Source organism: Triticum urartu, chromosome 4A, assembly GCF_056163025.1.
Source record: "Triticum urartu cultivar PI428250 chromosome 4A, HENAU_Tu73, whole genome shotgun sequence".
NCBI classification, from domain to species: domain Eukaryota; kingdom Viridiplantae; phylum Streptophyta; class Magnoliopsida; order Poales; family Poaceae; genus Triticum; species Triticum urartu.
Window position 1 is genome coordinate 589,224,633 of NC_141876.1, and position 60,948 is coordinate 589,285,580.

The 60,948-nt window shown below is 46.2% G+C and overlaps 4 protein-coding genes and 1 pseudogene across 4 annotated transcripts; all 5 read left to right on the plus strand.

The window, feature by feature from the left end:
- Positions 1–17,904: 17,904 nt before the first annotated feature.
- On the plus strand, positions 17,905–19,209 carry LOC147976897 (uncharacterized). Its single transcript, XM_087521009.1, has one exon. It carries the CDS (start codon positions 17,905–17,907, stop codon positions 19,207–19,209), a length of 1,305 nt encoding a protein of 434 aa, XP_087377135.1.
- Positions 19,210–19,270: 61 nt separating this feature from the next.
- LOC147976898 (uncharacterized) lies at positions 19,271–20,437 on the plus strand. Its single transcript, XM_087521010.1, has 2 exons — positions 19,271–19,278; positions 19,606–20,437. Exons 1-2 carry the CDS (start codon positions 19,271–19,273, stop codon positions 20,435–20,437), a joined length of 840 nt encoding a protein of 279 aa, XP_087377136.1.
- A 16,255-nt stretch (positions 20,438–36,692) lies between these two features.
- LOC147976899 (uncharacterized) lies at positions 36,693–37,997 on the plus strand. The gene has a single exon (XM_087521011.1). The coding sequence runs from the start codon at positions 36,693–36,695 to the stop codon at positions 37,995–37,997; it is 1,305 nt and encodes a 434-aa protein (XP_087377137.1).
- Positions 37,998–38,058: 61 nt separating this feature from the next.
- LOC147976900 (uncharacterized) lies at positions 38,059–39,225 on the plus strand. The gene is made up of 2 exons (XM_087521012.1): positions 38,059–38,066; positions 38,394–39,225. Exons 1-2 carry the CDS (start codon positions 38,059–38,061, stop codon positions 39,223–39,225), a joined length of 840 nt encoding a protein of 279 aa, XP_087377138.1.
- Positions 39,226–54,638: 15,413 nt separating this feature from the next.
- Positions 54,639–55,199, plus strand: LOC147976901 (uncharacterized; annotated as a pseudogene).
- Positions 55,200–60,948: the final 5,749 nt, after the last annotated feature.

Below are 60,948 nucleotides of genomic sequence, written 5' to 3' on the forward strand. Positions count from 1 at the left end.
TCCGGCTCGTCAAGTGCCTTTTTTGTGCCGAGTACCCCACCTAGGTCTTAGCAAATGGTTTGTGGTGTCCCCAATGGATGACTCTCGGTAAAGTAGGCTTTTCCTGAAGGGTTCGGGCCTTGTACTCTCAGTCGAGAACTACACTCGACAAACTCTTTTCCGAGTCAGAATCGGCTTTCGACAAGTTTTCCGGGCACTCGCGAAACTCAAAAATTGCAATAGTGTAGATTCCTGTTATGCCAACAATTAGTTTCATTTATGTTCTATCTTCCATCCATTTTTTCATCATTGTTCCGTAAGGAGCGCCCAGCTAGAGAAAAGGGAAAATTCCAACATCGCAAGCAAAAAAAGTTGAGTGTCTAGGGTCCTCCATCACCTTACCCCTCCCTCAAAACAATAATAATGTTTTTTTGGAAACAAAGTTTAAACATGATAATTATTTGAATGCACACAGTGTCAGGTCTAGGTTTCTCGCATTCTCTATGTCGTTCTCCAGAAGGTGTATAGTGTCATCAACATACTAAAATTGAGAGGCCACCATCCATTAAATGTTGGGTAACCGCTAAGATCTGACCATCTTCCTTAGCCCACTCCATGGATATGGCCAACATATCCACCACAATATTAAACATGAGTAGGGATATAGGATCATATTGACACAACATATCCAACATATCCCAACAGCGTGTTCCCCATGCTTGATAGTCTGTCCCTCGTCGAAGAAATCGACAGCCTTGGTTCTTTGCTCAACCTCTGCAAGCGCATGCGCGTGCTCAGCATGACTTACCTCGAGTCCCAGCAACTCACGCAGCCTCCAACAGGAAAGCTCCTCGCACTTGAGAGTTTGTCCCTTTCCGGTAACATCGCCAACCCTGGCACGTTGCTGAACCGATGCCTATGCCTGCGCGTGCTTACTGTCACCTTCAGCAGGATGGCGCTTGCTTCGCTCGAAGCGGCGCTCTCCACGCTCGTAGTGGCGGCACCGGTTGGCCTCACCTTGTCCCTCCTTGGCATCAATATTCCTTGGAGAGCCGCATTGACGCAGCTTGCTTCACTTCTCTTCTCCGCACCACGGCGAGGCTATCGCCATAGGACCTCGTTGTGACCGACGATGTTGACGGATACGACTTCAATATAATGTACAGTGCAGACATTGTCATCAATGCAGCCCTTCCCTGCTTCCCCCATGCCACGTCGATTGAGATGGATTTGCAAATCGTATGCTTCACATCACTGTCGACGACAGGAGAGTTCCTGGCGCTCGAGAGGTTGACCCTACTAGGGCGCTGGAGCACCATCGACGTTGGCACCTTCGTCACCCGCTGCCCGCGCCTACGTGTGCTAGAGATCGACTTAGCTAGGGTCAACATCACGGTTCACTCGGCATCGCTGTAGAAACTTAAGGTGTATATGGATAACCATATGGAATGTCATGACATTGGCATTGTAACTCCCATGCTTAAGCAACTGCAGATGGTCGTCGGTGCCGGCATGGACACTTGTGTGTCCATCTCGGCGCCAGTGCAAGAGAAGGTCTAGTGGCAGCGTTCGTATACAAAGTTTCATCTTGCATTTGGTTCATGGCGTCTACGGAACATGAACGTGGAGACAATAAATAAGAGTGGCATAGACAACGGGGAACATGTGCTTCACTTGCACCTGTATGCTGGAGTACATACCATGTCTTATGTCCTGCTGAAACTACTGTCAGATTTATTCTTCAGATTTTAGTTAGTTCTATGCATGATATCCTACCCAATTTTATGGCAGATTCATTTCGATGGCCAGTTGAACTTTGCACAAGAGATGGAGAAACTTCATGTCACCAAATTATCTGTGTTGCAGCTTAAATTTGAATGGGCGTGCCACGTTTATGGAGCACTTGTGTTACGACTCCTTCAAATGCATCGGGTTTGCGCCGCTATGAAAAAGCTTATGGTCGTCCTTGGCACGACACAGAAGGTAATTCATAACCATGCTTATAGATTTTCATACATACAATTTCTCCAGACCGTTGTTAGATAAGGTCTCAACCAAGAAGCTAGCACGGAATAATTAATTAATGCATTGCCATGGTCATCATTTGCTTTAGGCAAGAAAAGGATGCCATGGAAATTCTCGTTGTCATATGCCCAGGAATTGGAGAAGCCAAAGTGTGTTCTATACATGTCTTGAAGAAGTGGAAATCATTGGCTTCACTGGAGAGGAGCATGAGCATGATTTCTTAACAATGATATTCAAATGCTCGCCGAGGCTTAAAAAAATAACTATTACACTGGCACACACAATTCGAGGTTGATCCACGAAATTGTGCAACATTTTCTCGGCGTATCCTTCCGTTAATTGCAATGAGTTATTTGCGCGTGTATCTGGTTGGCATGCTCCTTGATACAACAAAATTGTTTTCAGTGAGGGAGATGCAACAATATATGTTATCTTTACGTTTTTTTTCTACTTCTCCTTGGATATGTGTTACCCAGATCCTGTCTTATTGTATGATGATTGATATATATTGATGGATCATGATACTTATGTTGTTACCTTCCTTCGTTAAGGCGAGTGTAAGTCAACTTAACCCTCTTATTCTCATATCTTCAGGTTATGTTGTATTTGTTGTGATGTCCACCTTGTTACCGACATGTGATACTTGCGTGTATGATATTAGTCACATGTTGGGGTGTCTCTAATATGCGCTCCTATCCTTAGCGAGGCTAGTGAAGTCTTCGTTCGGGCTAGGACTACATGTTGGACGTTACACATAGTTTCTTATGTGTGCATTTTGGGAAAGCATATGTTGTTTTCATGTGTTGTTTTTGGTTAGCCCTATAACAAATCACATACACAGGTAATATCCCACATATATATTTTTCCGAGTGCCGAACTCGGTAAAGGAGCCATGTGGTGCAACCTAGTGTCCCGGTGTACTCTTTTTGAGATGCGTACCAAGGATCTTAGCAAAGAAGAGAACCTGGGATTATTTTGGACATACCTTTGGCGAGCACGGCACTCGAAGAAGTTGAAGAACACGACAAAAAGTTTTCCGAGATAAGTGGAACGTAGTCGACAAATACTTTGACCCTTTGCCGTGTGCCAGAATATGAATCTCAGCGAAGCTAGCACAACACGTGTTGGCCACCCATACGAGACATTTTGCCGAGTACAAGGACGACTATCCCGGAGAATTTCACATTGCACGTGTCGGTCCCTCGTGCATGTTTTTTTTCAAGAATCTTTGTGTCAGGTCTCGGCGAAGACAATGTCTAGGAAAACAATGGACATCATGTACCTCTCTCCTAGACGTCCAAGTTCACTAAGTCCCTATGCCAGGCTCTCGGTAAAGGGTATTCGCACGTGGCAGCCGTCGTCTCCGTCCGGCTCGTCAAGTGCCTTTTTTGTGTTGAGTACCCCACCTAGGTCTTAGCAAACGGTTTGTGGTGTCCCCAATGGACGGCTCTCGGTAAAGTAGGCTTTTCCTGGAGGGTTCGGTAAAGTAGGCTTTTCCAGGAGGGTTCGGACCTTGTTCTCTTAGTCGAGAACTACACTCGACAAACTCGTTTCCGAGTCAGAATCGGCTTTCGACAAGTTTTCCGGGCACTTGGGAGCTCAAAAATTGCAATAGTGTAGATTCCTGATATGCCGACAATTAGTTTGATTTATGTTCTCTCTTCTATCCATTTTTCCATCATTGTTCCGTAAGGAGGGCCCAGATAGAGAAAAGGGAAGATTCCAACATCGCAAGCAAAAAAAGTTGAGTGTCTAGGGTCCTCCATCACCTTACCCCTCCCTCAAAACAATAATAATGTGTTTTTTGGGAACAAAGTTTAAACATGATAATTATTTGAATGCACACAGTGCCAGGTCTAGGTTTCTTGCATTCTCTACGTCGCTCTCCAGAAGGTGTATACTGTCATCAACATACTAAAATTGAGAGTCCACCATCCATTAAATGTTGGGTAACCCCTAAGATCTGACCATCTTCCTTAGCTCACTCCATGGATATGGCCAACATATCCACCACAATATTAAACATGAGTAGGGATATAGGATCATATTGACGCAAACCCTTACGCATCTGAAATATTTCCAGATGTTTGCAGTCACTCTCATGCTAATGCTACCCCCTTTGATAGAATCATTAATCCACCTGCAGCAAATCCATGAAAGACCTTTGGTACACATAGTTTGTTTGACAGAATCCCAATTGAGTTTGTAATATGGCTTCTCAAAGGCAATAATAAATATCACCAATTATTTTTTATGCATTTCATGAATACTTTCATACAGAATGACCACCCCTTTTATAATTTTCCTGCCGGCATAAATATCAGTTGAGTAGGTTGGATGATCCTCCCAGTGACCATCACAACCCTATTCGTAGCTACCTTCATAGATATTTTTAATCTGACACTGAAAACTTTTTGGGGGCAGATAAAATATTTTTTAAAACAAAAACAAAAACGTTGCATTAGTTAAAAATCTTATGCATCCGAAAATAGTTCCAGATGTTAGCAGTCACTCTCATGCTAATGCTACCCCCTTTGATAGAATCATTAATCCACCTACAGCAAATCCATGAAAGACCTTGGATACACATAGTTTGTTTGACAAAATCCCAATTGAGTTTGTAATATGGCTTCTCAAAGGTAATCATAAATATCACCAATTATTTTGTATGCATTTCATGAATACTTTCATTAAGAATGACCACTCCTTTTATAATAAGGGAACCACTAGGGATCAGTCCCTAGCTTCCCATCAGACCAGCGCGTGGCCGTTGGATGAAACCTTCTTGAGCGTTAGATGCATCCCTCCAACAGCGCATTCCATTGGTAGTTCCTAAAGAGAATTTCCTTGAATCATGTTGCTTCCCTCCCTAATCATGTGTGATCACATCCTTGACAGTTTCCAAACCAAACGCCCCCCCCCCCTTTATTCACATTGTTGTTTCCATATATGAGGTCCCTTATCATGTGTGTTTCCGTATAGACATGATGCTTCCTCGTTCCATCACACAATAAACATTCTTCTAGGCTCTTGCAATTAGCTCTGATCTTTTAGGATGTACTGTATTTCTTTACATATGGCAACTTTAATTTTTATATCACAGAAGCATTCTGAGTTTCTGACTGATGCATGGAAGCATATTGTTTACTTCATGTTATCATGTGATCACGAATGCTTCCAACCGATGCTTCCGATAATAACTCAAGGTTCAGATTTGACTCCCTATAATCACGTAAGTTTCCATGTTTAAAATTGACTCCTAATAATGCATGCTTCTTTGCTTCCTATATTGTTTTCTCTATATACAAGAATCATGCTTCGATAAGTGTCGTATATGCTTCCTTGTTTTTGCATGCAGTTACATCCCATTTTCTTGCTTCATTCATAATTTAGCGAAGCTTCGTAGTTAATTATTTTGTGTGTCGGCATTCACCAACAACTAAAAATAAACAGAACATGTTTCTTTCATCCGAACTTCAACAGTAGAGCAATACATGTGCACATACGCGTGTTATTTGCTTCTTATATGTATCAATATTGCTTCAAAGAGCATCATTGCGGAGGTAGTCGTCGATCAGAGGGAAGGGAGGGTGAACCACTGGAGGTGCTGAGGGAGCTTATGGTGTGGTGGAGGAAGAACACAGTGCTGGCTTTCCATCGCGTTCCTTGCCGGCCGTTGATCAACGAAATCGCTGAGAAGACGACCAAGCAGGACGATGCCGCCGACTACAACGAGGAGACGGAGTCCAGCCGAACGCATGGCAACCGACCAGCTTGGTGCTCGTGGTTTTTTTAATTCTTTCGAGGAGAAACATACGGAGACATGCTGGATGACATGCTCAGCTTTTGGGCTATATATCATGGGCTGGGCTGGGTGCGAAATAAACGGGTGAGGTGCGGAGTCAGTTTTTATTCCTTCTCTCTAAAACGAAGTGGCAGGGCTTCACCTTCACGTATCCCTCCCGGTTTGCCTAAAAGAAACGTATCCCTGCCAAGTAACTGGAATCATCCTTAATTCCCGAGCCAGCACGTGAGCTCGTCTAGAAAATTTTTGACAGACGTCACACTTGCTAACCAGGTCCTCTGCATCAGCATGAGCCGTCAGCCAATAAAATCCATGACGAAAAGCATTAGCTACGAGAGACTTAGAGCCGGCATGAGGCCACAATCTCCCTCATGAATCTCCCGTAGAATCGCACGGCCCTCCTCAGGATAAATACAACGCCGAAACACCCCTGTGACACTGCATCGGTGCAACTCGCCGTTGACAATGGTCATTGACTTAGACCCCCGGGTTATCTGCCTGGCCAAAGTTTTATCTTCAGGTAACTCACCCCGGGTCATATAAGCCAAATATGGAACCGTCCAATCAGGAAGAGCATGAAGAGCCGCCACCAACTGTGCCTCCGGGTCAGGAATAGCAAGATCCTCCTCCGTAGGCAACTTAACTGAAGGGTTATTCAAAATATCAAGGAAAACATTAGGGGGTACTGGCTTACGCTGGGACCCCAGCCGGCTTAAAGCATCAGCCGCCTCATTTTCCTGCGATCAACATGCTCCACTTGATAACCCTTGAAATGACCAACAATAGCATCAACTGCTCGGCGGTAAGCCCTCATGAGCGGGTCTTTGGAATCCCAAGTTCCCGAGACTTGCTGAGCCACCAGATCTGAATCACCGAAACACCTGACCCGGCTTAAGTTCATCTCTTTGGCCATCCGAAGACCATGGAGCAAAGCCTCATATTCAACTGCATTGTTAGTACAAGGAAACATCAACCTTAAGACATAGCAAAACTTATCACCTCGTGGGGAAGTCAAAATAAATCCAGCCCCCGAGCCTTCCAACTGCCTGGATCCATCAAAATGAATAGTCCAATATGTATTATTAGGCTTCTCCTCTGGCATCTGCAACTCAGTCCAGTCATTGATGAAATCCACAAGTGCTTGAGACTTGATGGCTATCCGAGGCATATATTTCAAACCATGGGGTCCAAGCTCAATGGCCCACTTGGCCACTCAGCCCGTAGCTTCTCTGTTTTGAATAATATCCCCTAGAGGAGCTGAACTGACCACAATGATGGGATGACCAAGGAAATACTGCTTCAACTTACGACTAGTCATGAACACCCCATAGACTAGCTTCTGCCAATGTGGGTACCTTTACTTGGATACAATTAGTACCTCACTGACATAATAAACCGGCCTTTGAACGCTGTCCATTCAAGTACCTAAGGTAGCTAAAGTGCACTATGTTGGCGAGCTTATTGTCCTTTACAACAAGTTGGACGCTGGCAAGACTGAGTTCATGAAGGGACCCGAGCGAGGTGAACATGCTGCTGCTGAAGTAGAGCTTAAAATTAAGTCTGGCCACAATGTTTTCAAGGCCACACCCACAATCGAGGACTTACCTGCCCTAGACAAGAAGTGCACTGAAATAGAGGCACTATTCCCTCTCCAGTTCAAGCTTGTGCAAAGTAGTAGTAACCTCCTCAAGCTGCACCTTCAGCGCTACTTCCCGTGCCTCCGTTTCAGTGCACTTCTTGTCTAGGGCTGATAAGTCCTCGATTGTGGCCTTGGAGAAATGTTGTGGCCGGACTTAATTTTAAGCTCTACTTCAGCGGCAGCATGTTCACCTCACTTGGGTCCCTTCGTGAACTCAGTCTTGCCAGCCTCCAACTTGTTGTAAAGGACAATAAGCTCAACCAACATAGCATGCACTTTAGGTACCTCAGATACTTGCGTGGACACGGGACAACAACATCTAAGAAATGTTCTCGAGCATGATGTGTCTCTTGGGATCACCGCGTGTAGAGTCATTCAGTCCTTCTAGGGCTCGTTTCACCACCATATCGGTGGCATTCATAAACACATCTTTGACAAAACTATGGTCCATCTGTGTGCCTTTCCTTGTTAAAACCGTCACCACAGGGTCTTGTGAGTGGCGACTTTCTTGTTCCCAACAAAAAAAAGAAATAAGAGTTGTGTGAATTGATGATAATTATGGTTCATAGGCACGGCCGGTTAAAAAAAGAAAAAAAATAAACTACCGGGTAAAGTTGACAGGAAATCAAGAGCACTAGGGGTAGGGGCACAGTTTCAGTCACGTCTGGGCTGGAAGGCGGACACGTCGGGCCACACTCGTCAATGGCATAATCCTCTATGGATAAACTGAAGAGGTCATCCAGGAAATGGTACTTCTCACTTGTAAGAACGCGGCAAATATCTTCATCGTTAACAGAGTTTCCGATCTCAACATCTAATGATGGACCGTCCGTTGTTATCGGTTAGAAAAATTGGATTCTTGGGTAAAATCAATTTTGCATTTCAAGGGCAGCCTTTCTTCCTTGTCCATGTGAGTCGGTGTATTAGACTGTTTGCGTCTCGGGATGGTCGGGATGGTCGTGTGGTACGCCTAACTTCGTGATCACTGGATTGGCTCTCTCACTAGTATCAGGTTCAAATAGGTGTACTTTGGCCAATTGTGATAGAGGTATTCTACATGATTCAGACCAAGATGGTGTCGTGGCTTCCACCATCTATATGCGAGGAAAATATGCATGTCGGTATACGCATGAAATTATAGGAATTGAAAATAATGTCACACGGAAATGCAAGATAGAAATTATAACCAAGGTGGAAGTAATGATCCCAGGGTAGACGGTTTGCAACAAAGGACAATGGGAGATAGTATCTACAATAAAAAAACATTTCAATTTGACGCATAGAATTAAAAACACAAGGAATATGAAAAATACAAAAGAAGGTACCCATGATTGAAAATATTCCTCGTGCCTAAAACTAGTAGCATCACTGCCGAATGACAGACCAGGCCCATATATTGGCTTCCCGTAACGCCAACAGTGATCAAGTCATTAAATTCATACATACACGATAAAGAAACATCATTGTCGAACAACGGACTAAGCCCATATATAGACTTCCCAGAACGCCAATGATGATCAAGTTAGTAACTCATACATGTACGGTAAACAAAAAATTCACTGTTGGACGATGGACCAAGCCAATATATAGGCTTCCCGGAGCGCCAATAGTGAGCAAGTCATCAGTTCATGTAAAAGAAAAAACCCAGTCGAACGACAGACCAAGCCCAAATATGGGCTTCCCAGAACGCCAAGATCAAGGTTTCTGTGAATTATGAGTAGATACAGATCAAACACATCCTGAGACCAGGGCTATATACACCGTGTCACAAAATATATGGCCTTGCACAAAGTTATAGCCGTTCTAAGTAATGACAGAGATGCAACAGTAAACGGAACCCTTTGGAAAAGCAGATTACCTAAACAAAGTTGGATCCAGGCCGTGACTTAATGCCCCCGGCTCCATGCACCTACAGGATGAGGAGATGGGATATGGATTAAAATCAACATACAAGATGCTAAAGGGTAAATCGTACCTTCATAATGACAGGATAAAAAGGGGCATACGCGAACCGGATGAATCAACACTTGCTCACACGGAAGTGCGTCTCATGAGGGATTAGAAAATAGTCTGGCACAACGGGAATAGTGGGCTAATCAGTCAGACAAATTTAGATGCAACAACGCAAGGAAACTGAAAGGTAAGTCTCAATGCATACGGGGCTTCGGTTGCAGGGCAGAGGAAAGCGAGTCGAACCTCATCTCTGTTGTCGCCTCGCAGTGGTCTAAGAGAATAATGAGACAGACAGTTTAAAAAAGGTTAGAGGAAACACCGGATAGAGTTTGTTTGCCGGATGGAGTTTGTTAGCCTGATGAAGTTTGTTGGCCGGATAACATCAAACGCGACCTGATTTTTAGCTTCCACGGTTGCAGGATATGTTAGCATCGTGTGAAAATAAAAAAGTGCATAGCCATACATAGCTTTTTTTTTTAGATGTCATAGCCATACATAGTAGCACACAACTGACTAGAAGTCATGAGCCCATATACTCACGGGAGGTGCTTTATAAACAAAAAAAAAAGTTATGTATAGCCAACTTTCGAGCTCTGCGCCGAGTCAGACCTCGAGGGGCATATGTTGACATCGATTTTGACCAAGATAAAATAAAATGCATAAACGACACAAAATATAAATGCAAAATGGCAAAAATCAGTTTTATAATGAAAAAGAGTCAATTTTAAAAATATAATCAACCGCTCAAATTGGGAACCGACAAAAATAAGCATATGATACAAATGTGGATAATGCACACATTAAACCAACAATTATAAAGTATGACGAAACAAATAAAAAGTCGTCAAGTTTTCTCCTATGAAAAAAATGGTGGACACATGGTTTATATGTACGCGCACTATCACCGACAATAAAAAAACTATGAAAAATGGAGGACACATGGTTTATATGTACGCGCACCTCGCCGATGGATACTACTCTAAAATTTCACTGTCAAAAACGGCGCCAATATTATCAAATCATCATGGAGTATGTTCCACCATGGAAATATCGCTGTATCTTAACGGATGCACACAAAATATAATGCCGACTGCTACAAATCTTCCGGCGGTCACACGCAGTTGGATTCACCTCACACATCCGTTGGATCCGGTCAACACGTTGGATGGGGCCTTCTTCTCTCATCGCAACCGCAGCAAAAAAGCAACCACCATGTCGCCGACTCGCCGTGGGGAAGCAGCACCACCTGGCTCGTAGCAGCAGCCGCGCCCCCTCATCAGCAGCGCAGCGACGCTCCACCGACTGAGCGCCGGCGAAGCTCGCCGCCACCAGCGTGGCCGTGCTCCATCGCAGCACCCCTGACGGCCGCCGCATGCTTCATTGCAGCCCCTCGCCGCACGGTGGTGCTCCATCGCAGCACTGGCTGCCGTCACATCTCCCATCACAGTATTCGTTGGCTGCCGTCACATCTCCCATCACAGTATTCGTTGGCTGCCGGCAAAGCTTTAGTGCAGCGCTGCCACCGGGCATGGCGGAGCTCCATCGTAGTACCCCGACCGCCACTGCACACTTCACTGCAGCGCCCCACCGGGCAGTGGTGCTTCATCGCAGCACCGGCTGCCGTCACATCTCCCATTGCAGCACCCGATGCCGCCGGCGAAGCTTCAGTGCAGCTCTGCCGCAGGCGCGGTGATGCTCCATCGTACACCCGGACGGCCGCCCCATGCTTCACTGCAGCGCCCTACCGCGCGGGTGTTGCTCCATCGCAGCACGGGCTGCCGTCACATCTCCCATCATAGCACCTGATGGCCGCCGGTGAAGCTTTAGTGCAGCGCCGCCCCCGGCGCGGAGGTCCTCCATCCCAGCACCGGCTACCTCCTCCCCCGCGTCAGAGCATGCACCTTCTCCTGCTGCTTCACTTCCGCTCTTGCAGCGGCCGGTGGCTGGCCGTAAGCAAACCCGACGCTCGCTTGTAGCCAGTGGCTCAAGTGTAATAAGGCCGAAGATGAGCAATATTCCAAGGCCGGTGGGTCTCCTCCTCCAATGTGCGTGAGTCCTTGCGGTCTCGGATATCAATGAGGTAGTACGACCCGTTGTTTAGGTTTTTGCTGACCACAAAGGGCCCTTCCCAAGGTGGGGATAATTTGTGCATGTCTGTTTGATCCTGAATGAGTCGGAGCACCAAATCGCCTTCTTGAAAGGTTCGAGTCTTGACCCGGCGGCTATAATAGCGACGCAGATCTTGCTGGTACATCGTTGAACGAGCCGCCGCAAGGTCACGCTCTTCATCCAACAAATCAAGAGCATCTTGACGTTCTATTTCATTATCAGCTTCAACATAAGCCTCCACACGGGGCGAATCATGACGGATGTCACTGGGAAGAACCGCCTCCGCTCCGTAAACCATGAAAAAAGGCGTATTACCCGTGGATCTGTTGGGGGTGGTATTGATACTCCAAAGCACGGAGGGTAACACCTCAACCCAACAACCCGGCGTCCTCTACAAAGGGACCATAAGCCGGGGCTTTATGCCTCTCAAGATTTCTTGATTGGCCCTTTCAACTTGACCATTAGACTGCGGGTGAGCCACAGATGAAACATCAAGACGAATATGCTCTTGTTGACAAAATTCTTTCATAGTACCATTATCAGTTATGATGCTGTGAGGGTAGCCAAAACGGAAAATCACATTTTTGATGAATTAAACCACCGTTGTCGCATCACACTTGCTGACCGGCTCTACCTTAACACACTTTGTAAACTTGTCAACCGCCACCAAGAGGTGAGTCTTTTTATCCTTGGATATTTTAAAAGGTCCAACCATATCCAGCCCCTTGACTGCAAATGGCCAAGTAACTGGAATCATCCTTAATTCTTGAGCCGGCACATGAGCTCGTCTGGAAAAAATTTGACAGCCGTCACACTTGCTAACCAGATCCTCTGCATCAGCATGAGCCGTCAGCCAATAAAATCCATGACGAAAAGCATTAGCTACGAGAGACTTAGAGCCGGCATGAGGCCACAATCTCCCTCATGAATCTCCCGTAGAATCGCACGGCCCTCCTCAGGATAAATACAACGCCGAAACACCCCTGTGACACTGCATCGGTGCAACTCGCCGTTGACAATGGTCATTGACTTAGACCCCCGGGTTATCTGCCTGGCCAAAGTTTTATCTCAGGTAACTCACCCCGGGTCATATAAGCCAAATATGGAACCGTCCAATCAGGAAGAGCATGAAGAGCCGCCACCAACTGTGCCTCCGAGTCAGGAATAGCAAGATCCTCCTCCGTAGGCAACTTAACTGAAGGGTTATTCAAAATATCAAGGAAAACATTAGGGGGTACTGGCTTACGCTGGGACCCCAGCCGGCTTAAAGCATCAGCCGCCTCATTTTCCTGCGATCAACATGCTCCACTTGATAACCCTTGAAATGACCAACAATAGCATCAACTGCTCAGCGGTAAGCCGTCATGAGCGGGTCTTTGGAATCCCAAGTTCCCGAGACTTGCTGAGCCACCAGATCTGAATCACCGAAACACCTGACCCGGCTTAAGTTCATCTCTTTGGCCATCCGAAGACCATGGAGCAAAGCCTCATATTCAACTGCATTGTTAGTACAAGGAAACATCAACCTTAAGACATAGCAAAACTTATCACCTCGTGGGGAAGTCAAAATAAATCCAGCCCCCGAGCCTTCCAACTGCCTGGATCCATCAAAATGAATAGTCCAATATGTATTATCAGGCTTCTCCTCTGGCATCTGCAACTCAGTCCAGTCATTGATGAAATCCACAAGTGCTTGAGACTTGATGGCTATCCGAGGCATATATTTCAAACCATGGGGTCCAAGCTCAATGGCCCACTTGGCCACTCAGCCCGTAGCTTCTCTGTTTTGAATAATATCCCCTAGAGGAGCTGAACTGACCACAATGATGGGATGACCAAGGAAATACTGCTTCAACTTACGACTAGTCATGAACACCCCATAGACTAGCTTCTGCCAATGTGGGTACCTTTACTTGGATACAATTAGTACCTCACTGACATAATAAACCGGCCTTTGAACCGGATACTCCTTGCCTGACTCCTTCCTTTCCACAACAACCGCTACACTGACGGCTCTGCTGTTAGTGGCCACATATAAAAGCAAGGGCTCCTTATCAATGGGAGCTGCAAAAACCGGCGGCTCGGCCAACTGCTTTTTCAGCGCCTCAAACGCTTGATTGGCAGCATCGCTCTAGACAAAGTGATATGTTTTATTCATCAACTGGTACAGAGGGATAGCCTTTTCTCCCAAACGGCTTATAAACCGGCTCAAAGCCGCAATACGACCCGCCAAACGTTGGACGTCATTGATACATGCAGGCTTAGCCAAAGAAGTAATAGCCTTGATTTTCTCCGGGTTAGCTTCAATGCCTCTTTCAGAAACCAAAAAACCCAATAGCTTGCCTCCTCGCACACCAAAGACACACTTGGCCGGGTTAAGCATCATCTTGTAGACCCGGAGATTATCAAAGGTCTCCTTCAAATCATCTAACAAGGTCTCTTTCTTTCTGGATTTCACAACTATATCATCCACATAAGCATGAACATTGCGTCCAATCTGGTTGTGGAGGCAATTCTGGACGCAACGCTGATAAGTCGCCTGAGCACTTTTGAGCCCAAAGGGCATAGATACATAACAAAAGGCTCCAAAGGGAGTGATGAAAGATGTCTTCTCCTGGTCCTTAACTGCCATCTTGATCTGATGATAACCAGAATAAGCATCCAAGAAACTCAAACGCTCACAACTCGCCGTAGCATCAATGATCTGATCAATACGAGGGAGAGCAAAAGGATCAGCCCGACAGGCCTTATTAAGGACCGTGTAATCCATACACATGCGCCAAGTGCCGTTTTTCTTAAGCACCAGCACCGGGTTAGCCAACCATTCAGGATGAAAAACTTCAATAATAAACCCAGCCGCCAGGAGCCGGGCCACTTCCTCACCAATGGCCTTGCGCCTCTCTTCATTAAAGCGATGAAGGAATTGCTTGACCAGTTTAAACTTTGGATCAACATTGAGAGTGTGCTCAGCGAGTTCCCTCGGTACACCTGGCATGTCAGAAAATTTCCATGCAAAGATGTCCCGGTTGTCACGGATGAACTCGATGAGCGCGCTTTCTTATTTCGGATCCATATTGGCACTGATACTAAACTGTTTGGATGAGTCACCAGGAACAAAATCGACCTGCTTGGTGTCATCTGCCGACTTAAATTTCAACAAAGTGTCATGCTTTGTAGTTGGCTTCTTCAAGGGGGTCATATCCGCCGGGTCAACATTATCTTTTTAGAACTTCAACTCCTCTGTTGCACAAACAGACTCAGCATAGGCAGCATCGCCTTCTTCACACTCCAAGGCTATCTTCCTGTCACCGTGCACCGTGATGGTACCCTTACGACCCGGCATTTTGAACTGCAAATAAACATAACAAGGGCGTGCCATAAATTTGGCATAAGTCGGCCGTCCAAACAGGGCGTGATAAGGGCTATTGATCTTGACCACCTCAAAAGTCAATTTTTCAGCCCTATAGTCATGATCATGGCCAAAAGCCACCTCCAAAGTTATCTTACCCACCGGATACGCCGACTTACCCGGCACCACTCCATGAAGGACGGTAGAAGACCACTTAAGATCTTTGTCAGTCAAATCCATACGGTGGAAAGTATCATAATAAAGAATATTGATACTGCTGCCCCCGTCCATAAGCACCTTTGTCAATTTGTACCCTCCAACCTGAGGAGCAACAACCAAAGCCAGCTGACCCGGATTGTCCACCCAGGGCGGGCGATCCTCACGGCTCCATACGATGGGCTGCTCTGACCATCGTAAGTATCGGGGGACCGCCGGCTCAACCGCGTTCACCGCCCGCTTATGAATCTTCTGGTCTCGTTTGCACAAACTCGTGGTAAACACATGATACTGACCACTATTCAGCTGCTTCAGATTACCCTGATAACAGATTGTTGTTGTTGATTACCTTGATTAGGTTGTTGATTGAAACCACCTTGGTTACCTTGGCCCTGAAATCCAGAGTTCGAGCCGCCACCTCCAAAGCCGGGCCCGTGAGAGCCGGATCCTGACCCGCCGTGTGGGCCCTGGTTATCCTGATAAAAACCGGAATTTCTATACTCCCTGATGATGAAGCAATCTTTCCGGAGATGAGTGGCCGGCTTATCTTGAGTATCGTGCTTTGGGCAAGGCTGATTCATTATCGCTTCAAGGTTGAATTTTGGCCCGCCAAACCGGGACACCGATGACTTCCCCTTACGACGCCGATTATTACTCTGTGTGTTGGTATTAGCCACAAAGTCTGAACCGTCGTCAGTTTTCTTGCGCTTATCGTTATTACCTTGACCCATCGTATTATGCTGTTGTCCCTTTGCATTGCCGTTCTTCTTCCCCTTGCTAGCCTTCTCCTCATCAGACTCAGAGATGATACAATGTGTGTAACAATCAATTTTCTAGTTTTTGCCGTCACTTTGTTTTGCCTTGTAGCTTGAAATTTATAGTAGACACGTCGGGTTTCTATAATTTGGGTGTGTGAAATCGGAGGGGCGCTCAGTCTTTCTCTAAACTACTCCCTCCTTTCGGATCAGAGAAATGGATAAAGATGAATGTATCTAGAAGTAGAATACGGCTAGATACATCCATTCCTCCGACAAGTATTTTCGAACGGAGGCAATATAATTCATATTCTGATAGACTTGTGTACTTTAAGACGTTTTTAAAGAAAGTTTGTGTATCACAGGAAGGTCAGAAAAAAAGTTGTCCACCCGAAAAAAATTGTGTATGACGTGGTGGAAATACGAATTCCAACTCACTCTTTTGTTAGAAAAGAGAAACCGAAATTTAATGGACACATATTGTTGAATACTTTTTGGGGGCAGATAAAATATTTTTTAGAACAAAAACAAAAACGTTGCGTTAGTTAAAAATCTTATGCATCTGAAAATAGTTCCAGATGTTAGCAGTCACTCTCATGCTAATGCTACCCCCTTTGATAGAATCATTAATCCACCTACAGCAAATCCATGAAAGACCTTGGATACACATAGTTTGTTTGACAAAATCCCAATTGAGTTTGTAATATGGATTCTCAAAGGTAATCATAAATATCACCAATTATTTTGTATGCATTTCATGAATACTTTCATTGAGAATGACCACTCCTTTTATAATAAGGGAACCACTAGGGATCAGTCCCTAGCTTCCCATCAGACCAGCGCGTGGCCGTTGGATGAAACCTTCTTGAGCGTTAGATGCATCCCTCCAACAGCGCATTCCATTGGTAGTTCCTAAAGCGAATTTCCTTGATTCATGTTGCTTCCCTCCCTAATCATGTGTGATCACATCCTTGACAGTTTCCAAACCAAACGCCCCCCCCCCCTTATTCACATTGTTGTTTCCATATATGAGGTCCCTTATCATGTGTGTTTCCGTATAGACATGATGCTTCCTCGTTCCATCGCACAATAAACATTCTTCTAGGCTCTTGCAATTAGCTCTGATCTTTTAGGATGTACTGTATTTCTTTACATATGGCAACTATAATTTTTATATCACGGAAGCATTCTGAGTTTCTGACTGATGCATGGAAGCATATTGTTTACTTCATGTTATCATGTGATCACGAATGCTTCCAACCAATGCTTCCGATAATAACTCAAGGTTCAGATTTGACTCCCTATAATCACGTAAGTTTCCATGTTTAAAATTGACTCCTAATAATGCATGCTTCTTTGCTTCCTATATTGTTTTCTCTATATACAAGAATCATGCTTAGATAAGTGTCGTATATGCTTCCTTGTTTTTGCATGCAGTTACATCCCATTTTTCTTGCTTCGTTCATAATTTAGCGAAGCTTCGTAGTTAATTATTTTGTGCTTCGGCATTCACCAAAAACTAAAAATAAACAGAACATGTTTCTTTCATCCGAACTTCAACAGTAGAGCAATACATGTGCACATACGTGTGTTATTTGCTTCTTATATGTATCAATATTGCTTCGAAGAGCATCATTGCGGAGGTAGTCGTCGATCAGAGGGAAGGGAGGGTGAACCACTGGAGGTGCTGAGGGAGCTTATGGTGTGGTGGAGGAAGAACACAGTGCTGGCTTTCCATCGCGTTCCTTGCCGGCCGTTGATCAACGAAATCGCTGAGAAGACGACCAAGAAGGACGATGCCGCCGACTACAACGAGGAGACGGAGTCCAGCCGAACGCATGGCAACCGACCAGCTTGGTGCTCGTGGTTTTTTTAATTGTTTTGAGGAGAAACATACGGAGACATGCTGGATGACATGCTCAGCTTTTGGGCTATATATCATGGGCTGGGCTGGGTGCGAAATAAACGGGTGAGGTGCGGAGTCAGTTTTTATTCCTTCTCTCTAAAACGAAGTGGCAGGGCTTCACCTTCACGTATCCCTCCCGGTTTGCCTAAAAGAAACGTATCCCTGCCGATGGAATTGCGATCGGGGTGCCGCCTCCGGCGCTCGCCGCCGCATGGACCTCGTCCCCAGAACATGGATCTCATCAGCTCCCTCCCGGACGAGATGCTTCTCCTGATCCTCACACGCCTACGCTGTGTCCGCACCGCTGTGCAGACCGGCCTCCTCTCTTGCCGGTGGCGCGGCCTCTGGACCGGTCTCGCAGATCTCACCTTCCGCAATCTCGAGCCCGCGAGGATTGAAGCTATACTCGCCACCCAGTTCGCTGCTTCGACGACGGCGATGTCCACCCTAGACATCTGCCTTGAAACGAGATACACTGCCGACCTTGCCAGCTCGTTGCTGCGCGCCGCCGCACGGGTCGCGCCGAGGGTGCTCGTCTTCACCACTTCGGTCAACAGATGTGAGTGGGGAGCCATCAAGCTACCCTGTTTCCATTGCGCCACCTCGATCAAGCTGGAATCCCGTGTCTTCAGTATCGCCGCACCGCCGTTTGCTGGCGAGTTCACCTTGCTGGAGAGATTATCCCTCACCGGTTACATCATACATCTTGGACTATTGCTTAGCCGCTGCCCCCACCTGCGCGTGCTCAGCCTCAACTCTCCCGGCAAATATGACATGTCCATCACTCTGCCGCCAAACAGTGTGTTCCCCACGCTCGATAGTTTGTCCCTCACTGGAGAAATTGACGGCCTTGGCAACTTGCTCAACCTCTGCCAGTGTCTGTGTGTGCTTAGCGTGACCTACCCCAACTCGCAGGAGCTCACACTACCGCCGGCAGGCGAGTTTCGGGCACTCGAGAAGTTGTCCCTCTCCGGCAACATGGCCGACCCTGGCACAGTGCTTAACCGATGCCCATGCCTGCGCGTGCTTAGTGCCAACTTCCGCGGGATGGCGCTCACTTCGCTCGAAGCGGCGCTCGCCACACTTGTAGACACGGACCCAGTTGGCCTCACATTGTCCCTCCTCGGCATCAGCATTCCATGGAGAGACTGCATTGATGATGATGCTTGCTTCAACTCTCTTCTCTGCACCGCAGCGAGGCTGTCGCCGCAAGAGCTCGTCGTCGTCGACAACTTTGAGGGATGCAATTTCAATATGAGGTATGGTGCAGGCAGACACATTAATGCGGGCGTGCCCTGCTTTCGCCATGCCACGTGGATCGAGATGAATTTGCAAAAGGTATGCTCCACATCGCTGTCGATGGACGAGTTCCCGGTGCTTGAGAGGCTAATCCTACTAGGGTGCTGCAGTACCATCGATGTTGGCACCTTGGTCACCAGCTGCCCACGCCTACGGGTTCTACGGCTAAAGTAGCTAGAGGCAACATCACATAATCATTCTATGTATGAGTAGGTAATGCTTCGCTTGCGCCTGTATGCTGGAGTTCGTATCTTGTCTTATGTCCTGCTCAGACTACTCTCGGATTTAAAACTTCAGATTTTGGTTCGTTCTATGCATAATATCCTACCCAATTTTATCATATAATCATTTGGCTCGAGAGGTGAACTTTCCACAATAGATGAAGAAACTTCCTGTCACCAAATTATCTATGTTGCTGCTTAATTTTGGATCGGTAGATAGAATATATATTTTTTTCCTTCTTGTGCTGCCGTTCGCGTTTGTGTAGTACTTTGACCCTGAATGTACAGGGTCGAACAAATCTGATCTATTGGTTTACAGCAGGGTAGGTTAGGAATTGTGCACAAGTAGGATTGATCTTGTACTCGTTCCCAAACACACGTCCCTCGTCGACATGAGCAGCTTCCAAGCCGACATGGTGTTTTCGATCAAGGGCATCAGCTACTGGGCACACCTCCTGCGGGGCGTCACTTACTGCTTCTGCAACGCCCTCTTCAACGACGATGGTGACCACGACCCTGTGCTGAAATTTGGCTTCTTTTCCCTGCCTGGAGCGGATCAGCACCGCAGCAACAGCCGGGTGGCACAGCCGAAAGCCTACCACAACATGGGAGTCGTCCGGGACTCCACCATCAAGTTTATTTCCATTGATGGCGCCCTCCAACATGTCGACCTCAAGGACCGCACCATAACAATTTGGAGGTTGCTGGAGCAAGACATGGGCTGGAAGAAAGAGTATGAGCTCCGTGTCGAGACACTCTGGGGACTTGATGGATTCGGCGACCTCCCAAAGGACATAACCCCTTTGTACCCCCTTCTTAGCATAGAGGATCCTGACATTGTCTACTTCGCACTCGGTGAGTATCGCGAGAACCAAAGAAACCGGAAGTTTATCCCAACACAAGCACACTATTTGCTCGCCGTCAACCTGCAGGATAACAACATACATGCCTCCATATGTCTTGTGGACTATTTTGGCAGCTCTCATATCCCCATTCTTGTTTCTTGTGACTTTGGCCGGTATATCCATGCCGTGGGGCATGATCTCTATATCATGATGATGGAGACGATGAAACATATGTCTTTGGCTTCTTTAGACCCATTTTACTATGATGAAGGAGAGGCCGCAAAGAGGATGATCAATGACAGCGTCAGGAGCCCAGGCAGGCAGGGCAGTGGCTAGGGGCGTGGCCGGGAAGTCCCATGGACTGTAACACACTGTAGCAACAATGCTGCATGGGCCATGGTCTAGTCCTGGCTCCACCATTGAGGATGAGGGAGAGGCCATGGAGTTGGCAAGAGATCTTGCGGAAATGCATGGATGAGCTCGAGTACATATGAACCCAATTAGAAAAACACATTTCTAAATGCCAAAAAAACTGAAAAAAGGTTGCACGGGTACATCTCCATGATCTATGTGGGTGCATAAGTTTCACGGAAAGATAACTTTTTTGTAGACTGTGCAAAAAAGACAAGAAAAAAACATGGAACACTATTTAGAAGCACTAAAATTTGTCTTGTTTGCGGAGACAAAACAAAAAGACATTTTTCACAAAACTTTGTGTTGCGCACGCATATTTGCGAACACGTGTGTGTGACATTTTGTTTTGAATTTTTTTAACATTTTAAAACACTTTTAAAATATATTTTTTAAAAGTGGGTTCATATGTACTAGGGTTCAAGTTCAGGACGTGCCGACTCAGAGATCTTGCAACTAGAAGATGGGCCGGTCCTTCCAGCAAGTTACTACTTGCAGCCATCTGCCTTAGAACTGTATACACAATGATCCATAAGATCCAACTGTCGTAGAACTCTTTTTGTTGTACCGATCGATGGAGCATATATGTGGAACTGGATTTGTTTCATCCGTTCTCTTTAATGTTTTGAGAAATTTATATCCATTTGTAAGTCTAGAATTTAAATATGAGGTGGATTTTCCTAGCATAGATAAAATATAATCCTATATACTTAAAAATAGTTGATCCCCACTAATTTTACTTTTCTTAACATGCAAACTATATATGCCACACCATGCCACCATGCATGGAAAATACCCATCCAACATGCACCATGCATGTTACTCGTATCCTATATACCTAAATAGACGAGCCTCGCTACTTATTTATCTTAACATGGAGGCATATCATCTCATCATACAACTATGCTGAAAACGGTCCACCGTAACATGCAGTGATGCATGGAGAAAGGTCCACCATCTCGCAAAAAAAATAGAGAAAGGTCAACCGCAACATGCAATTATGCATGAAAAATGCTTATTTCAAAAGAGTGAACAAAATGAAACTAAATTGTTAAATTGTGAAACTGATTATTTGGAAATGTGTTGCAATTTATTTTAAAAGAGTGACATCTGTTATTTCAAAAATATGCAATTGAATAAATGTGATTTTTGTGAAACAAGACAGTGGAAAGTGAAATGTAGGTTTTTAAAGTGAGAAACAATATGAAACTGAATGTCAACTTGTGAAATTGATTATTTGAAAAAAAAACAGATTATTTCAATAGAGTGAAATATGTTATTTGAAAATTGTGAAGTTGAAATTGATGTGACTTTTTTTGTAATAAACGAGTGGAAAGAGTTAGACAAATAAGCCGCGGCTGCGGCCAGGGTGCGTCGTCGTGTGTGTGTGTGCTAGTACGCGTATGTGCGCATGAGTAGTTTGCTTAGTCAGCTGCGCGGGGGGTGTGGCCGAGCCGGGCACTGGAACCGGTCGCGTCCCGTTGCGTGCATGCGCGGCGGGCGCGGACTGTGGAGCGCGGGTTCTAGGTATATCAGTAGCGCGGGAGATCTTTGAGTGACTGGTTGTTACTGAACCCCCGCGTCGCCCGTGACTGGCGACTTGGGGGATCCCATCTCAGCTGCCGGGGGCTCAACCAATTTGCCTCCCGTCTCGCCGCCACCGGAGGCCACCGCCGGCGAAGCAGGTGCTGGGGCCAAGGACGGTGGCGGTGGGGCGTTCCGTGGGTGAGGCTCGGCCTCCATCCATGGCGATCTCGTGATGGCTACCTTGGATTGCAGTGGCGGCGCCTGGTGCGGTTCCCGTCCTGTGCTGTCCCGGAGGAAGCCGTTCTTCGCCGTCCACCGGTGCATGATGGCCGTCATAGCAAGCGCAGGTGCAGGCTCCAGCGATGGTGCACATGGTTCGAGCGCCCTGATTCAGATTAGGTGTCGATCTGGTGACATCAACGGCAGCCCCACTGATCTGTTGATCTAGGGGTTAGTCCATGATGGCCTTCCTTTGTCCGAGCTCATGTTCGTAAGACAACCCCTGCTGGCCGCCTCCGGTTCCCTCGTCCAGATTGCGGCAGGGTAAACCCGGGGTCCCTTCAATGACAGGCTATGTGTGGTGATCACTTCAGCCTGCGGCAGTGGCCTCGCTGCGGATTATCATCATCAATTGATTTTGTGAGACTTTTATCTCTAAAAATCCGGTGGTTGATTTCGGCGGGGATATGCAAACTATAAACGATGTCTTGATGCCGAGGGATGGTTGTGTGGCGGTGGCGGTGGCGGTCACATCGCATGTAGCTGTTGGTATCGCGGAAAAGTGGTGGCGACAACACGTCAGTGACTTCGAGGGTGGTGCTACTTGAGCATCCAGTCTCTGAGTGTCGGGGCGAAAGCCTAGGTCTGCCCCGAGTTGGGTATACCTGGCAATAGCGATATTTTTATGTTGTTACCTTGTTGAAGGCATTGTTCGGAATGCTCAGACCGATTTTTCAGGGTGAAAACCTAGATTCTAGCCTTGGTGGTTGGATCCGGTGATGGCGACGCTCAAGTGTCGCTCCCTTCCTGAAGGCATTACTGTTGAAGAACCTCGTCGTCCGTGTGGTGTCATGAGATGAATGGTGCAGATACAGTCATTTTTCTAGTTTGCCCATCGTGGATATGATCGCTTTGGGGCTTTTTTCTTTTTTCATCGCCTATGCATAGCTTTGGTCCTATATGACTTTGCTATTGCTGGCGTGTTTTTGTGTGCGTGAGTTTGTGTTGGCTATGTGCATCTTAGCTATGCAGAGGTCGGGTGTGTGCTCATTGTGTTTGTATCCTCTTGATGCTACATTTTGAGTTAATAAAATCCACCCTTTGTCCGAAAAAAATCAGTAGCGCGGGGACCGGCGCTACTAATAAGGCGCTACAGCTAACCCGTAGCAGTAGCGCGTGCACGCCCGCGCTACTGCTATACAAGTGTAGCAGCAGCGTGCTGCGTGGAAGCTCGCTGCTGCTAATAGCTATAGCGCGCTCTGTCTGAACGCGCTACTGCTACTGTCATGCTGCTGCTAACTTTTCTCCACTCGCTACTGCTAATTTTAGTAATTTTAATAGCTATAGCCAGTGAGAATATTATATCCCATTTTCCGCATCATATTGAAAACTCGGTTATCATTAAAAAAATGGGCAATGATTCATCGCCTTTATTTTCCAAGGTGTGTTATGAACCACATTTTATATTTATTTTCATACTGGGGCGACTCCTCTTTATCCTGTTCAATTTTATGTTGAACCAAACGAGGTAAGAACGTAGGTATTTTGGTACCTATTTTAACAGATGATTTATTGATCACGCGGAATATTGGGTCACCCTCTTTTCTTTGGTCACTTGGTATATACTGATAAATATTTTGTCTTGGTGAGGATTCTGCAGTATATATTTTCATCTGCCATATTTGACTCTGGTACTACTACAGACTTTGTCTTATGTACTTCCTCAACAGGCTCAAATTAGTATTTTTCTCAAGATTGCTCTTTGTACTTGACACACTGATGGATCGTATAGATGGCACAACTTGATTTTCATGCAGGCCCAACAATGCATTGTAAGATGTGGCTGCATCAATCACCTGGAATCTCAGGTATGTGGACAACACTTCAAGTTTTAATACCAAGGAAATGGTACCCATGACCTCTTGACTTGACTGATTAAAGCCATGAATAACAACATTTGACCGGCTCAAATCCTTGGGAATATCTCAAGCTGGCAATGGTTAACCGTTACCCTCGTCCCCATGGGCAGTTACTCTATTAGGGGACGGGGATGTGCCAGCTTTAATACCCGAGGAAGCTGGTGGGTGAAATACCTTACCCAGCGCACAAGACAGGGATGGGGATGGGATAACATTACTCGTGCATGTTACCCGCCTTACCCATGAAGTCCTTACATCCTGGCTCTAAAATTAGTAGACCTCATGCAATTCCCGCCCTTACCCACCAGAATTTTCACCCATCCACCTCTTTGGCCAAAAAGCCAAAAGAAAACCCTAACCTAGCCAAAACTTATTATTTATTGTGCTGAAATGCTATTTTTTCTACTGAAATGCTATCTAAGGTTGTTGTTGATTGTGTGTATGGGTTTCCCCACGGGTATAAAAAACCGACGGTGATGGGGATGGGAATATTTTTATCCCCACAAACGGGTATGGGGATGGGGACGGGCATGGTAAGGCTGTCGCGGGGACAGGGATGAGAGCCCAATACCTGCCTGGGTAATCCCCATTGCCAGCCTGAGGAATATCCAATCCTTTCAAAGTACGCAGAGACAACAAATTTATGGTGGATCCACCATCTATCATTATGCAATTTGTTGGCAAGTCATCAATCTCACCAAACATAAGAAGAGGTCCGGTATGCTTCTTTGAGCCTAACAACATGTACTCATCCGTGAATGTAATATTTAACACATGATTTAGTTAAGCTTCAGTATATGAGACTTTCACTCTATAATCTTCAGGAAATGAGAATACTGTAACAGTGTCTTGCATAAATCTGAGGAAAGAGACAAAGCATCATACACAAAAAGCATACATGACATTTTCTTCATGAACTAAAGAGTTCCCCGGGTCTATTGTCTCATTCTCAGCTACATCATACATTATAACTAGTGCCAACACCGACAAACCTACATGAACAAAAGAGTTTTCAAGGTTACCTAGCATATATTAGGAGGTTTATCTCAAATTTATCATGAAGATGCAAACCTTTCTCACGTCTCATGAAATACCTAATACACCATACCAAGGTCCTCCTCCGCTCATCCGCTATCAGTGGATAATGATCTACCGGACACTGCCCCATCTGCTAGAGGAAAGAGACACATACAGTCTACACCGACTCACGTGGAAAAGGAAGAAAGGCTGCCCTTGAAGCAGAAAATTAATTTTTCCCAAGAATCCAATTTTCCTGAACCGATAACATCCGATCATCCATCATTAGATGTTGAGATCGTAAACTCTATTAATGATGAAGATTTTTGCCGCGTTATTACCGGAGAGAAGGACCATGTCCTTGATGACCCCTTGAGTTTAAGCACCGAGGATTATGCCATTGACGAGTGTGGCCCAACTCATCCGCCTTCCAACCCGGACGTGGCTAAAACTATGCCCCTACCCCTAGTTCTCTTGATTTCTTGTCAACTTTACCCGGTAGTTTATTTATTTATACATTTATTTAACTGGCCGTGTCTATGAACCATCATTATCATCAATTCTCACGACTCTTCTTTCTTTTTTTAGGTTGCGAACAAAAAATTCACCACTCACAAGACCCTATGGTTACGGTTTTATCAAGTAAAGGCACAAATATTGATTGTAATTTTTGTCAAAGATGCGTTTATGGATGCCACAGATATCATGGTGAAACGAGCCCTAGAACGACTGAACGACACTATGCTCGGTGATCCCAAGAGATGCATCATGCTCGAGAACATTTCTCGGACGCTGTCCATGCAAGTACCTAAGGTAGCTAAAGTGCACTATGTTGGCGAGCTTATTGTCCTTTACAACAAGTTGGACGCTGGCAAGACTGAGTTCATGAAGGGACCCGAGCGAGGTGAACATGCTGCTGCTGAAGTAGAGCTTAAAATTAAGTCTGGCCACAATGTTTTCAAGGCCACACCCACAATCGAGGACTTACCTGCCCTAGACAAGAAGTGCACTGAAATAGAGGCACTATTCCCTCTCCAGTTCAAGCTTGTGCAAAGTAGTAGTAACCTCCTCAAGCTGCACCTTCAGCGCTACTTCCCGTGCCTCCGTTTCAGTGCACTTCTTGTCTAGGGCTGATAAGTCCTCGATTGTGGCCTTGGAGAAATGTTGTGGCCGGACTTAATTTTAAGCTCTACTTCAGCGGCAGCATGTTCACCTCACTTGGGTCCCTTCGTGAACTCAGTCTTGCCAGCCTCCAACTTGTTGTAAAGGACAATAAGCTCAACCAGCATAGCATGCACTTTAGGTACCTCAGATACTTGCGTGGACACGGGAGAACAACATCTAAGAAATGTTCTCGAGCATGATGTGTCTCTTGGGATCACCGCGTGTAGAGTCATTCAGTCCTTCTAGGGCTCGTTTCACCACCATATCGGTGGCATTCATAAACACATCTTTGACAAAACTATGGTCCATCTGTGTGCCTTTCCTTGTTAAAACCGTCACCACAGGGTCTTGTGAGTGGCGACTTTCTTGTTCCCAACAAAAAAAAGAAATAAGAGTTGTGTGAATTGATGATAATTATGGTTCATAGGCACGGCCGGTTAAAAAAAGAAAAAAAATAAACTACCGGGTAAAGTTGACAGGAAATCAAGAGCACTAGGGGTAGGGGCACAGTTTCAGTCACGTCTGGGCTGGAAGGCGGACACGTCGGGCCACACTCGTCAATGGCATAATCCTCTATGGATAAACTGAAGAGGTCATCCAGGAAATGGTACTTCTCACTTGTAAGAACGCGGCAAATATCTTCATCGTTAACAGAGTTTCCGATCTCAACATCTAATGATGGACCGTCCGTTGTTATCGGTTAGAAAAATTGGATTCTTGGGTAAAATCAATTTTGCATTTCAAGGGCAGCCTTTCTTCCTTGTCCATGTGAGTCGGTGTATTAGACTGTTTGCGTCTCGGGATGGTCGGGATGGTCGTGTGGTACGCCTAACTTCGTGATCACTGGATTGGCTCTCTCACTAGTATCAGGTTCAAATAGGTGTACTTTGGCCAACTGTGATAGAGGTATTCTACATGATTCAGACCAAGATGGTGTCGTGGCTTCCACCATCTATATGCGAGGAAAATATGCATGTCGGTATACGCATGAAATTATAGGAATTGAAAATAATGTCACACGGAAATGCAAGATAGAAATTATAACCAAGGTGGAAGTAATGATCCCAGGGTAGACGGTTTGCAACAAAGGACAATGGGAGATAGTATCTACAATAAAAAAACATTTCAATTTGACGCATAGAATTAAAAACACAAGGAATATGAAAAATACAAAAGAAGGTACCCATGATTGAAAATATTCCTCGTGCCTAAAACTAGTAGCATCACTGCCGAATGACAGACCAGGCCCATATATTGGCTTCCCGTAACGCCAACAGTGATCAAGTCATTAAATTCATACATACACGATAAAGAAACATCATTGTCGAACAACGGACTAAGCCCATATATAGACTTCCCAGAACGCCAATGATGATCAAGTTAGTAACTCATACATGTACGGTAAACAAAAAATTCACTGTTGGACGATGGACCAAGCCAATATATAGGCTTCCCGGAGCGCCAATAGTGAGCAAGTCATCAGTTCATGTAAAAGAAAAAACCCAGTCGAACGACAGACCAAGCCCAAATATGGGCTTCCCAGAACGCCAAGATCAAGGTTTCTGTGAATTATGAGTAGATACAGATCAAACACATCCTGAGACCAGGGCTATATACACCGTGTCACAAAATATATGGCCTTGCACAAAGTTATAGCCGTTCTAAGTAATGACAGAGATGCAACAGTAAACGGAACCCTTTGGAAAAGCAGATTACCTAAACAAAGTTGGATCCAGGCCGTGACTTAATGCCCCCGGCTCCATGCACCTACAGGATGAGGAGATGGGATATGGATTAAAATCAACATACAAGATGCTAAAGGGTAAATCGTACCTTCATAATGACAGGATAAAAAGGGGCATACGCGAACCGGATGAATCAACACTTGCTCACACGGAAGTGCGTCTCATGAGGGATTAGAAAATAGTCTGGCACAACGGGAATAGTGGGCTAATCAGTCAGACAAATTTAGATGCAACAACGCAAGGAAACTGAAAGGTAAGTCTCAATGCATACGGGGCTTCGGTTGCAGGGCAGAGGAAAGCGAGTCGAACCTCATCTCTGTTGTCGCCTCGCAGTGGTCTAAGAGAATAATGAGACAGACAGTTTAAAAAAGGTTAGAGGAAACACCGGATAGAGTTTGTTTGCCGGATGGAGTTTGTTAGCCTGATGAAGTTTGTTGGCCGGATAACATCAAACGCGACCTGATTTTTAGCTTCCACGGTTGCAGGATATGTTAGCATCGTGTGAAAATAAAAAAGTGCATAGCCATACATAGCTTTTTTTTTTAGATGTCATAGCCATACATAGTAGCACACAACTGACTAGAAGTCATGAGCCCATATACTCACGGGAGGTGCTTTATAAACAAAAAAAAAGTTATGTATAGCCAACTTTCGAGCTCTGCGCCGAGTCAGACCTCGAGGGGCATATGTTGACATCGATTTTGACCAAGATAAAATAAAATGCATAAACCACACAAAATATAAATGCAAAATGGCAAAAATCAGTTTTATAATGAAAAAGAGTCAATTTTAAAAATATAATCAACCGCTCAAATTGGGAACCGACAAAAATAAGCATATGATACAAATGTGGATAATGCACACATTAAACCGACAATTATAAAGTATGACGAAACAAATAAAAAGTCGTCAAGTTTTCTCCTATGAAAAAAATGGTGGACACATGGTTTATATGTACGCGCACTATCACCGACAATAAAAAAAACTATGAAAAATGGAGGACACATGGTTTATATGTACGCGCACCTCGCCGATGGATACTACTCTAAAATTTCACTGTCAAAAACGGCGCCAATATTATCAAATCATCATGGAGTATGTTCCACCATGGAAATATCACTGTATCTTAACGGATGCACACAAAATATAATGCCGACTGCTACAAATCTTCCGGCGGTCACACGCAGTTGGATTCACCTCACACATCCGTTGGATCCGGTCAACACGTTGGATGGGGCCTTCTTCTCTCATCGCAACCGCAGCAAAAAAGCAACCACCATGTCGCCGACTCGCCGTGGGGAAGCAGCACCACCTGGCTCGTAGCAGCAGCCGCGCCCCCTCATCAGCAGCGCAGCGACGCTCCACCGACTGAGCGCCGGCGAAGCTCGCCGCCACCAGCGTGGCCGTGCTCCATCGCAGCACCCCTGACGGCCGCCGCATGCTTCATTGCAGCCCCTCGCCGCACGGTGGTGCTCCATCGCAGCACTGGCTGCCGTCACATCTCCCATCACAGTATTCGTTGGCTGCCGTCACATCTCCCATCACAGTATTCGTTGGCTGCCGGCAAAGCTTTAGTGCAGCGCTGCCACCGGGCATGGCGGAGCTCCATCGTAGTACCCCGACCGCCACTGCACACTTCACTGCAGCGCCCCACCGGGCAGTGGTGCTTCATCGCAGCACCGGCTGCCGTCACATCTCCCATTGCAGCACCCGATGCCGCCGGCGAAGCTTCAGTGCAGCTCCGCCGCAGGCGCGGTGATGCTCCATCGTACACCCGGACGGCCGCCCCATGCTTCACTGCAGCGCCCTACCGCGCGGGTGTTGCTCCATCGCAGCACGGGCTGCCGTCACATCCCCCATCATAGCACCTGATGGCCGCCGGTGAAGCTTTAGTGCAGCGCCGCCCCCGGCGCGGAGGTCCTCCATCCCAGCACCGGCTACCTCCTCCCCCGCGTCAGAGCATGCACCTTCTCCTGCTGCTTCACTTCCGCTCTTGCAGCGGCCGGTGGCTGGCCGTAAGCAAACCCGGCGCTCGCTTGTAGCCAGTGGCTCAAGTGTAATAAGGCCGAAGATGAGCAATATTCCAAGGCCGGTGGGTCTCCTCCTCCAATGTGCGTGAGTCCTTGCGGTCTCGGATATCAATGAGGTAGTACGACCCGTTGTTTAGGTTTTTGCTGACCACAAAGGGCCCTTCCCAAGGTGGGGATAATTTGTGCATGTCTGTTTGATCCTGAATGAGTCGGAGCACCAAATCGCCTTCTTGAAAGGTTCGAGTCTTGACCCGGCGGCTATAATAGCGACGCAGATCTTGCTGGTACATCGTTGAACGAGCCGCCGCAAGGTCACGCTCTTCATCCAACAAATCAAGAGCATCTTGACGTTCTATTTCATTATCAGCTTCAACATAAGCCTCCACACGGGGCGAATCATGACGGATGTCACTGGGAAGAACCGCCTCCGCTCCGTAAACCATGAAAAAAGGCGTATTACCCGTGGATCTGTTGGGGGTGGTATTGATACTCCAAAGCACGGAGGGTAACACCTCAACCCAACAACCCGGCGTCCTCTACAAAGGGACCATAAGCCGGGGCTTTATGCCTCTCAAGATTTCTTGATTGGCCCTTTCAACTTGACCATTAGACTGCGGGTGAGCCACAGATGAAACATCAAGACGAATATGCTCTTGTTGACAAAATTCTTTCATAGCACCTTAAGACATATTAGTACCATTATCAGTTATGATGCTGTGAGGGTAGCCAAAACGGAAAATCACATTTTTGATGAATTAAACCACCGTTGTCGCATCACACTTGCTGACCGGCTCTACCTTAACACACTTTGTAAACTTGTCAACCGCCACCAAGAGGTGAGTCTTTTTATCCTTGGATATTTTAAAAGGTCCAACCATATCCAGCCCCTTGACTGCAAATGGCCAAGTAACTGGAATCATCCTTAATTCTTGAGCCGGCACGTGAGCTCGTCTGGAAAAAATTTGACAGCCGTCACACTTGCTAACCAGATCCTCTGCATCAGCATGAGCCGTCAGCCAATAAAATCCATGACGAAAAGCATTAGCTACGAGAGACTTAGAGCCGGCATGAGGCCACAATCTCCCTCATGAATCTCCCGTAGAATCGCACGGCCCTCCTCAGGATAAATACAACGCCGAAACACCCCTGTGACACTGCATCGGTGCAACTCGCCGTTGACAATGGTCATTGACTTAGACCCCCGGGTTATCTGCCTGGCCAAAGTTTTATCTCAGGTAACTCACCCCGGGTCATATAAGCCAAATATGGAACCGTCCAATCAGGAAGAGCATGAAGAGCCGCCACCAACTGTGCCTCCGAGTCAGGAATAGCAAGATCCTCCTCCGTAGGCAACTTAACTGAAGGGTTATTCAAAATATCAAGGAAAACATTAGGGGGTACTGGCTTACGCTGGGACCCCAGCCGGCTTAAAGCATCAGCCGCCTCATTTTCCTGCGATCAACATGCTCCACTTGATAACCCTTGAAATGACCAACAATAGCATCAACTGCTCAGCGGTAAGCCGTCATGAGCGGGTCTTTGGAATCCCAAGTTCCCGAGACTTGCTGAGCCACCAGATCTGAATCACCGAAACACCTGACCCGGCTTAAGTTCATCTCTTTGGCCATCCGAAGACCATGGAGCAAAGCCTCATATTCAACTGCATTGTTAGTACAAGGAAACATCAACCTTAAGACATAGCAAAACTTATCACCTCGTGGGGAAGTCAAAATAAATCCAGCCCCCGAGCCTTCCAACTGCCTGGATCCATCAAAATGAATAGTCCAATATGTATTATCAGGCTTCTCCTCTGGCATCTGCAAATCAGTCCAGTCATTGATGAAATCCACAAGTGCTTGAGACTTGATGGCTATCCGAGGCATATATTTCAAACCATGGGGTCCAAGCTCAATGGCCCACTTGGCCACTCAGCCCGTAGCTTCTCTGTTTTGAATAATATCCCCTAGAGGAGCTGAACTGACCACAATGATGGGATGACCAAGGAAATACTGCTTCAACTTACGACTAGTCATGAACACCCCATAGACTAGCTTCTGCCAATGTGGGTACCTTTACTTGGATACAATTAGTACCTCACTGACATAATAAACCGGCCTTTGAACCGGATACTCCTTGCCTGACTCCTTCCTTTCCACAACAACCGCTACACTGACGGCTCTGCTGTTAGTGGCCACATATAAAAGCAAGGGCTCCTTATCAATGGGAGCTGCAAAAACCGGCAGCTCGGCCAACTGCTTTTTCAGCGCCTCAAACGCTTGATTGGCAGCATCGCTCCAGACAAAGTGATATGTTTCTTCATCAACTGGTACAGAGGGATAGCCTTTTCTCCCAAACGGCTTATAAACCGGCTCAAAGCCGCAATACGACCCGCCAAACGTTGGACGTCATTGATACATGCAGGCTTAGCCAAAGAAGTAATAGCCTTGATTTTCTCCGGGTTAGCTTCAATGCCTCTTTCAGAAACCAAAAAACCCAATAGCTTGCCTCCTCGCACACCAAAGACACACTTGGCCGGGTTAAGCATCATCTTGTAGACCCGGAGATTATCAAAGGTCTCCTTCAAATCATCTAACAAGGTCTCTTTCTTTCTGGATTTCACAACTATATCATCCACATAAGCATGAACATTGCGTCCAATCTGGTTGTGGAGGCAATTCTGGACGCAACGCTGATAAGTCGCCTGAGCACTTTTGAGCCCAAAGGGCATAGATACATAACAAAAGGCTCCAAAGGGAGTGATGAAAGATGTCTTCTCCTGGTCCTTAACTGCCATCTTGATCTGATGATAACCAGAATAAGCATCCAAGAAACTCAAACGCTCACAACTCGCCGTAGCATCAATGATCTGATCAATACGAGGGAGAGCAAAAGGATCAGCCCGACAGGCCTTATTAAGGACCGTGTAATCCATACACATGCGCCAAGTGCCGTTTTTCTTAAGCACCAGCACCGGGTTAGCCAACCATTCAGGATGAAAAACTTCAATAATAAACCCAGCCGCCAGGAGCCGGGCCACTTCCTCACCAATGGCCTTGCGCCTCTCTTCATTAAAGCGATGAAGGAATTGCTTGACCAGTTTAAACTTTGGATCAACATTGAGAGTGTGCTCAGCGAGTTCCCTCGGTACACCTGGCATGTCAGAAAATTTCCATGCAAAGATGTCCCGGTTGTCACGGATGAACTCGATGAGCGCGCTTTCTTATTTCGGATCCATATTGGCACTGATACTAAACTGTTTGGATGAGTCACCAGGAACAAAATCGACCTGCTTGGTGTCATCTGCCGACTTAAATTTCAACAAAGTGTCATGCTCTGTAGTTGGCTTCTTCAAGGGGGTCATATCCGCCGGGTCAACATTATCTTTTTAGAACTTCAACTCCTCTGTTGCACAAACAGACTCAGCATAGGCAGCATCGCCTTCTTCACACTCCAAGGCTATCTTCCTGTCACCGTGCACCGTGATGGTACCCTTACGACCCGGCATTTTGAACTGCAAATAAACATAACAAGGGCGTGCCATAAATTTGGCATAAGTCGGCCGTCCAAACAGGGCGTGATAAGGGCTATTGATCTTGACCACCTCAAAAGTCAATTTTTCAGCCCTATAGTCATGATCATGGCCAAAAGCCACCTCCAAAGTTATCTTACCCACCGGATACGCCGACTTACCCGGCACCACTCCATGAAGGACGGTAGAAGACCACTTAAGATCTTTGTCAGTCAAATCCATACGGTGGAAAGTATCATAATAAAGAATATTGATACTGCTGCCCCCGTCCATAAGCACCTTTGTCAATTTGTACCCTCCAACCTGAGGAGCAACAACCAAAGCCAGCTGACCCGGATTGTCCACCCAGGGCGGGCGATCCTCACGGCTCCATACGATGGGCTGCTCTGACCATCGTAAGTATCGGGGGACCGCCGGCTCAACCGCGTTCACCGCCCGCTTATGAATCTTCTGGTCTCGTTTGCACAAACTCGTGGTAAACACATGATACTGACCACTATTCAGCTGCTTCAGATTACCCTGATAACAGATTGTTGTTGTTGATTACCTTGATTAGGTTGTTGATTGAAACCACCTTGGTTACCTTGGCCCTGAAATCCAGAGTTCGAGCCGCCACCTCCAAAGCCGGGCCCGTGAGAGCCGGATCCTGACCCGCCGTGTGGGCCCTGGTTATCCTGATAAAAACTGGAATTTCTATACTCCCTGATGATGAAGCAATCTTTCCGGAGATGAGTGGCCGGCTTATCTTGAGTATCGTGCTTTGGGAAGGCTGATTCATTATCGCTTTAAGGTTGAATTTTGGCCCGCCAAACCGGGACACTGATGACTTCCCCTTACGACGCCGATTATTACTCTGTGTGTTGGTATTAGCCACAAAGTCTGAACCGTCGTCAGTTTTCTTGCGCTTATCGTTATTACCTTGACCCATCGTATTATGCTGTTGTCCCTTTGCATTGCCGTTCTTCTTCCCCTTGCTAGCCTTCTCCTCATCAGACTCAGAGATGATACAATGTGTGTAACAATCAATTTTCTAGTTTTTGCCGTCACTTTGTTTTGCCTTGTAGCTTGAAATTTATAGTAGACACGTCGGGTTTCTATAATTTGGGTGTGTGAAATCGGAGGGGCGCTCAGTCTTTCTCTAAACTACTCCCTCCTTTCGGATCAGAGAAATGGATAAAGATGAATGTATCTAGAAGTAGAATACGGCTAGATACATCCATTCCTCCGACAAGTATTTTCGGACGGAGGCAATATAATTCATATTCTGATAGACTTGTGTACTTTAAGACGTTTTTAAAGAAAGTTTGTGTATCACAGGAAGGTCAGAAAAAAAGTTGTCCACCCGAAAAAAATTGTGTATGACGTGGTGGAAATACGAATTCCAACTCACTCTTTTGTTAGAAAAGAGAAACCGAAATTTAATGGACACATATTGTTGAATACTTTTTGGGGGCAGATAAAATATTTTTTAGAACAAAAACAAAAACGTTGCGTTAGTTAAAAATCTTATGCATCTGAAAATAGTTCCAGATGTTAGCAGTCACTCTCATGCTAATGCTACCCCCTTTGATAGAATCATTAATCCACCTACAGCAAATCCATGAAAGACCTTGGATACACATAGTTTGTTTGACAAAATCCCAATTGAGTTTGTAATATGGATTCTCAAAGGTAATCATAAATATCACCAATTATTTTGTATGCATTTCATGAATACTTTCATTGAGAATGACCACTCCTTTTATAATAAGGGAACCACTAGGGATCAGTCCCTAGCTTCCCATCAGACCAGCGCGTGGCCGTTGGATGAAACCTTCTTGAGCGTTAGATGCATCCCTCCAACAGCGCATTCCATTGGTAGTTCCTAAAGCGAATTTCCTTGATTCATGTTGCTTCCCTCCCTAATCATGTGTGATCACATCCTTGACAGTTTCCAAACCAAACGCCCCCCCCCCCCCCCTTATTCACATTGTTGTTTCCATATATGAGGTCCCTTATCATGTGTGTTTCCGTATAGACATGATGCTTCCTCGTTCCATCGCACAATAAACATTCTTCTAGGCTCTTGCAATTAGCTCTGATCTTTTAGGATGTACTGTATTTCTTTACATATGGCAACTATAATTTTTATATCACGGAAGCATTCTGAGTTTCTGACTGATGCATGGAAGCATATTGTTTACTTCATGTTATCATGTGATCACGAATGCTTCCAACCAATGCTTCCGATAATAACTCAAGGTTCAGATTTGACTCCCTATAATCACGTAAGTTTCCATGTTTAAAATTGACTCCTAATAATGCATGCTTCTTTGCTTCCTATATTGTTTTCTCTATATACAAGAATCATGCTTAGATAAGTGTCGTATATGCTTCCTTGTTTTTGCATGCAGTTACATCCCATTTTTCTTGCTTCGTTCATAATTTAGCGAAGCTTCGTAGTTAATTATTTTGTGCTTCGGCATTCACCAAAAACTAAAAATAAACAGAACATGTTTCTTTCATCCGAACTTCAACAGTAGAGCAATACATGTGCACATACGCGTGTTATTTGCTTCTTATATGTATCAATATTGCTTCGAAGAGCATCATTGCGGAGGTAGTCGTCGATCAGAGGGAAGGGAGGGTGAACCACTGGAGGTGCTGAGGGAGCTTATGGTGTGGTGGAGGAAGAACACAGTGCTGGCTTTCCATCGCGTTCCTTGCCGGCCGTTGATCAACGAAATCGCTGAGAAGACGACCAAGAAGGACGATGCCGCCGACTACAACGAGGAGACGGAGTCCAGCCGAACGCATGGCAACCGACCAGCTTGGTGCTCGTGGTTTTTTTAATTGTTTTGAGGAGAAACATACGGAGACATGCTGGATGACATGCTCAGCTTTTGGGCTATATATCATGGGCTGGGCTGGGTGCGAAATAAACGGGTGAGGTGCGGAGTCAGTTTTTATTCCTTCTCTCTAAAACGAAGTGGCAGGGCTTCACCTTCACGTATCCCTCCCGGTTTGCCTAAAAGAAACGTATCCCTGCCGATGGAATTGCGATCGGGGTGCCGCCTCCGGCGCTCGCCGCCGCATGGACCTCGTCCCCAGAACATGGATCTCATCAGCTCCCTCCCGGACGAGATGCTTCTCCTGATCCTCACACGCCTACGCTGTGTCCGCACCGCCGTGCAGACCGGCCTCCTCTCTTGCCGGTGGCGCGGCCTCTGGACCGGTCTCGCAGATCTCACCTTCCGCAATCTCGAGCCCGCGAGGATTGAAGCTATACTCGCCACCCAGTTCGCTGCTTTGACGACGGCGATGTCCACCCTAGACATCTGCCTTGAAACGAGATACACTGCCGACCTTGCCAGCTCGTTGCTGCGCGGCGCCGCACGGGTCGCGCCGAGGGTGCTCGTCTTCACCACTTCGGTCAACAGATGTGAGTGGGGAGCCATCAAGCTACCCTGTTTCCATTGCGCCACCTCGGTCAAGCTGGAATCCCGTGTCTTCAGTATCGCCGCACCGCCGTTTGCTGGCGAGTTCACCTTGCTGGAGAGATTATCCCTCACCGGTTACATCATACATCTTGGACTATTGCTTAGCCGCTGCCCCCACCTGCGCGTGCTCAGCCTCAACTCTCCCGGCAAATATGACATGTCCATCACTCTGCCGCCAAACAGTGTGTTCCCCACGCTCGATAGTTTGTCCCTCACTGGAGAAATTGACGGCCTTGGCAACTTGCTCAACCTCTGCCAGTGTCTGTGTGTGCTTAGCGTGACCTACCCCAACTCGCAGGAGCTCACACTACCGCCGGCAGGCGAGTTTCGGGCACTCGAGAAGTTGTCCCTCTCCGGCAACATCGCCGACCCTGGCACATTGCTTAACCGATGCCCATGCCTGCGCGTGCTTAGTGCCAACTTCCGCGGGATGGCGCTCACTTCGCTCGAAGCGGCGCTCGCCACACTTGTAGACACGGACCCAGTTGGCCTCACATTGTCCCTCCTCGGCATCAGCATTCCATGGAGAGACTGCATTGATGATGATGCTTGCTTCAACTCTCTTCTCTGCACCGCAGCGAGGCTGTCGCCGCAAGAGCTCGTCGTCGTCGACAACTTTGAGGGATGCAATTTCAATATGAGGTATGGTGCAGGCAGACACATTAATGCGGGCGTGCCCTGCTTTCGCCATGCCACGTCGATCGAGATGAATTTGCAAAAGGTATGCTCCACATCGCTGTCGATGGACGAGTTCCCGGTGCTTGAGAGGCTAATCCTACTAGGGTGCTGCAGTACCATCGATGTTGGCACCTTGGTCACCAGCTGCCCACGCCTACGGGTTCTACGGCTAAAGTAGCTAGAGGCAACATCACATAATCATTCTATGTATGAGTAGGTAATGCTTCGCTTGCGCCTGTATGCTGGAGTTCGTATCTTGTCTTATGTCCTGCTCATACTACTCTCGGATTTAAAACTTCAGATTTTGGTTCGTTCTATGCATAATATCCTACCCAATTTTATCATATAATCATTTGGCTCGAGAGGTGAACTTTCCACAATAGATGAAGAAACTTCCTGTCACCAAATTATCTATGTTGCTGCTTAATTTTGGATCGGTAGATAGAATATATATTTTTTTCCTTCTTGTGCTGCCGTTCGCGTTTGTGTAGTACTTTGACCCTGAATGTACAGGGTCGAACAAATCTGATCTATTGGTTTACAGCAGGGTAGGTTAGGAATTGTGCACAAGTAGGATTGATCTTGTACTCGTTCCCAAACACACGTCCCTCGTCGACATGAGCAGCTTCCAAGCCGACATGGTGTTTTCGATCAAGGGCATCAGCTACTGGGCACACCTCCTGCGGGGCGTCACTTACTGCTTCTGCAACGCCCTCTTCAACGACGATGGTGACCACGACCCTGTGCTGAAATTTGGCTTCTTTTCCCTGCCTGGAGCGGATCAGCACCGCAGCAACAGCCGGGTGGCACAGCCGAAAGCCTACCACAACATGGGAGTCGTCCGGGACTCCACCATCAAGTTTATTTCCATTGATGGCGCCCTCCAACATGTCGACCTCAAGGACCGCACCATAACAATTTGGAGGTTGCTGGAGCAAGACATGGGCTGGAAGAAAGAGTATGAGCTCCGTGTCGAGACACTCTGGGGACTTGATGGATTCGGCGACCTCCCAAAGGACATAACCCCTTTGTACCCCCTTCTTAGCATAGAGGATCCTGACATTGTCTACTTCGCACTCGGTGAGTATCGCGAGAACCAAAGAAACCGGAAGTTTATCCCAACACAAGCACACTATTTGCTCGCCGTCAACCTGCAGGATAACAACATACATGCCTCCATATGTCTTGTGGACTATTTTGGCAGCTCTCATATCCCCATTCTTGTTTCTTGTGACTTTGGCCGGTATATCCATGCCGTGGGGCATGATCTCTATATCATGATGATGGAGACGATGAAACATATGTCTTTGGCTTCTTTAGACCCATTTTACTATGATGAAGGAGAGGCCGCAAAGAGGATGATCAATGACAGCGGCAGGAGCCCAGGCAGGCAGGGCAGTGGCTAGGGGCGTGGCCGGGAAGTCCCATGGACTGTAACACACTGTAGCAACAATGCTGCATGGGCCATGGTCTAGTCCTGGCTCCACCATTGAGGATGAGGGAGAGGCCATGGAGTTGGCAAGAGATCTTGCGGAAATGCATGGATGAGCTCGAGTACATATGAACCCAATTAGAAAAACACATTTCTAAATGCCAAAAAAACTGAAAAAAGGTTGCACGGGTACATCTCCATGATCTATGTGGGTGCATAAGTTTCACGGAAAGATAACTTTTTTGTAGACTGTATAAAAAAGACAAGAAAAAAACATGGAACACTATTTAGAAGCACTAAAATTTGTCTTGTTTGCGGAGACAAAACAAAAAGACATTTTTCACAAAACTTTGTGTTGCGCACGCATATTTGCGAACACGTGTGTGTGACATTTTGTTTTGAATTTTTTTAACATTTTAAAACACTTTTAAAATATATTTTTTAAAAGTGGGTTCATATGTACTAGGGTTCAAGTTCAGGACGTGCCGACTCAGAGATCTTGCAACTAGAAGATGGGCCGGTCCTTCCAGCAAGTTACTACTTGCAGCCATCTGCCTTAGAACTGTATACACAATGATCCATAAGATCCAACTGTCGTAGAACTCTTTTTGTTGTACCGATCGATGGAGCATATATGTGGAACTGGATTTGTTTCATCCGTTCTCTTTAATGTTTTGAGAAATTTATATCCATTTGTAAGTCTAGAATTTAAATATGAGGTGGATTTTCCTAGCATAGATAAAATATAATCCTATATACTTAAAAATAGTTGATCCCCACTAATTTTACTTTTCTTAACATGCAAACTATATATGCCACACCATGCCACCATGCATGGAAAATACCCATCCAACATGCACCATGCATGTTACTCGTATCCTATATACCTAAATAGACGAGCCTCGCTACTTATTTATCTTAACATGGAGGCATATCATCTCATCATACAACTATGCTGAAAACGGTCCACCGTAACATGCAGTGATGCATGGAGAAAGGTCCACCATCTCGCAAAAAAAATAGAGAAAGGTCCACCGCAACATGCAATTATGCATGAAAAATGCTTATTTCAAAAGAGTGAAAAAAATGAAACTAAATTGTTAAATTGTGAAACTGATTATTTGGAAATGTGTTGCAATTTATTTTAAAAGAGTGACATCTGTTATTTCAAAAATATGCAATTGAATAAATGTGATTTTTGTGAAACAAGACAGTGGAAAGTGAAATGTAGGTTTCTAAAGTGAGAAACAATATGAAACTGAATGTCAACTTGTGAAATTGATTATTTGAAAAAAAAACAGATTATTTCAATAGAGTGAAATATGTTATTTGAAAATTGTGAAGTTGAAATTGATGTGACTTTTTTTGTAATAAACGAGTGGAAAGTGTTAGACAAATAAGCCGCGGCTGCGGCCAGGGTGCGTCGTCACGTGTGTGTGTGCTAGTACGCGTATGTGCGCATGAGTAGTTTGCTTAGTCAGCTGCGCGGGGGGTGTGGCCGAGCCGGGCACTGGAACCGGTCGCGTCCCGTTGCGTGCATGCGCGGCGGGCGTGGACTGTGGAGCGCGGGTTCTAGGTATATCAGTAGCGCGGGAGATCTTTGAGTGACTGGTTGTTACTGAACCCCCGCGTCGCCCGTGACTGGCGACTCGGGGGATCCCATCTCAGCTGCCGGGGGCTCAACCAATTTGCCTCCCGTCTCGCCGCCACCGGAGGCCACCGCCGGCGAAGCTGGTGCTGGGGCCAAGGACGGTGGCGGTGGGGCGTTCCGTGGGTGAGGCTCGGCCTCCATCCATGGCGATCTCGTGATGGCTACCTTGGATTGCAGTGGCGGCGCCTGGTGCGGTTCCCGTCCTGTGCTGTCCCGGAGGAAGCCGTTCTTCGCCGCCCACCGGTGCATGATGGCCGTCATAGCAAGCGCAGGTGCAGGCTCCAGCGATGGTGCACATGGTTCGAGCGCCCTGATTCAGATTAGGTGTCGATCTGGTGACATCAACGGCAGCCCCACTGATCTGTTGATCTAGGGTTTAGTCCATGATGGCCTGCCTTTGTCCGAGCTCATCTTCGTAAGACAACCCCTGCTGGCCGCCTCCGGTTCCCTCGTCCAGATTGCGGCAGGGTAAACCCGGGGTCCCTTCAATGACAGGCTATGTGTGGTGATCACTTCAGCCTGCGGCAGTGGCCTCGCTGCGGATTATCATCATCAATTGATTTTGTGAGAGTTTTATCTCTAAAAATCCGGTGGTTGATTTCGGCGGGGATATGCAAACTATAAACGATGTCTTGATGCCGAGGGATGGTTGTGTGGCGGTGGCGGTGGCGGTCACATCGCATGTAGCTGTTGGTATCGCGGAAAAGTGGTGGCGACAACACGTCAGTGACTTCGAGGGTGGTGCTACTTGAGCATCCAGTCTCTGAGTGTCGGGGCGAAAGCCTAGGTCTGCCCCGAGTTGGGTATACCTGGCAATAGCGATATTTTTATGTTGTTACCTTGTTGAAGGCATTGTTCGGAATGCTCAGACCGATTTTTCAGGGTGAAAACCTAGATTCTAGCCTTGGTGGTTGGATCCGGTGATGGCGACGCTCAAGTGTCGCTCCCTTCCTGAAGGCATTACTGTTGAAGAACCTCGTCGTCCGTGTGGTGTCATGAGATTAATGGTGCAGATACAGTCATTTTTCTAGTTTGCCCATCGTGGATATGATCGCTTTGGGGCTTTTTTCTTTTTTCATCGCCTATGCATAGCTTTGGTCCTATATGACTTTGCTATTGCTGGCGTGTTTTTGTGTGCGTGAGTTTGTGTTGGCTATGTGCATCTTAGCTATGCAGAGGTCGGGTGTGTGCTCATTGTGTTTGTATCCTCTTGATGCTACATTTTGAGTTAATAAAATCCACCCTTTGTCCGAAAAAAATCAGTAGCGCGGGGACCGGCGCTACTAATAAGGCGCTACAGCTAACCCGTAGCAGTAGCGCGTGCACGCCCGCGCTACTGCTATACAAGTGTAGCAGCAGCGTGCTGCGTGGAAGCTCGCTGCTGCTAATAGCTATAGCGCGCTCTGTCTGAACGCGCTACTGCTACTGTCATGCTGCTGCTAACTTTTCTCCACTCGCTACTGCTAATTTTAGTAATTTTAATAGCTATAGCCAGTGAGAATATTATATCCCATTTTCCGCATCATATTGAAAACTCGGTTATCATTAAAAAAATGGGCAATGATTCATCGCCTTTATTTTCCAAGGTGTGTTATGAACCACATTTTATATTTATTTTCATACTGGGGCGACTCCTCTTTATCCTGTTCAATTTTATGTTGAACCAAACGAGGTAAGAACGTAGGTATTTTGGTACCTATTTTAACAGATGATTTATTGATCACGCGGAATATTGGGTCACCCTCTTTTCTTTGGTCACTTGGTATATACTGATAAATATTTTGTCTTGGTGAGGATTCTGCAGTATATATTTTCATCTGCCATATTTGACTCTGGTACTACTACAGACTTTGTCTTATGTACTTCCTCAACAGGCTCAAATTAGTATTTTTCTCAAGATTGCTCTTTGTACTTGACACACTGATGGATCGTATAGATGGCACAACTTGATTTTCATGCAGGCCCAACAATGCATTGTAAGATGTGGCTGCATCAATCACCTGGAATCTCAGGTATGTGGACAACACTTCAAGTTTTAATACCAAGAAAATGGTACCCATGACCTCTTGACTTGACTGATTAAAGCCATGAATAACAACATTTGACCGGCTCAAATCCTTGGGAATATCTCAAGCTGGCAATGGTTAACCGTTACCCTCGTCCCCATGGGCAGTTACTCTATTAGGGGACGGGGATGTGCCAGCTTTAATACCCGAGGAAGCTGGTGGGTGAAATACCTTACCCAGCGCACAAGACAGGGATGGGGATGGGATAACATTACTCGTGCATGTTACCCGCCTTACCCATGAAGTCCTTACATCCTGGCTCTAAAATTAGTAGACCTCATGCAATTCCCGCCCTTACACACCAAAATTTTCACCCATCCACCTCTTTGGCCAAAAAGCCAAAAGAAAACCCTAACCTAGCCAAAACTTATTATTTATTGTGCTGAAATGCTATTTTTTCTACTGAAATGCTATCTAAGGTTGTTGTTGATTGTGTGTATGGGTTTCCCCACGGGTATAAAAAACCGACGGTGATGGGGATGGGAATATTTTTATCCCCACAAACGGGTATGGGGATGGGGACGGGCATGGTAAGGCTGTCGCGGGGACAGGGATGAGAGCCCAATACCTGCCTGGGTAATCCCCATTGCCAGCCTGAGGAATATCCAATCCTTTCAAAGTACGCAGAGACAACAAATTTATGGTGGATCCACCATCTATCATTATGCAATTTGTTGGCAAGTCATCAATCTCACCAAACATAAGAAGAGGTCCGGTATGCTTCTTTGAGCCTAACAACATGTACTCATCCGTGAATGTAATATTTAACACATGATTTAGTTAAGCTTCAGTATATGAGACTTTCACTCTATAATCTTCAGGAAATGAGAATACTGTAACAGTGTCTTGCATAAATCTGAGGAAAGAGACAAAGCATCATACACAAAAAGCATACATGACATTTTCTTCATGAACTAAAGAGTTCCCCGGGTCTATTGTCTCATTCTCAGCTACATCATACATTATAACTAGTGCCAACACCGACAAACCTACATGAACAAAAGAGTTTTCAAGGTTACCTAGCATATATTAGGAGGTTTATCTCAAATTTATCATGAAGATGCAAACCTTTCTCACGTCTCATGAAATACCTAATACACCATACCAAGGTCCTCCTCCGCTCATCCGCTATCAGTGGATAATGATCTACCGGACACTGCCCCATCTGCTAGAGGAAAGAGACACATACAGTCTACACCGACTCACGTGGAAAAGGAAGAAAGGCTGCCCTTGAAGCAGAAAATTAATTTTTCCCAAGAATCCAATTTTCCTGAACCGATAACATCCGATCATCCATCATTAGATGTTGAGATCGTAAACTCTATTAATGATGAAGATTTTTGCCGCGTTATTACCGGAGAGAAGGACCATGTCCTTGATGATCCCTTGAGTTTAAGCACCGAGGATTATGCCATTGACGAGTGTGGCCCAACTCATCCGCCTTCCAACCCGGACGTGGCTAAAACTATGCCCCTACCCCTAGTTCTCTTGATTTCTTGTCAACTTTACCCGGTAGTTTATTTATTTATACATTTATTTAACTGGCCGTGTCTATGAACCATCATTATCATCAATTCTCACGACTCTTCTTTCTTTTTTTAGGTTGCGAACAAAAAATTCGCCACTCACAAGACCCTATGGTTACGGTTTTATCAAGTAAAGGCACAAATATTGATTGTAATTTTTGTCAAAGATGCGTTTATGGATGCCACAGATATCATGGTGAAACGAGCCCTAGAACGACTGAACGACACTATGCTCGGTGATCCCAAGAGATGCATCATGCTCGAGAACATTTCTCGGACGCTGTCCATGCAAGTACCTAAGGTAGCTAAAGTGCACTATGTTGGCGAGCTTATTGTCCTTTACAACAAGTTGGACGCTGGCAAGACTGAGTTCATGAAGGGACCCGAGCGAGGTGAACATGCTGCTGCTGAAGTAGAGCTTAAAATTAAGTCTGGCCACAATGTTTTCAAGGCCACACCCACAATCGAGGACTTACCTGCCCTAGACAAGAAGTGCACTGAAATAGAGGCACTATTCCCTCTCCAGTTCAAGCTTGTGCAAAGTAGTAGTAACCTCCTCAAGCTGCACCTTCAGCGCTACTTCCCGTGCCTCCGTTTCAGTGCACTTCTTGTCTAGGGCTGATAAGTCCTCGATTGTGGCCTTGGAGAAATGTTGTGGCCGGACTTAATTTTAAGCTCTACTTCAGCGGCAGCATGTTCACCTCACTTGGGTCCCTTCGTGAACTCAGTCTTGCCAGCCTCCAACTTGTTGTAAAGGACAATAAGCTCAACCAACATAGCATGCACTTTAGGTACCTCAGATACTTGCGTGGACACGGGACAACAACATCTAAGAAATGTTCTCGAGCATGATGTGTCTCTTGGGATCACCGCGTGTAGAGTCATTCAGTCCTTCTAGGGCTCGTTTCACCGCCATATCGGTGGCATTCATAAACACATCTTTGACAAAACTATGGTCCATCTGTGTGCCTTTCCTTGTTAAAACCGTCACCACAGGGTCTTGTGAGTGGCGACTTTCTTGTTCCCAACAAAAAAAAGAAATAAGAGTTGTGTGAATTGATGATAATTATGGTTCATAGGCACGGCCGGTTAAAAAAAGAAAAAAAATAAACTACCGGGTAAAGTTGACAGGAAATCAAGAGCACTAGGGGTAGGGGCACAGTTTCAGTCACGTCTGGGCTGGAAGGCGGACACGTCGGGCCACACTCGTCAATGGCATAATCCTCTATGGATAAACTGAAGAGGTCATCCAGGAAATGGTACTTCTCACTTGTAAGAACGCGGCAAATATCTTCATCGTTAACAGAGTTTCCGATCTCAACATCTAATGATGGACCGTCCGTTGTTATCGGTTAGAAAAATTGGATTCTTGGGTAAAATCAATTTTGCATTTCAAGGGCAGCCTTTCTTCCTTGTCCATGTGAGTCGGTGTATTAGACTGTTTGCGTCTCGGGATGGTCGGGATGGTCGTGTGGTACGCCTAACTTCGTGATCACTGGATTGGCTCTCTCACTAGTATCAGGTTCAAATAGGTGTACTTTGGCCAACTGTGATAGAGGTATTCTACATGATTCAGACCAAGATGGTGTCGTGGCTTCCACCATCTATATGCGAGGAAAATATGCATGTCGGTATACGCATGAAATTATAGGAATTGAAAATAATGTCACACGGAAATGCAAGATAGAAATTATAACCAAGGTGGAAGTAATGATCCCAGGGTAGACGGTTTGCAACAAAGGACAATGGGAGATAGTATCTACAATAAAAAAACATTTCAATTTGACGCATAGAATTAAAAACACAAGGAATATGAAAAATACAAAAGAAGGTACCCATGATTGAAAATATTCCTCGTGCCTAAAACTAGTAGCATCACTGCCGAATGACAGACCAGGCCCATATATTGGCTTCCCGTAACGCCAACAGTGATCAAGTCATTAAATTCATACATACACGATAAAGAAACATCATTGTCGAACAACGGACTAAGCCCATATATAGACTTCCCAGAACGCCAATGATGATCAAGTTAGTAACTCATACATGTACGGTAAACAAAAAATTCACTGTTGGACGATGGACCAAGCCAATATATAGGCTTCCCGGAGCGCCAATAGTGAGCAAGTCATCAGTTCATGTAAAAGAAAAAACCCAGTCGAACGACAGACCAAGCCCAAATATGGGCTTCCCAGAACGCCAAGATCAAGGTTTCTGTGAATTATGAGTAGATACAGATCAAACACATCCTGAGACCAGGGCTATATACACCGTGTCACAAAATATATGGCCTTGCACAAAGTTATAGCCGTTCTAAGTAATGACAGAGATGCAACAGTAAACGGAACCCTTTGGAAAAGCAGATTACCTAAACAAAGTTGGATCCAGGCCGTGACTTAATGCCCCCGGCTCCATGCACCTACAGGATGAGGAGATGGGATATGGATTAAAATCAACATACAAGATGCTAAAGGGTAAATCGTACCTTCATAATGACAGGATAAAAAGGGGCATACGCGAACCGGATGAATCAACACTTGCTCACACGGAAGTGCGTCTCATGAGGGATTAGAAAATAGTCTGGCACAACGGGAATAGTGGGCTAATCAGTCAGACAAATTTAGATGCAACAACGCAAGGAAACTGAAAGGTAAGTCTCAATGCATACGGGGCTTCGGTTGCAGGGCAGAGGAAAGCGAGTCGAACCTCATCTCTGTTGTCGCCTCGCAGTGGTCTAAGAGAATAATGAGACAGACAGTTTAAAAAAGGTTAGAGGAAACACCGGATAGAGTTTGTTTGCCGGATGGAGTTTGTTAGCCTGATGAAGTTTGTTGGCCGGATAACATCAAACGCGACCTGATTTTTAGCTTCCACGGTTGCAGGATATGTTAGCATCGTGTGAAAATAAAAAAGTGCATAGCCATACATAGCTTTTTTTTTAGATGTCATAGCCATACATAGTAGCACACAACTGACTAGAAGTCATGAGCCCATATACTCACGGGAGGTGCTTTATAAACAAAAAAAAAGTTATGTATAGCCAACTTTCGAGCTCTGCGCCGAGTCAGACCTCGAGGGGCATATGTTGACATCGATTTTGAATTCCTTACCAAACCAATTGATCTATTTGGTTGAGGTGTTCTAATAACCAACGAATGGCAAGTGCTCTTCCTTGTTTAGATCCTATTTCAATCGGAACTTTCCGCGTCGATCCTTTTTTATTACGTCTTGTTTTTACTCCTATATTGGGAGTTACTCTACGTATTGCTTGACGTAAAACCAATAGTGGATTTGTTTCTGTCTTTTGTTGAATCTTTTTCACGGCTCGATAGAGAATTTGATAAGCCAATGATTTTTTTCCGTCTTTCATAATACGGTTAACCACCATGTTAACTAATCGATTACGAAAAATTGGATCGGATTTTGCAGTTCTTTTTTCTGCAGTACCTCGACGTGACATGAGCGTGAAAGAGGTTCAAGAATCCGTTTTCTTTTTATAAGGGCTAAAATCACTTATTTTTTTGGCTTTTTGACCCCATATTGTAGGGTGGATCTCGAAAGATAGGAAAGATCTCCCTCCAAGCCGTACATACGACTTTCATCGAATACGGCTTTCCACAGAATTCTATAGGGATCTATGAGATCGAGTATGGAATTCTGTTTACTCACTTTAAATTGAGTATCCGTTTCCCTCCTTTTCCCGCTAGGATCGGAAATCCTGTATTTTCCATATCCATACGATCGAGTCCTTAGGTTTCCGAAATAGTGTAATGGAAAAAGAAGTGCTTCGAATCATTGCTATTTGACTCGGACCTGTTCTGAAAAAGTCGAGGTATTTCGAATTGTTTGTTGACACGGACAAAGTAAGGGAAAACCTCTGAAAGAATTTCCATATTGACCTTGGACATATAAGAGTTCCGAATCGAATCTCTTTAGAAAGAAGATCTTTTGTCTCATGGTAGTCTGCTCTAGTCCCTTTACGAAACTTTCGTTATTGGGTCCTTCTCCTGTTGCTTGATTCACATGGCATCATCAAATGATACAAGTCTTGGATAAGAATCTACAACGCACTAGAACGCCCTTGTTGATGATTCTTTACTGCGACTGCATCCAGCTCGAATAATGCGATATCTCACACCGAGTTCAAAGATACTTAACCCTTCCTCCTCTTACTAATACTACAGAATGTTCTTGTATGCCCAATACCTGGTATAAGCAGTGATTTCAAATCCAGAAGTGAATCGTACTAATTTCCTTTACGTAAGGCAGAGTTGGGTTTTTGGGGTTGATAGTGGAAAAGTCGACAGAGAAGGATCAGCATATCCTTGTTTAAATAGGTCCACTAGACCTTAGCTACTTAATTTCATGGTATTTAGCACGGACGATAGAAGATTGGAATGATGGTATCAATGTGCCGCATTGAAATGAGAGTGGCTATATCGCTATCAATCAAGGTGGGACAGATCAGCCATCTCCACAGATTGCTAGTTTGCTGAAAACAATCCAGCTTTTGCCAAAAGAAAGCCAAACTCTCATCCAGATGCATCTCGATTCACATTTCTATATGATAATATGCACGACCGATTCTCGTATCTGCTGATACAAGAGATTCTTTCAAAAGATAACCCTAACCCCTGGGTGGGCGAAAGATGGAGACAATACTGCCGTTGAAGCGCAAGAGTGAGCAGCAGTCCGGTCAGCCCTTGCTTTCTCAACTTGAGCAGGAAACTTCCAACCAAATAGGAGGGAGGCGCACTCTCAAATAGGAATGCAAACATAAAACGCGTGCTCTTGAGTGTCAATTCCTCTTCTGACCGAAGTGAATAACAAACATCCCTTCCATCTGGACACTGAATAATGAGAGAATCGTAGAAGTTATCGGAATCCGGGGCTAGAGTCTTTGGCTGAACATCCACAGATGATCGATTCCCTGCGCTAGCAAGTATTGGATTGGAGTGGGGGTTAGTTGGCTCACCATATGGTATAGATCGATAGATATATTTGATACGTCCTATAACATGGAGATGGAGATAGCCAAGCCCCTTTCTCGAAAGGCAAACCCTCTTTATCATCCAACACAGGATCTCCCTATGGAATACCACCATTGTCTTTCTCCATCTCACTCAATAGTATATATCGGTATAAATAGCTCAGCTCACGAAATAGAGCGAGCAAGAGCTCGAACTTGGTAGGAAAGTTCGGATAAGTCGACTCGACTCCTTAGTGCAGCGTACACTTGCTTCAGCAAAACGAGGCTCATCCATTTGTTTTGATCCGAATCACACTCTAGACCAGCTCTTCTTATAGAGAAGGAACTCCACTTTGACAGTCATACGAGAGGGAAGAGACTCAAAGTTGATGAGAATAGTCGATTTGACCGGTATCACGAATAGCAGTTTTAGTAGAAAAGGGCGTTGATGATTGAAAGGATTTCTCCTCGAACCACTAGTAACTATGTCAGCTTTTGTCATTCTGATGATACTGAATCGGATCAATATTTGGAATAACAATATCTGATCTATCAAATCGATTCATCATCGAGAATGGAATAGTATAACATAGGAATTTGATCCAAACAAACTCCGAATTGGGATTTCTTATTGGATCAGGAATCCCATTGCATTTTGCATCCTTTTCCATTTTGCTTCTTTCAGGCAGTTTTGGCTCGCAATAAAGCTAGGGTCCTGATCGAGCAAGACTACGTCCTATCTATCTACCTCTCCAAACACAATATCTTGAGTACCTATGATGGTGACTACATCTGCTGGCATGTGATGTTTGGACATAGAATCGAGTCCTTGTGAATGGGCAAAGCCAGGTGCTCTTATTTTACAACGGTAGGGACGATTACTCCCATTACTGACAAGAAAGACACCAAATTCACTTTTAGGTGCTTCAACTGCGGTATAGGTAGAAGGAGCTGGTACGGAAAAACCTTCTGTATAAAGTTCGAAATGGTGAATTGAGGTAGAGTAGACCGATGATCCGGTAGTCATTTGGCCGGCTATGGAAAGAAAAAGCTTGCATCTGCTCCCCCTAAACTATAACGGGTCCCATCTCTCTCCAAACCTAACGTGGTAGTTTCCCATCATAAGGCTTTCCATCTATAGATTGAGCCATTACCCACCAAGGATCCCATTCGTTCAGAACTCAGTCGACTGCTTCTATAGATAAGGCGGAACGTCCTTAGTTCAGCATTATAGCACATAGTCTCCGACGCTACTACAGCGCTTCGCTAACTCGAAGCGCCTCGCTATGAGAATGACGCGTCGCTAACGCTCGGCTAAGTCGTCGAACCCTCGCGCTGACCATTCGCTTTCTCAGTAGCGAAAGCGCTTCTCTTTGCCCCTTAACTTCATAAAGTATTTGGAAAGAAAAGAAAGAGATTCTTGGTTTTATTGCTCCCGCTTCCTCATCTGCGCTCGTCAAGCCAACTTTGCTTTTTGGGAGGCGAAAGAGGGGTTGAAGCGGACATGTCGAAATGACAGCATCGAAGATATCTATATACACAGGAACGCTTATTCCGGACTGCGTTCCGGAAAAAGTAGCCTACTTGACAGAAAGGGCGGGCACTCTCGGCGCGGAGGTAGGCACTCTCGTCTTTCAACCCCACCGTCACTTTGAATTTAGTGGGGCACTGTTTACTTACAGCCTCTACGAGTTGCAAGTGAATGGGGCCGGTGCGTGGTGAACGGAAGGGTTCATCAAGCCATTTCTCGCCTTAACCCCTAAACTAAATAGGAAGAGGGGTACTTGACTAATAGGGGGCAATTGCATTGCACCTGACTGTGAGGGACCTCTTGATACCTTATGTTCACTTCCTAACTAGTAGCCGGTTTCCTGTCGCGGAAGCCTTTTCCCAGTGCGCGGAGCCCCGATGAGGAAGGTGTTAGTGCTTTCTCATGGGGTCAATAATGCTAATCCCTCTTTTTGTGCCGGGAAGAAGATAAGAAAAGGCGAAGCCTTCTCTTGGTTTCCCAACCTGTTGCTTCTAAAGGCTGCCCTCTCTCGGCTGGATTTTGGTCCAGCCTACTGCGAGGATCCCGTATCCCGTACATCGTCTTTCTCCCTCCTGGGTTCCCGTGGTTCCTATGCCGCCGCGTTTCCCGGTCCTTTTCTTTTAGTGCTTCGACCCGAAGCGATAGCTTGACGCGTTTTCCGTGGATAAGATGGCAGCGCTCCAGCTCACTAAAGAATGGGACGGCAGTGGTCCGCCGGCAAGCTCGTTCTGATCCTGGACGCAGTACATTGGAATCCTGAAGCACCACCACGAACGCTACCGCGCGTGCGCCTGCGGTGCGGTAAGGCACCACCCTGTTGTGCCAGCAGCCAACTCCGGCGTGTCAGCTTAGTTATCCTCATCAAGCCACAACCTTGATGTCTAGCTTCCCAACTGGTAGACGGTTCCCTTTCCCCCGGATCAATGAAGAAGGGAGAAGTCAGTTGATTCCTCCGAAGAACCGGAAGCGAAGCGCTATGCCGGGGCGAGGGGACGGGAAAAGAAACTGCTCCGAAGAAAGATATTGGGGTTCCCAATGCTTCTCCACGCCCAACGAGATGCGCCAACCTCGGGATGCTTTACTCCTAACCCCACGGCGGTTCCGAGACGGAGCTTAACCTGAGTCTCGGTTAAGAACGGCGATGATCTACGTTTCACACGGCGCACGATTCCATGGATAGTTTCATTCGAGATCGTGATGGAGGACATAGCTTACGATCATCGGCTTTGATCATGCCACTAGGCATTTGATTAGGACATTGCACAATGATCCGAACACTTTGTCGCATCTCTTCGATACGGATACAGTAACGATCATAGCGATCTCCTCTTGTACCTACTGGTACGTCAAGATCCGATTGGTCATGAACATCGTAAGGTGCTGCTCTTCGCGAATCCCAGCATACCCCAGGTTGGGATGGGTAGGCCCACCACTTCACTTTTGCACTTTCACTTAGGCCCGGGCCAAGTCAGTGGGGGGACCCTGTCGGGCTCCTTCCCCCCCAAAACAAACTGTACGTGGGAGTTTCCCTTCATACGGCTCGAATCATTCTCAGATGCCCCGAGAGGCATCTTTCCTTATGATCTGGTGGTTCACACGCGCGCAAACGAGCACCGGCCGCAACAGCAAGGAACTATGACCAATAGAGTCAGACACAGAGCGTCATACTTCTTTATCTTGTGATGGTTGAGGAGTTTCTTTCTCAGAGGGTGCGGGACGCTTGCGGAGTCCGTGCCTTCCGTACCACCACAGGTCGTTCTTGGGCAGATCCCGCTCCTAAACATAAGGGAGGGATAGGGGGAAAGGGGCCCTAAAAATCATATAAATAGGGTTGTAGAAAGACCACTTTCATTCGACGTTCCGGGGCGCCCGATTCGATCGACGAATTTGGCGAGCTGATCCGCTTTGATCCAGGAGAAAGCCCAGTCAGCCACCTTTTCGGTGCAGGTCACGTGACCTACAGCTCGGCCTTCGCTTTTTGAGACTTCCTCTACCCACATCTCTATGTGCCCGCAGCACTTTCATATGGAGAAAGATGGGCTTACCATGTTCCATCAATAGCACCTAACCTATGCCGATTTTGGCGGACCGTGCTCCACCCCGGTGAACTCATGCGGTTCCGACGTGCCCAGAGGCCAGAGGCGAATCCGTTCACGGTCCGTAGGACCAACACCATTCGAAGGTTGATGGCCCGCCCCGCCTAGAATAGGAATCTTTGACTGGGCTTACACACATTCGCTCACTTACGCTGTCCCCCCTCAGCTCACCCTAGCCCCGGGTACGTCGTCTCCAAGGCTTCACACAAAATCTTCACTGACAACATATGCATGCTTTTGTAGGGTCAGGCAGAACCGTTGTTGCCTGATGGGAACTTCCCCCATATTGCTATCAATGTCTTCATGTCGCACGACCTCTTAACATTACACCACTGAATCCCCAATCCTTTGCTTGCTGTGCAGTGACAGTACCAATATCCACTAATCGTTGTTTCCAGATACGGTTGCCGGTTGACATCTCTTCTAATTCGTCGACACGAGAAGCAAATTGTTGTGTGGAGGAATCAATATCTCGACATAAGCCAAGAGGCAGATCTTGTGCCACTCCACCAGGTCGTATGAAACTGGCATGCATCCTGGCTCCCGGGACTCTTTCATAGAATTCCAACAATTTCTCCCACTCCTCAAAAGCCCAAAGGAACGGAGTTGATGCTCCCACATCCATAGCATGAGTAGTTGAAGCAAGTGAATGATTTGAAATTCGAGTTATTTCACAGAATAACACTCTTATATATTGAGCTCGTAATGGTACCTCACAATTCAAAAGTCTCTCTACGGCTGAAGAATGAGCGTGTTCTTGGGCCATCGTAGAAACATAGATAGGGTCAACGACGGAACGAACAACGAAACTTTACGACAGCTTTTTCGTACACGTTCACTTGCATCACATACACAAGTGCTCTCTGAACCGTGCAATAAGGTCACCCATAACACGGCTCTCCCACTGGAGTTACCTTAGCCCCGGGCCATGCTATTCCATGATATTGGAAAAAGTTGACTAATTATTATCATCGTCTTGAAAGCTGGGCGCCTTTTGAATATGAGTGGGGCTCCTAGTCTAGGCGGCGCCTTCGTGGAGCCAAACCGAAGGAAGAGCAAAAGGGCGAGGCCACACCCGGCTTCGAATAGGAGGGGGGCTTAGCTCTGGATCCCGCCTGCTTGCAGAAATGAATGGATCAGAAAGGGGGCTGGGTTCTATTTCCGGGCCGGGCAGGAGGTGAAGGCCAGAAGAAGAAGAGAAGTGCGCCTTCCCGGTAAGGAAGAGGATAAAAAGGTGCTGTCATCTATCTCGACCTGTTTCCCGAGGCGTTGGAAATGAAGACCGGCTCAGAGAATCACTGGCGTGCTTTCTCTCCCCCATCGTTTCGCCAACAAAGAAGTCATCCTTGACTTGACTATTGACCATTCCATCCCTACCGAGCTGCCTCTTCGAAGTATTTACCTCTGCCTTTCTTTTTTGAGAACATACCCTTCAAATCAAAAAGAAAAAAAGAAAGAAAAGTTCCTCGTCTGTGATTTAATCGGCCCTAAGGGAGTTTACTCGACCCATTCTCCAGTCTCCCGCACTGCTCAAGTGTGCGACTCCGTATGAGGACCTCCTTCCCTTTTGCTCTGCCCACTCTCCGTTCACACGGTTATCAAAGCGGAGGAAGGGCGGGCAGCAGGTACCACGAGCCCTCTGTCCCACACATCTATCAAGAAGCAAGTGTAGTTCACCGGTTCCACCGAATGCTCCTATCTCTCGGCAAAGATCGTGTGAGTGTGCAGTTATGCTTCGGATGCTTCGCCATGGAATAGATCGATTCAGTTCCCCTTCTTTTCCGGTGCACTCGCTTTGTATCTCCGACACACAAGGAAGGACGCGGTGGGAAGAAAGCTGCCCTAGCCTCTGTCCGGTCGATCATTCCGCTGGCATCTTGCATTCACGCCTCCGTTTGACTGCCGCTCGGGAATGTAGTTGTAGATACGTGAGTCTTAGTGGGTCGTTGGCTCCACCTCTTATCTCCTTCTACGACATGCTGTAGTCGTCGCCATATTCAATATGTCACTTAGTCATATCTGCCTCGCAGCGGGTCAGCACCTCCGAAAGAAAGGGAGGGAGGACTTCATTCAGTGACTCCGCGATCGCCCTCTAAACGATCAAAATAAGGTAAAGCTTGAAGATAAGTTTTGTACTCGATTAATTTCTCAGTCCCTCTAGTCGGGTGGGCGCCGGCCGGCCGGATCCCCCTGAAAACCGTACGTGCGGGTCTCCCCGCATGCGGCTCACGCCATTTGAGGTGGCCCAGCCCAGCATTCATTCGCAAATCCTGTAGTGAAATTGAGACTGCTCGACCTCGGAAGCTAATTCGCGTGTAGGCAGCGCTGTCTTAATACCGTTGACTGTATCTATTCATTGATACATTGGCTCGCTCCCCCCCTCTTTTTTCAAGAATGAATGAGCCGCTCGGACCTTCCATTTCCGTCAAATGACCCGGCTTCCCCTGGCTCTTCCACCGTCCGGGCTCCCTTTCCTCCCTATGCTCCCCCGGCGCAGGCCCACCACGCTTCGCGCCTGCGGCGTTTTCGCCAGACGGTCTTTGCCAGTAGTGCCATCCTCCCCGCAGGCTGTCTGTATGGGTGGGTTGTCCCTTGCTGCTACGTTCTGTTAGGCGCTATGAATTACAGGAAATTCAGTGGTTGACTTGGACAGCAGGCGGGTTACACGTTCCACTGTGCCGAGATGTGAGGTGCAGGTGGTGATGATCACCCCGGGGTATGCGCTAGCGCCCTTGACGGGCACTCCAGGACCCGCCTACGCTCGTGAAAACCCAGGTCGGTCCTCCGACCAGATGTGTGGATAACGAGGCCACCTTCACAACCTTCTCCCTTCTATCTTTATCCAAAGTCAGGTAGGGCGGTTCGCTTGAGTTGCTCAACCGTCCCTTTGCCCGGTGCTCATGACGCGCTACGGAACCTCCACCGTGCTAGCGGCATAGGAGCCTACTCAGCGTCAGCGGCTTCGTGCCGCACTGGAGTGATCCAATATGTGGTTCCGCACGTTCCACCACTTCTCCGTTCATTTCCAATACTGATCGTGAAACACCATGAGCAGCAGGATGTTGAGGTCCGGAATTCGAAGTGAAATTCTTGATTTGCCCGTTCCTAGTCGTCATGGGAAAGAAATAAGAAAGAAATAAGAAAGAGATTATTCCCCTAGAGCTTGTCCAGTACCACCAGTACTCAAAATGCATCTCCGCGCGTCTACCTGGCGCTTTTATTAGCCGCCTTGCATGCAAGCGAAGCGCTATTGGCGGCAATTAATAGCTCACTGAGCGATGATTGATGCAGTCAGTCAGTGCCCTCGATTATTCTATTCCTGATAGAAGGATCATGGCGCCCCGGAAGCATTCCATCCAGCAGCAGCATCTCCTTCAACCACGCGAGGACAAAACTGATGTTAGCTACATTCGAGCGTTCACCGCACAGAGGCGATCTCGAACACTACCTATGATAATAAATCCAAAGGAAAGGTCGACAAAATGATTCAATCTGACTTTATCGGTATTCTGGATTGAGTAAAAAAGGGATATATGAAGTTCAAGGCCTTGCCAAAACCGTCATGGCCCTATTATGTATAGGCCGTACTAAGCCAATAGCGAATAACAAACTCTTTCCTGCTCCCTCGACCTTAATTAACTCCCCCATCCTGCCAAGCCTCAGCTGCCAGCCCATTGTATCTAAGCACACTGCGGCAAATTGATACAAGTAGCTAAAGATCTCGCATCCGACATCTCCGGCCGAACGGTTAGGCAACACTAGGGCGCCTGGGTCAAAATTCCGCTTACCAAACAAGATGTCGAGAGGCGAACTCTGTAATTCCCCTCCTGCAAAAGTGATAGCGGCTGTAGCATCCGTGTGGAAGAGGGTAAGCTTTCGGCAACACCTTTTTCAGATTGGAAAGGATGAATACTTGTGTTGGGTCCTGCAGACCAGGATAGCCTCAGATCAAAACCTAATAAATGTACCTGGGGTTGATCATATTTTTTGGGCAATAAGTATTCAGGAATTTGAGCGCTTATGTAGCTAAAAACTCTGCCACCTGAATACTTGATTCATTAAGGTCGTCACCCTATACCCGGAAGTCTCTATCGTTTTCTTTGTCTGTTAAGCTTCACAGGGTTGGGACTCCCTAAATCAAACTGCAATCGTTGTTTATCAACCACTCACGACGACACCGAGATCTTCGACTTAGCTCCCACAGGTCATCCACCCGGGGCGGAAGATAACGAAAGGGAGACAAAGTCCTAACTAAATCAACACACAATAACCTCAACCTTCTACCCATTCCATCCATCATATCAGTCGAGTCGAGGAGATTCGTTCTTATCTATAGATAAGGCAAGAGAGAACTTATGACCTCGCGGATGGAGAGGGATTCGAACCCCCGGTATTCCTATCAATACTTCGGTTTTCAAGACCGACTCTTTCAACCGCTCAGACATCCATCCCTGCGCTCGCCCGCCCTATCTATCTGCGCGCTGGCAGGTAGGGGCAACTCTATGTGATTCGCTACGCTTGCTTGCGCCCCACCCCGTAAGCTGACTCTATTGCCTAGCGGTTAGCGACACTTTTCCGGTAGTACGAATCGCTACGCTTCGCTTCTTTCTATATGATAATATGCACCGTCGGTTGCTGCGCTCCCTGCGGGTAATAGCAAGAGAGTGAAGAACGAACGATCCTCAAAAAAGTCAGCAGTGAATGAGTCCGACTCGAGTTCGTGAGTCAAAGGCGTGGCAAGAGAGCGAGTTCGACTCGCGAACGATCCGCAAGTGAAGGACCGATCCTTTAACGCCAGTACTGTTGCGAGACTGGTACTTGGCGGCTCACGAGCAACATATAGAAAAAGGTTGCCCATCACTCCCTCGCTCCTTTTTGAAGGCCCACCGCTCCCCCTTTCTTTAAGTATCTATCCCGGCTTGCATTTTGGGGCGAGTACTACAGTTCCTCCATAATCACACAGAACGCCCAGCTTCGAAGAGCTGCTCTCTCCCCAGTCCACAGCAAGGTGTGGAATCTGGATCTACTGTGTGTTCTGACTCTATTGGATCAAGTCAGATACTAAGCCTTCTACTACTACTACTTAGGAGATCAAATGCTATATTTCAGAGATTGGACTCTCTTACTGTGTTTTTTCAGGGCTGTTCCCGAGCCAGGTTCCCTGGATCCATTCTTACCTAAATGGATGAATGAAGAAGGGGGCCGAGCAGATACGACGGCCACACACACTTCTTTTTAGCCGAATAAAGCCGGATCTACTACACGGCTAGGATCAGAGAAAGATTGAGAAAGCAAGATCAAACCTACTCTACTGTCGATTCAAAAGGTAAACAGCCCCCGAAGACTTTATCAATGAATGGATCAAAGAAGTTTATCTATCTAAGTCATCGTATATAAGGGAAGAAGCCCGCCCCTGATCGAAGAATGAAGAAGCTAGCCCGGGTAGACTTTAAGACCAACTTGGTGTAGAGACGACTATGATGGTCGGCCTCCACAGACTGAACGCGGGAGATTCTTTCACCCTGTTTTTAGTAGTGCGAGGAGGATAGAGCTCCCAGCAACGACTGATTGTTCGTACGAGCGAAGGAGCGAGCATGCTTTACCCTTAGAGTGAAGTTGACATTCACAGGTCTTGTGGGAACTCCTTCAGTTCAGGTAGCCATAGTCACTCAGGGCTATAGTGGTAGTAGCAAGATCGAAATTGTGAGATTGGCTCGATCACAAACTATCAAGAAGAAAGATCAAGATTCACTTTTGTCGGGCAAAGAACTCTATTGAGGAAATGACTTCGCTCACTGAAGACCAAGCAGCAGCCATTCTAGATGAAAGGACACAAGCCTAAAACTTGAATGCGGATCTATTTATCTGGAATTCCTATCTTCAGAAATAAAGAGTTGCCTATCTTCAGAAATGCTGGTATAGTTGACTTGCCTCTGTTCTCGCACCGGTGTCTGCCAGGGTCTGAACCATTAGGTAGAGGATCAGCTGAAAGAAAAGGCAGACAGAGATCTTGCGCCAGATCCGTATACATTCAGCACCCTCATTACAGCATTTGCTAAGCATGAAAAGTGGTTGGAGCTATGCTTATGTGCACGAAAATGCAGGAGAAAGGATGGCACCCAGAGACGAGGAAGGGCGTAGCAAGCGACGAAATGCTTCGGTGAAAGCTAGAACCAACTCTGCGAGGAAAGCGGAAGCAAACAGTTATGATGTGGTTGATAGTGTTTTTAGGGATAACCTAAGTCGGCGTTACCCGACATAGTCAACGGGGTACCTTCATTCTTTAACAATTCCGGACATAGGAACAATGAGCTGTCTCCACGGCTTCTCTTCCAAACCAATATCGCAATGGATCTATCTTCAGCTTATTCTCTCAATCAATGAATGCGGGTCATCGTGGAGAATCAGGGGAAGTGTAGACTATAAGTAGCCAATTTGCAATTCATTTCCTTGGCAATGACGAGTGATGGTATCTCGAAGCCATTCATCTTATCTCTGCAGCAGGAGATTCTTCACCGGACAAAAGATAAGGAAAAGACAAAGAAATCCCATGGGTAGTTTTTGGAAAAACCTATTCTGTAGGAGAGAGAGGCCTACCTATGAAAACTAGTATGTATCTTTTTCTTGGTTTAAGCAGTGCAGGAAATTGTCGGTCCTAAAAACAATGTGTCCCCATGATCATTTTACATCACGATATCTTTTTCTTCTGGTTATGCGTTTTCCTCTGAACTTTTCTTTTTATTTATTTTATGGAATCGTCCGGGCAGAAACGGGGATAGTGATTGATGGCATAGAGTTTTGATAGAAAACTCGTATCAAAATCATACCAAAAGAAAGTCTCGATTCGAGGAACGGAATACAGGTCCATGATAGAACACAGACCGGTAAGAGAAAGGAAAGTAAGCATAGTCTTCATTGAACCGGAAGAACAATTTGATTTTCCGTCAACAAAGTAACGCTGTGCAAACTCATCTGATCCCTGTTTGGGACTTCTTCTTCATGTCACGAGCCGGAATCGAACCGGCGCTTTCCAGATGCATGGTCAGGATAGATACCTATCAGATCGCGACTTTGATTTCGCAGTTCAAGAGGAGACCTCCCTACATCTGCGGGCTGGCGGTCCTGCCGGCCAGCCGACACAAAATCCAATTCGAGTTTTCAATACGGAGCCTGAAATAGTTTTTCAATTCAATACGGAGCCTGAAATAGTTTCTAAATACAATACGGAGCCTGAAATAGTTTTTCAATTCAATACGGAGCTTATACCAGTCTAGTTCAATTAAAGATCAAATGGCGCAAAATAGTTTGCTTAGATGGGAAAATTCCAAAAGCGCATATAAAAAGACATCAAAAAATGCACATACATCGGTACCCACGGAAAAGGCAAAAGCGGCTGGCCGCTAAAATAAGTGAAATGAAATAAAAAATACATCTGCATTTGATAATACATCTGCATTTGAGAAAAGTAATCTATATTTGCATTAGCAGCAACGAAATAAGGAATCTGAGAATAAGGGTTTGGATTAGGGGGAGGAGGGGAATTTATTTCTTCTTCCAACTCCATTAAATTAGAACTCACACTTTCTACGCTCATAGCCGGCCCATTGACAGAATTTGGGTATGACGACGCTGGGTCAAATTCCACAAGCATGCCGTCCATTGAATCCGGGAAAAAAAAAGGATCCATCGTGATTCCCCATCTTTTTCAGCTCTGCTCCCAAACAAAAGAGAAAGGGAGACTTAGTTTTAGATCGGCGTTGGTTTTTCCAACGAAAAACAAGAACATTCTTTCACGAACAAAATGCTAGTGGATTTGTAACGCATACGATGGATTTCCCATCGACGAAGGCCACACGTC

Coding starts and splice junctions, on each gene's coding strand:
- LOC147976897 (XM_087521009.1), top strand. CDS start 17,905: ATGGAATTGCGATCGGGGTGCCGCCTCCGGCGCTCGCCGCCGCATGGA.
- LOC147976899 (XM_087521011.1), top strand. CDS start 36,693: ATGGAATTGCGATCGGGGTGCCGCCTCCGGCGCTCGCCGCCGCATGGA.